At 54.9% G+C, this 70,671-nt stretch overlaps 1 long non-coding RNA gene across 1 annotated transcript; it reads left to right on the top strand.

Moving 5' to 3' along the window:
* The first annotated feature begins 24,254 nt into the window (after positions 1–24,254).
* Positions 24,255–32,219, top strand: LOC141579718 (uncharacterized). The gene is made up of 3 exons (XR_012511571.1): positions 24,255–24,688; positions 24,899–24,980; positions 25,617–32,219. It is a non-coding gene; the product is annotated as an uncharacterized LOC141579718 (long non-coding RNA).
* The last annotated feature ends 38,452 nt before the right edge of the window (positions 32,220–70,671 follow it).

Consider the following 70,671-nt stretch of genomic DNA (forward strand, 5'->3'; position numbering starts at 1 on the left):
GGTTAAAGGAAAACGTTTCAGTCCCTTAACCAAGATGTTCACCTTTACACCAACGCCACCGTAATATTTCACTTTCAGTATTTTTTGTGGCTGGAGGGAGCCACACAACTCGCACTGTGGCTCCAACATTTCTTAGGCTGTGGGGAGGTTCCGAGACTTACAGACAAAAGAGGGACAATGCGACCAATGGTCAGGAAGGACCTTGGGGGGCAGCAAAGGGTCGAGGTCTTGGAGGGAATACAGCCAGGGGTGTCGATGCCTCAGAGGTGGCACCAGGGGAGGCTCAGTGCGCTGGGCAGAGAGTGGGCAGCCCCTGGGGGTGAGGGCACTTCCGCACCCCTGGTCAGGAAACGGGCAGCACCTGCGGCGAGGGCTCTCTGTTCTGTCCTCCTTGATTTGCTGTGTCTGACCTTCTGCGCCACCTGGACCCCGAGAGTCTTGCCGACTCCTGCTTTGGTCTTGGGCACGAGGCCCGGCACATTTGAGGGCTACAACACACAGTTGTGCGTCGGTCATTGAGTTATTCCCTTGGCTTTCAATTTAAATACTCTCCGTGCCAATTTAAAGCAATGCCACCTGTGGTCTCAAGATGCTGGGGGAGGAGCCATTGCCCGCTTCCTGCCAAGTGAGACCACGTAGAAGGTAAAAGGACCTTGTGCTGTGGCATTTGGGGCAGATGTGAGCACCCCCCTTCTTGTTACCGTCCGTCCTGTCCCCAGAAGCTGCAGTCCCCGGGGTCTGTCTGATTCCCCCTAGGCCACGCGGCCGGGGCAGCCTGGGGCGGGCAGGCCCATGCGCTCTCGGGGCCGCGGCCTGAGTCATTAGAGGACTCTAATTAGTGTCTTTTAATCATTTTCTCTAAGATGGAAGGACGTTTGCTGTGAAAATCCAAACACTGGCACACTTTATAAATGACTCAGCCCTGATTTGGAAGGCAGATGGGCTTTGATAAAAATGGACCAGGAACAAATGACTTATTTACTTAGAACCTGGGTGTGGCCGGTGAGTGCTGGCTGCTTCTTGCTGGCTCTTGCCCCGCCGGGCGAAGGACCCTCGTTGGTGAGGACCGCAGAGGCCAAAGCTGCATGCACACAGCAAGGTGACCAAGGCGGGGGCCGGGCACGAGTGCAGGCAGGCAGCCGAGTTGTCCTGGGGGCCTGCACTGGCCTGTTCAGTGGCCATAACCGAACAGCCCTGCCATGCCATGCCCAGCGCCGTGGGCTGCGTGTTTGCATCCTCCAAAGTCAAGTTGACCCCAAAGTGCGGTGCAATTAAAGGCATCCTGGGCCTGGCAGTAGTCATAGCTCATCCATGGCTGTCAGGGAGACTCAAACCGACTGTGACCTCTAAACACACACGAGGAAGAGGGGGAGGGAGGACGTGGGGGCCTGGGCATGAGGGGAGGAGAGGGCTGGGGAAGTGAGGCTGCTGTGGAATAAAGTCCCAGAGCACTGGGTTCTCTTTGCTGACCTTGAACGCGATGTTGGGGTCCAGAGAGCAAAGATCTGAAGTTGAAACTTGGCCCCTTCCTCTGTACTCTCTGCCCACCTGGGACGGTCCCCAGCCACGCCTGCTGCCTTGGAGGGGACACCCCAGTCCTTTGCTGCTCCCTGCCGTCCTGGGCCTCTCGCTCCCAGCAAAATGAGAGCTTCGTGAAGCAGCCACTCAAGCACTTCTCTGCAAAAACACAGCCTCATTCATTCCAGCCCATGGGAATCAGACAAACACCTTGCGGGTGAGGGGTTGCCTTGGGGTGGGGCTGCGGCCGCCTCAAGTCCAGGACTCCTCCCAGTGGCAGGGCCAACTCTCTGCTGGGGGTGTCGTGGGAGGAGACAGACAGGCGCCCTGCTCAACCCCGGAGACAGAGGCACGAGGATGCTTTGTGCCCACGGTGGGATGACTTCCCTCTTGACCCTCGTGAAAGAAAAACATCGCCTGCCCTATCAGCACACAAAGGATGCTGCGGCCATCAAGTCATCAGCCACCATCGCCGCCCCCGAACAGTGCGCAGAGGCAGCTCAGGGCGCAGACGAGCAGGCAGCCCGGCCTCTGCAGCCGCCCCAGCAGTGCCCCCTGAGGGGACTCAGGATGGGAGAGCACAGGGCTCTGGTCCCGGACAGCTTGGTGCACATCAGAGGAATGATTCCCAGGAGCCCAGACTTTTGCGCCTTCCCATATGTAGAAAAGCGCTAAATTCTTTAACTTGAGATATTAAGGTTTTCTTTAATTAACAGCCATCCTGTAATGTTCCGACTACCTGGTCTTTGTTGCAAAAACTCCTGTATATTCTGGCTCCTCCCCTATCTCTTTGGAGGCTGTCATCCCGGGCTTAAGTCCTCAGAAACATCTGCCGAATAAAGCATCGCTCTCAACTTTTAGATTGTGCTTTTTTTTTCAGTCAACACCCTCCACCCAGGTGCCTGGAAGGGTCGTGGGGTCACAGGTCTGGACCTCACATGGTTGGTGACCTCATGAGGCTGGAGCTTCTCTTTGGTGTCCTCAGTCCGGCAAAGCTCACTGCCCAGAGCAGTGTGGGTGCATGTGTGTGCGTGCATGCACGTGTGTGTGTGTGTTTCGTGCAGAGGTGTGCCTGTGCACTGGGAAGGCAGCGTCGGGTAGTGGACCCCCCCACCCCGTCCACACCTCCCTCCGCCCTTTACTTAAGTGAGCCCATCGTTCAAGGCACAGCTGTCCCGTCCCCTCGGCCACCTGCCCTGCAGGGCTGTAAAGGCTGGGGACTAGGTCTCTGTGGCTCCCGGGCCCTTGAGACAAAGAAGGGGTCTGGTTTTAAACACTGCCCCCACACCTGCCTGCGGCACGATCCTCACCGCCCATCCATTTAACCCATCTGCACCTCAGTTTTCCTTCTCTGTTAAGACGGGGATACTGATGAGGGTTTTCCAAAGACCAGATGAGATTACGTACGTTGTGTAAACACTCAGGAGCGCTGGCCGTAATTGTATTAAGGTTGTAAAGGACCTGGAGGCTCAGAGACACGTGTTAAATTATCTGTATTATTACCATTATTGTTGGTCGATCAACAGGTAATGACTAGGTGAGCACCTACTGTAAAGAGACTTCCATTTAAGATGGGAGGCTGAGCTGGTTCAGGAAGCCCCCCTCACCACACGTGGAGGAGCCTCAGGTAGCGTGTGGACCTGCACACAGAGGACACGCATCTAAGTGCGAGACTAAAAGCAGCGAAGTAAAAGCCCGGGATCCAGAAGCCAAGAGGAGCCTGGAGCGGAGAGGGGAGAAGAAGCCAGTGGCCCTGGGTCGCTGGGCTGAAGGGGGTCTGGCCGGGCTCGGCACCCACACTGCGGGGGGAGTGGGGACTCAGGTCCCCGATAAGAAACAGAGAAGTCGAGAAAGGGATGCAGTGCTCCCGGGAAGTACAGAAAGCCGGCCAACTTCAAAGGAACATAAAAATAAGTGTGTTTAAAGTATTTTGAAAGAAGAAGGGAAGAAAAGACACTTTAAAGCAAGAACATGACATTAGGGGAAAAAAATACAGCGGGTGCCTCTGAAAAAGACACAGAGCCACAGAAATTAAACCGAGTGAAGCCAAACTAAAGATGACGAGATGGACACGCTGGCAGCCCGCTGGAGCCAGTGACTTAGGGAACCGCGCAGAAGAGAGGCGTCCTGAGACCCCAGCATGAGGGCGGATTCAGAGTCTACCGAGGGGCCGGTCCCAAAGGAGAGGCGGGAGCGAGCTGCAGTGGCAATTTCGAAGCCATAATGGCTGAGAACTTTCCAGAAATTCTTTGATGAAAGATAGGAGACCATTGGAAGAAGCAGGTCTCTGAGCAGGATAGGTGAAAATGAATCCCTGTGTAGACACGTTTTACTTCTTGTGTGGTGACTGTGATTCCAAGAGAAAATCCTAGCTGCCATCAGAAAGAAAAACGAACACTTTCTGACCATGCGGGGGGATGTGGATTGAAACATCCTTTTCTGGGAGGTAATTTCTTGTAAGAGACACAAACTCTCAGGAGAAAAATCCACAAACCCATTCACTCATTGTTGTTGCTTCTAGAAATTTCTTCTAAGAAATTGGTCACGGATGTGTACAAAGGTTTGAATTCAGCTGTGTTTGCAATGGCAAAATAAAGGGAAAAATCTAAATTATTTCTAAACAAATAAGTATGTATCAACCAGGGTACTCACCATAAACTGGAACATGACCCAGCCATAAAAATTATGTTTAAAAGAGTATTTGATGATGCGGAAGGATGAGCATAATTAACGTGATTCTTCATTGAAAGAAGAAGCAGATGATAAAACCACGACAGCATGAGCTTACTTTGGCTCTGCATGCTTGTGTGTGTCCACGTGTGTAGTGAGAAGGGTTTGACCACCGTGACAGTAATTATCTCTGTGATTTCATTCTGAGTTTTTGCATTTTGCCATGTATGTGTTGCCGGCGTTACTGTAATAAATACGCAGTAATATTGTTGTAAGTACCTTACTTCTCAGCCCCTTAGAAGCTCAACAGCGGTCAGGCTGGTAACAGTGCAGGGATACGAGTAGACATTTCAGGATCCTGACAGTCTGGTTCAAAGCCCTGCTCGGCCACTTGCCGGCTGGTGATCGGAGCAAGTCACTCAACCTATCTGAGCCTTCGTGTGGCGTTGACGGTACTGCCTCTCTGTCCAGGTTGGGGAGCATTAAATGGAGTAACCCATGGAATGTGCTCAGCATGGAGCCCAGCACAGGGGAGGCACACCTAAACGAGTTGGTAAAGAAGCCGACACCACCTCTGAGTGCCATACTTCATCAGCGGTACTTCTCTGTCCTGTGGAAACAGCCTTGCAAAGTCTCCACTGCAGAAAGAAGCCAGATGGGTGAATGGAAGAGGAGAGAGGTCTAATGAGAACGCTAGGGCCTCCCCCACCTCCACACACACACACACACACAGGAAGCAGACACTGAAGTGCGGGTGTAGTTCAGGTTCAGTGTGCTCTGGCTGTGCTAATAGAGACGATTGATATGACGGCTTGGAACAGACACTTTTCTGAAGATGTAACTGCGGATGGCTTAGAGGGGCAGGACAGCACTGTCATGTGTGTGCCCCATGCCACACAGGGACTCAGAGTCCTGTCCAAAGCTGTGACGGACAGACAGAGCTCATGACTGAGGGCTCCTGACAACCAGGTGGGTAAGCCTGGGGACCTGGGGTAGGCTCCCAACCCCAGGAGGCCTGTTGAAGCCTTCATAGGAGCACAGTGGGATCTCATCTCAGGAAAGCCTGTGGCCCCTCCAGGGAGCCTGGACCTCCCGGCCCCGTGCTGTGGCATGTACCACACCATGTGCTAGTCAGGCCTTCTTGAGGAAAGGCCCCAAGTCAAGATGGATGGACACTGGGCCCCAAGCAGGAGGGAAGAGTGACTAGGGAGGGGTGCTGGCCTTGGCCTCAGCCACCACTGCTCTCCAGACACCCTGGACCCCGGCCTGGCTTTCCTGCTAAAGGTCTGTGGCAGGGAGAATGACATTTGGCTGAAAGTCACAGAACAAAATAGAGTTTTCTTTTTTCTTCTACAACAAGAAACCCAGACGTAGGTGATCCAGGGTTTGCTGTGGCTCAGAGATGCCACCGAGGACACAGGCCATGTGTGTGTCCCCCCAGCACCTGTATCAGGTGACTCTCCAGCCAGGTAGGGCCGGCTTGGTTCTAACAGGAAAGGGGATCCAGCAGTTCGGGGAAAGGGGGGCCGTCCGGGTCCAGGTCTGCTGAGCACCAAGTGCTAAGTGGAAGCAGCCCTGTGCTGAGGTCTGGAGGTGCTGGGATCCGAGCAGGGGCCCCTGAGTTTGAGCAGCCTGGACGTGGAGTGGGAGACGCTGGCTGTGGTGCAGGGACCAGGCAGAGTCCAGTGGAGGGGAAGCAGGGGACATTAAAAGGCTGTGGAAATCAGGCGGCGAGTGAGGTTTCTAGAACAGCCCCTCCGCTGAGCAGTGGCTGCTCCTTGTATTAGAAGTTACACGGCTAACTGTGTTGATTCCAGATGGACTCGCTCAGAATTCAGTCTGGGCAGCTGGGTATTTTACAAAGGGCCCAAGGAAAGAATGGACCTTCCGAAAAAGGGATGCCAAGTTTTCCGTCTCCAGCCGCCACCACCTCTGCAGCCAAGCTGGGTCCCCTCTCTGCGTCCCATTTCCATGATGAGCCCCAGGGAGAAGGCGGGGAAACGTTGTTACCTTGTGAAGAAGGAGGAAGTGATGCAGGGGGGTTGGTGTGTGATACATGGAAATTGTACCAGATGCTTGCTAAAAAAAAGGCAAGAAAAACTTTATGCAAGACTATTGCAACAGGGGAGAGAGAGTGGCCTTCACTCTGCTGGAACAAAAGGGAAGGTTTTGAAACCTGGATGAGGAGGTGGAGGAGAGCAGGAGGGCATCTGGGGGAGGGTGGTGGGGAGGCCCCTGGGCTGGCTAACTGTGGCTTCAGTTGTGGCTTCTCTGACAGAAGGTAGGCTCCGCTCTTCCGGAGAGGGGAGACCCCGATTCCATCTCAGAGAAGTGACTCCAGACTTCCCTGGGCTGTGGAAGATTTGCATCTCAAAGGGGTTCAAGAAAGGATTTACAGCTGCACATTTTTTCTAAAGGAAAAGCTCTAAGGGAAGGGAGGTCAGGGGTCTGGAGTCGGGAAGAAGTCTGTGTGAAGGGTTGTCAAGTGGAGGGGAAGGTTACGGCCATCTTGGTCAGACACAAAGAGAGTGGACCGCCTGCCCCTTCCCCATGGGGGCCGGTGGGAGGGAAAAACACAGAGGGAGACAGAAGACTGGTCAGAGGTGGTGGACGCGAGGCAGGTGGAGGGCAAAGCTGGGCACAAAGAAGCAGACAACTTTCCCGCTGGGGTTCTGGACCAGACAGCCTCCCACATCTCCGTCCCTCACGCTCTGTGCCTGCACAGGACACGGTGGTGGTCTCCCAGCAGACCTGGTGAAGCCTGATTAGGGACAGGGGCCTTCCTCAGTGTCCCACAAAGTCCACGTGGCAAGGAAGGTGGTTTTAACTTTGGATCTCACCTTGGAGGGACTTGGAACTGTTGACTGAAAAAAAAAAGAGCACAACATGAGAACTGTGAGTTATGTTTTATTTGGGGCAAAATGAGGGCCGTAGCCCAGAGACGGCATCTCAGATCGCTCTGAGGAGCTGCTCTGAAGAGGTGGGGGGTACTCAGTATGGTACAGGATTTAGTGAGGCGGGTACGTGCAGTCAAGCACACATTTAGGGCGTGGCTCGCTGCCCGTCAGGAGGAGTGGATGTCACCGCTAACGATTTCAGTGGTTTTCTAAGATAAGAGAAAAATGCAAGAATGGGGGCTCCCAAAGTCTTCTCCTGAGATACCTAACGATCTGCAGGCCTGTTCTGCCCGTTTTTCTGAGCACAGAGCCCTCACTCCTGATCTCCACCCTGAGCTCCGTGCAGGGTGTGTTGAAGGTCAGCCGCTGCAGTGGCTCGTGACTGGATCCATGTAGAGGGTGATGGCAAGTGCCAGTTTTTAGCTGGCAGAACGCAGCTAGTGATGCGGTTACTGGTTAGAACTGCAGGAAGGCACAGGATACGCCTGCTAAGAGGGCGTCCAAGCCACCCCCTCCCCGAGGCCAACTGGGTGGAAGCAGCAGGCAGACCTCAGGGGATCAGCTGCAGGGAGAGCCAGCTGGGGGGGACGTCCGTCTGAAGGATCACCGCTCCCAGAATAAAGTGAACGTATGCTTCCGGTTTTCAGACCCCTGCTCTGGCTGACTTCCGCGGAAGCCGTGGAGGCTTCGGTCAGCCCGGCCGGGTGTGGGATGGCCAAGGGGGCCAGGAGTTCCCAGGGACCCGAAGGCAGATAAGTCCCCTCCTCTCTCTGCCACACCAAAGTCAAGGCCGGCTGCCTGCAGAGGGGGCCGGGGCTCAGCTTGGAAAGTCTGTGTGCATCTGGTGAAGAGCGTCTTAGAGATCCCGTGGACAGGCCCGTGGACAGGCCCGTGGATAGGCCAGTTTAACTCCACTGCGCTTCGCCTTTTCTTCAGCTCTGCCACCCGGTGGGTGGAGCCCTATTAGGAAGATAAAATCGGTTTCAGAAAATAAAGAGGCTTCATCGTCCCTGCACGTCTGAGCGTCGGGAGCCAGCCAGCAGCCAGGCCGCCATCTCCCGGGGGGACGCATGGTGTCTGGTGCTCTGCAGAGAATGCCATTCCAGCCTTGCAGCATCCTTCCAGTGTGAGTGATCATCTCCGTGTCTCAGCTGAGAACCCCAGCACTCGTAGGTTGTCCGGGGTCACTGAGTTCACTGGGTTCAGGCTGAGCTGCTGAGGGAAGGGGCCCCGGGTCCAGCGGCTTCTACAGAGTAGAGCTTGCTTTATCTTCTACGCACTGCCCGGGAACGAGCCAGCCAGACTGTGCCGTCCGTCCCCAACCCTCTGATTCCACGGTCATCATTCCCAAGGCAGCAGGGGGGGGAGAGCAAGCAGAGGGTCCAGGGCAGGGGCCCCCAAAGCTGCTTTTACCTGAGCTGCTCACAGCCCTTTGGCCAAATTGATGTTCACTGTTCTGGAGGCTGGAAGCCCCAGATGAAGGAGCCCCCAGATTTGGTGACTGGTGAGAACTCTCTTCCTGGATGGCAGGCGGCCGCCTTCTCCCTGTGTCCTCACATGGTGGAGAGAGAGTGAACTCTGGCCTCTTCCTCTTCTCCTAAGGGCACTAATCCTGGTGTGGGGGCCCCACCTTCATAACCTCACCTAACCCCACCCACCTCCCAAAGCCCTCACCTCCCACACCAGCACACTGGGGGGCAGGTTCCAACATGAGCTTTGGGGACACACAAACATCCCATCAACAGCACTCCTCTCCCTGGGGGCCTGTGACCCACCATGGCCCAGGGGGCACTCCTCTCCCTGGGGGCCTGTGACCCACCACGGCCAGGGGGCACTCCTCTCCCTGGGGCCCTGTGACCCACCACGGCCAGGGGGCACTCCTCTCCCTGGGGCCCTGTGACCCACCCTGGCCAGGGCACCCGGCCCTGCGTGGTTTTGGATGCTTTTTGTGTCACATCCTGCTTATTCAGTTTGGAACCAATTGAGAGACACACACACACACACACAGGCAATAGGAGGGTGGAAATAAACGTCTCCTTATTACTGACGAAGCTGGGGCTTCGCGGGCGAATCCGTCTCCTTGCCTTCCCTGCTTCTAGACGTCGCCCACATCCCTCATGGCCCCAAGTCCCTCCAGCCTCCTCTTCTGTCCTCACGTCCCCGACTGCCCTGCCTCCCTCTTTCCATAAGATGACGCTGGGCCCACCCTGAGAGTCTAAGATAATCTCTCCATCTCAAAACCCTTCGTCACACCTGCCATATCCTCTCTGCTGGTTAAAGTCACACATCCCCGGGCTCCTGCAGTGAGGACGTGGACATCCTTGAGGGCTGCCACTCTGCCCACCGCAAGTACTGTCCCGGGGACGGGGTCTGCAGCCCTGAGCAAGGAGAGGACACAGTCCCTGCCCCCATCGGCTTGCATTTTCGAGTCAAACACATTTCTCCCCACTAGGTGTTTCCTGCGGGAGGGGTGTGTGGGCAGTGCTCTCCCACAGAACATTCTGCAATGGTGGAAATGTGCTCCGTCTGCACGACTAACGTGCTAAGCCCCAGAGCTTGAAGTGGGGCTGGTGTGCTAAGGTTGATTTTGTTTTAATTAACGGACATGGAACCGGGGTCCCCATGGGAGGCTGGACGGCGCAGCCCCGCCTGTCTCTGCTCAGACCTCCTCTCACTCCAGGGAGGCCCAGCGCCCTCCTCAAGGCCCACCTCCTCAGAGCCTGGCCCGTGTCCCGCCCGGCACCGCGGGCTGGCTGTGTCTGCTGCCCCTCAGGGCCTCCCTCCTTTCAGTTTCCCCGTTTGCTACACCAGACACTTGTTTTTCTGACTTTGTCCTCTGGCTTCTTCCCTGTAGTAAGAAATACGAAATCAGTAAGTCCCAAGTCGGCCAAAACCACGGTTTTAACAGATCTTTCCTCCTCACCTTCCTGACTCAGAAGATGGAACTCTGGTGGCTAATCTTGCCAGACCAGTGTCCCCCCGCCCCGGGGCTGGTCTCAGTAGACACTCAGCCTGCCCCCTTCCTTAACACACAATTATTTACCAACACTTGGTAGCGCTGACAGCATGCCAGGCGCAGCTGCATGCTTTGCAAACACTAACTTGTCTAATTCTGACTCAGTCTCGCAGGGTAGCTATCACACCAGCTCCAGCTTTGCAGGCACAGAGAGGTTGAGTCACTCAAACTCAGGCCCACAGCAGCAGGGGACAGAGCCAGGGTTCGGACCCCGGCTGTGATGGAGCTGTGCTCGGACCCTCCCCGCCACCCTGCCGCCTTGGCTGGGCCTCCTTCTGGAGCTCTGATCCACACGTTTCTCCGTCAGGGCACCGGCGGCACCAGCGCTGACAGCGAGGTTGCTCCCGGGCGTCTGTCCCGTGGGCTCCCCAGGATGTCAGTCCTGCCGCTGTCACTGTCCTCAAAAGGCGAGACTCCCAGTCGCTCTTGCCTTAATTCTCACCTGCGGTTTTAAACCCACCCAGCCTCCTGCTCCATCAGTGGTGGCGGGAGTCTCACCGCCCACCCTCTGAGGTCCGATTTCTGGTTGGCAAGACCCCAGACATCTCCTCCTGCCCCCTCAAGGGCTGATACCCCAGACACATTTTTCTTTAATATTGGTCTCACTTGGCCTTACTTTTTTCATTTTCCTTACTTCTTTAAGAGCAGTTAGACCTGAAAATTCTCATTTCCCCTTTCCGTTTACCTGGTGCGTTTTCTGAGAGCTCCGTCTTCCTCCCGGGGGATCACCCCGTTTGTAACTTGAATCTGCATGTCTTCCCTCTTTATACCTTCCTCCTGGCACAGCTGCTGTTTCGAGAGTCGTTCTCAGGCATTTTCTCCAGCCCCCCAACTTCCTCCTTGGTCCCCCTGAGCACAGGCGGGAAGGGAGTGCCAGGCACCAGCCTTTGCCTGAGTGTCTGCTTAGCCCTTGCGTTTGTGGCAGATCCACAGCCCGACTCTTTGCACAAGAAGGGCGTTCAGCTTCCTGCTAAAAGTTCTCCTAGCTCTGCAGGTGTGGCAACATCTGGGGCCCCAGAAATCTAAAGTCGGGACCAGAATCTATGTAACTGACAAATCCAAGGGCCACTCGAGACACTGGGGTCTTATAAGAACCCCGTGGAGCCCAGGTTAGTCCCTTTGCAGTGTCCTGTCTTAGCCTTGAAGGCCAATAGAGAAAAATAAGGGAGTGACAGGGAAGTGAATTGCCCTGCTGACCTGACTCCGCTCCCTCTGCTGGGGGTGCTGGCCCTCCGATGTGGTGCAGCACCCGGCTGCTCCTGTAGTTTTGGATCCTGGCTCCCTGGCTCCCAGCCTGGCTGAGAAGCACAGTTAAAAGCAGCAAAAAATACATGATTCCACCCCCTGATGCCTTAAAGGCCGTCTACCCAAAGACTCTCCATCACCAAAGCCACGTCTCTGCCGAGCTTGCTAAAAATGGCCCATCGCTCCTGCGGTAGCTTAAGTCTACACCTGCTGAAAAATAACCTCCGGCCCAGGGTTAAAGCCTCGATAAGCTGCAGTGACCCGCCAAGGTCAAGACCTGGCAGAGCCCACGTTTCCTCGGGACTAAGGCCCAGCACGGCCCACCCAGGAGGCCCTGGGGACACCAGCCACACCTTGACCTCTGGCTACCAGAACCTCGGAGTTTTTACAAAGTCAGAAGCCCCTGGGGGTGGGTGGACAGGAGGCTCAGGCTTCTTGCTGAGATCATCCCATGTTTCTGGATTTCCTTGTCATTTACTCCTGGGGTTAGGATTTGAGTGGGTCGACACAGGGCGCGCCCTCCCCAACCCCCTCCCCCAGTTTGGGAGCTGGACGCAAGAACCGAGCAGACAGAAAGCCCCCTCCCCCTTTCCGGTGGGGCTGCTGGGGAAGGAGATGGTCAAGGTGCTGCTACGGGACGTACTCAGACCCCCAGACACCCGGCCACAGCCAGGTCCAGCCACCTGACTGTTCCTCACGCGGGGGTGGGGGGAGGGGGCCAGGATCTGCCGCCTCTTCAGGGAGGGGTTGGGGCTCCCACGTCCACTTCCTTCCTCTGCGCTAGTCGAAACAATGCCCCTCATAGATGTTCACGTCCTAATCCCCAGAACCTGTGAATATGCAACCTCACACGGTGAAGGAGACTTTGCAGCTGGGATTAAGGATCTGAGATGGGAGAGCACCCTGGAGTATCCAGGGGGCCCAGTGTCATCACAGCCAGCCCCACGAGAGAGAGATGGGAGGGTCAGAGCTGGTGACGTGATGAGGGAAACTGAGGTCAGAGCGATGAGGCCATGGACTAGGGAATGCATGCAGCTTCCAGAAGCTGGAAAAGGCCGGGAAATCCTCCCCCTCCAGCCTCCAGCCCGCCAAACCCATTTTTGAAATTCTGACCCCCAGAACTGTAGGATAATAATTTTTGCTGTTTGAAGCCACACTATTTGTAGTAATTTGCTACAGCAGCAATAAGAAACTAAAACTAAAACTCCTTCAATAACTAGGTCAACCCCCCCATCAGCTAGGCCACTCCCCCATCAGCTAGACCTCTCCCCCATCAGCCAAGCCACTCCCCCATCAGCTAGACCTCTCCCCCATCAGCTAAGCCACTCCACCGTCAGCTAGGCCACTCCCCCTTACCTGGTGAGGAGCGGATGTGGGAGGTAAAGAGTTCAGGAATGACACTTTAATTGGAGTCCCTCCACATGGGAAACATGGGTGATGGGGAGAATCATCTCCTGCCCTCCGCATCCTGGGAGGGTGGGTCTAATGTCTAAACAGAGAGACAGAGGCCCAGGAGCGTGTGGTTACCGGCTCCGGTGGCGAGGCAGAGCAGACCAGGTGAGGACCCAGGTTCGACTCTCGGTTCTGTCCTTCTCTGTGGGTTCGAATATCATCCCCCTGCGGTGGGGCTCTTTGGGGAGCAGAGCACCAAGTGGAGGGATCCGAGACGGCAGAAGGGAGGCGGGATGCTTGTCACAAGGCGGCACGGGCTTGACGGCGGGCTCTGGGCTTGGAATGCAGATATTGGCCGCCATGATTCATCCTAACCTATTTACGTTTCTTGATGGCTTGAGTCAGTTCGCACCATAATGACTTGCTGCCAAGTGAACCGTGCGTTTTGTTTTCCCATTTGGCAAGGAGAGAAGAACACAGAAACCAAGTGCAACCCGGTGGCCCCACATGGCCCTGCTGGTCACCCTCCCCCGTCTGCTCACGGGGCACCTGCAGCGGCCCCTGGTCTGCCCGTAGAGGGGCTGGTGCTTAGCTCAAGTGATGACGTCACCTCTGCTATTTTCATCTGTCTGTGTGCGGACAGAAGTTTGATGAGCGCCTGCTGCCAGGTGGTGGGGATACACAGTCAACCAAGCAGGACCCTGCCTCCACAGAGCTGGCGGCCTCGTGGGTGGGGCCAGAACCCCAGCAGGTGCACAGAATCAAATGCACCCTCAGACCCTCGGCGGCTGCGAGGGCGCAGGTTCGGAATCCTGTAGACCCGGGTTCGGAGTCTCCCTCCAGCCCTCTCTACTCCTCATATTAATCACCTACTGTCTTTGCCACCTAACCCTTTCTTGGACAGGGCGCCGGGGGGACCAGGGTTCGCCCTGCAGTTATTAAGTGAGGGTAAAGGTACAGAGTAATTCACAGTGTAGGAAGGATCCGAGACCACCATGTGTGGTCATTTCCCTACCTGCTGCCCCACCTAAAGCAGGGCTTTTCAAACTTTACTGTGCTCGGGAGTCAAAACGCAGATTCTGATTCAGTGGGTCTGGGGCAGGGCACAGGAACCTGCATTTTCAAATAAGCCCCAGGCTGAGGCTGCCCTGGTCCAGGGACCCCACCCACTTGGAGCAGCAGAATCTGAGAAAGGTTGTTGCTGGAACTATCACGCCAGTCATGGGTCGTGTTCTTCTTCATTGTGACCCTGGGACCTGAAACAGAGCCAGCACACAGTAAGTGCGCCATAAACATTTACAGGATGTGTGGCTGGGTGGCGGTTTGATGCTGGGGGCTGGCAGGTTGAGTACAGTTTCCAAAGACAAAGTCGTCCCTCTCTGCCCCCACCAGAGAGCATTCAGAGTCTCTGCCTTTGTCCAGACTCTACCCTTCCCCCGCTGAGTAGGTCCCGGAAACTTACTTGACTTTTCTAAGCAAATTTCTTTCTCTGATTTCTTCATTTCTCAGGTTGCCATGGGGATGTGAGGCACAGTGTACTAAACAAGGAACTGAGGATGTGAAACCCTCTGTGTATTAGCGATTTACTTTGAGTGCCCTGCCCACCACCTACCCTAACCAGGGCAATTTCAGATTCAGAAATCACGCCTCCACCTGGAAGCCCACCCTGACTTCCCCAGGGTGTATCAGGCAACCTTCCTCCGTGCCTCATGGAGGTTTGTTATCACCCCTGCCCAGTGACTGGACAGGACTCTCGTGAGTGTCTGTAGCCTTCTACCAAGCTCAGCGCCTGACACTTAGCGGATGCTCTCCAAATAGAGAAGGAGTAAGGCAACTAGTCCAGGGGAGTAAAGAAACAGAGGAAGAAACAGGCAACCAGGACCCCTGACACTCTGGGGGCTCATCAAGTAGCCCCCAGAAGAGAAAAAGCACATAAGACTTAGTTTCAACTCTAGGTTTAAGGGAGGGATATGTTAAGGGGATCTTTATGTTTCTTTCTGGTTTGAGCCACTTAATTTCCCCAGGCAAGGCCACACTAGGATTTCAAAGAACTGCCCAGAAATGCTGACTGGATTTTGGTCAAAGTACCTTCTGTGCCTACTCAGGGGAATCTAAACTTGTCAGGCATCATAAAAAGAACATGGCATCCTTCAAGTCCTCCCAACACAATTAGGAAAAAAAAAAAAAAGTTCTGGCAGACTCCTATTCATCCTTCAAGACCCAACTCAAATTGCCCCTTCTCCCCACCCCCACACACAAGGCCCTCTGCATTTCCCAGCTCCACCCCGGCTAAGTTTAGGGCCCCATACTCCTATGTTCCCCACCACACGGAATGCCCCTGGAGAGCAGACGAGGGGTATTTATCTTGAATCTGGAGGCCTATCCCAGGGTTTGGCACACAATAGTTGCTCAATAAATGTTTGAATAAATGGATGTTGCTTTGTGCCTTTCACCTTCTGCCTGAAAGGCACCAGATGGCTCCCCTTCTCTTTGTGTGGCTTGGGCTGATTCGATTTTCAATAGCCCCGGTGTCCTGTCCCTCTGCCCCGGATGCAGCCCTACTCTTGGCTCCCATAGGCGCAGCAGTGGCCCCTTGGGAGGCAGCCCCTGGCATCCCTCTAACGCACTCAGGCGAAGGAGGCCTGGGACACATCGTGGCGATTGATTTTCATCTGTATGATTTAGGCTGCGATTGATTCTCTCAGGTGGAGGCTTGGCACTTAATGATGTGAAAGTTGCTCTGTTCCATCCAGACAGGATTCCGCGCAAGGACAATTACCCTTCTGGTGACAGCTTCTCTCTTTTTAAAATATACATAATGCAATGAAAATAACTCAGCCGCTGAGGCGAGATGTGGTAGGAAGTGGGCGGTGGGATTAAAGCGGGCTGCTTGCAAATTTCCCGCCACTGGGGGAAGACACTGCTAAAAGGATTGTATTATTAGTGGTACTTTTCTTCTTATAGAGTTGGGAGAAATGAACAGTGGTGATTTGGAATAAAAGGATGAAATATTTAACTTAGCAAGAGGTTATTTTAGATCTGTTTCCCTTTCGCTGAAGCTTAAGAGCTGGGCGTAGACTGAGATTCCTTTGTAAGATTTAAGGTGCTTCTTGGAGAAGTTAAAAATGTCTCTCCTGTTCTGTGACCAGCTGGTGAGTAACCTGCCGGCCCCTCTGGGCTCACCCCATTTGCCTTCAGGTGGAGGGGGGCTTCAGCCACTCTGGCCTGGCCTTTTATTAGACTTTCAGGTTGGCATGTGATGTAAATGAGCGTTGTTAGAATGATTCTTTTTCCAGAACCGAGGAAAGCAGCTCTCAGGTGCCTCATCGCATAACTGATAAAGAACCCATGTCCCCTGGGTGTGCTTTCCATTTGAAATTGGTCTCCCGGCCCATTTCACTGAAGAGGCTCAGACGGCTCCCACTGAAAAACCCAGCGCCATCGGGGCCAGGCTAGACCAGCCAGACTGCCCTCCCCCAGACACACACCTCACCTGCCAACCTTCGAGCTAAAGACAAATAACTTCTGGGGTACAGTCGTCCTATTTTGTGGGGATCGCCCAGGCTTTAGTACTGAAAGTCTTGTTGTAACTGAGCAGGACCCTGTGCGGCCTTCCAGGCTTAGACCCCTCCCCCGTATCCTCTGCGGTGGCTCCTCTCTGAAGCACCCCGATAAAACTATCTCATGCTTATTTCCTGAGTTTTTCAGATGCTAAAAACCACCACCAAAGGGAAGAAATTAACCACTTGATTATTGAGATCACGTGGCATCCAGACATTCTGGTGCCCAGGGGTTGATAGGGTTGACCGCCCTGTCACTTGGACATCAACTAATCAGAGAATTGTGCACAAGGTGATCGCGTAGCCTGTGACTCCCCACTCCATTATCTGGCCTTTAAATGTGCTTTGCTGAAACCCTTCAGGGAGTTCAGGGTTTTCTTGGGCCTGAGCCACCCCGTCCTCCTTGCTCGGCCCTGCAGTAAACCTTTCTCTGCTCCAGACTTCAATGCTTCAGTTTGTTTTGACTTCCTGGTGCGGCAGGCACTCGAACTTGCCTTTGGTAACACTGCACCCCAGGGAACTCCTTAGTCCCAGGCAAACTGGGACAAGTTTAGTCCCTGAGTCTTGGACAAGTTCCCAAGAAAGCGAGCGAGAGAGACAGAGGGAGAGAGAGGGAGAGACGGAGGACAAAGAGCAGGTCCCTCTCTGAAGCGGCAGCCGTAAGTAGCCCCTTCCTCGCTATGATCTGACCTGCAAAGATGCAACGGCCAAGCACTCCCAGGATTTTCTAGGTTCAGGGGGAGGAGGGCAAGGCAGGGGGTGTCCAGCAGGGTCATGCAAAGCGGTGTGTTTAAGCATCAAGAGGTTCACTGAAGAGGTCCAGACGGGCTCTGACCTCGGGCTCAGGGAGCCCCGTGCAAGTCTGGTCCCTGGAACTGCTGAGTCCAGGAAACGGGAGGCCTTGCCCCAGGACAGCTGTCTGACCCTTGGGACTACGTAGGACCAGGCACTGTCTCCTCCACCAGCCCCCGCTGTGCACGCTCCTCAAGCATTTCTGGAGACCCACCTGCGTGCAAGGTGAGCGCTCCGAATGAGATTCCACGTCACCCTGAATTAGAGCCTGGGGGCTGAGACCTGCTGGGAGGAGTGGCCAAGGGGCAGGTGCAGAAAAGGTCTGGGAAGAGGGCAGGAGGGAGGGGCCGGGCAGGAGGTGGGGCCCCAGGGCCTCCATGAGCAGACGAGGGCATCCGGGAGGAGGGACCTCAATGGATTCGGGGGTCGGTGGGGAGACGGTGCCAGGTGCGAGGCAAGGGTGGAGCAGGCGAGTTCGGAGGGGCGTGTGGGCTTCCGTGGGCACAGCCTGGGAAGCTGTGAATGTGCACAGAAAGCACTTTCTCATCTCGTGACACACTGTAGCGTCCACGACACTAGCAGGGTAAACACGGGAAATTAGGGTGACCGACCTCCCCAGGGAGGAAGTCCTGGGGCTCAGTGGCACTTTGGGGGCCAAAACAGTAAAGTCGCAGGCCAACCAGACCAAGCTGGTCACCCCACACGTATCCCAGTTGTTCTCACCGTTGAAGGAACAGGTGGTCAGAGTGGTCCCCAGCCGTGTGGCCCCCATGCCTGGCTGGGGGCCTGGGCCGTGGTCTGGGTGCCGTGTGAGGCTGAGGGCGTGCGGTGACTCTTGTGACCCTGTGAGCGTGTCACCCAGCCCGCGGATTTCGATCTTGGCCACACGTGGGCTTCGCTTGCATTTCGGTGGTTCCCCACCCTCTGTGCCTATAATCTCACTAGAGATTCTCCACCAAAGGTGGAGATACTGGCTCTGACGGTTGCTGCCTTTCCTAAAATGAGCGTCCCGAGGGTGGCACGGCCCGGTGGTATGGCCGAGAGCGTCTGAGAGGTTGCACCAGTTGGAGCCCTAATTAATGCTTGTTCTATGACGTTCCAGGGAATGGTCGCTCGATAAGATAACGCAGTGGAAGTTGTAAAACGCGTGTGCTCCACTTAAATAGCGGCACCAAAGGACGCCCGGACGCCTCGCAGAGCGGCCCACTGGAGGACGTTATTATAAGAAGCAATACTGCTTTTCTTGCAAACTGCGCTTGGTAATCACCTCATTAATTGTAAACGGCGTGACCGAGGCCCGGTTCCTAGCTCCCCGCAAGAGCCCGGGGTCGGAGAGGAGAAGGCCCGCCAGGAGCAGGCGCTGCCAGGAGCCGACCTCCCGGGGCGGGCGGGGGGAGCCCACGCTCCCTGAGCCCTGTTGGGGGGTGGGGGGTGGTGGTGGGGGGTCACCGGGCTCCCGTCTGAGGTGGCAGGGCCCCCAGATCACAGCGTCGCACGGGAAGGGGCCGAGGGCGCGGAGGGGCCCGGGCTCTCGCTGAGCTCTCCGCGGCCGTGACGCCGACGGCGCAGGCGCAGCCGCTCAGCCCCGCCCGTCCCGCCGTCCCTCCGCAGGCTCCGGGGAGCTCCGCTTGCCTGCGTTTCCCGGCTTCTGGAGGCACCTGTGTTCCCCGGGCCTGGCCCCTGCTCCGTGTCTGAGGCCACGTCTTCTTCCCGCTGCTTTCTCTCTGGTTCTGCCTCTTCCGCGTCTTTCTTCCCCGGTTGAGGGCCCTTAGGTTGCCGCTGAGGCCACCCAGTGACGCAGGACCCTCTCCAGCTCCAGGTCAGCGGATGGAGCGTCTTAATGCCGTTGGCCTCCATCCTTCCCCTGCTGTGAGACCCGGCGCAGGCGCGGGCTCTGGGCTTAGGACGTCAGCAGCTGTAGGGGGCTGTTGTTCCGCCCCCCACAGACGCCGCGCGTATTTTGCCTTAGGACCTAACCGGCTGGCTTTCATTCGTCCATTTCTTTAAGGAAAGGGGCGTGGAAGGAGCCGCCCCCGGGGACCCGGAGGTTTTGTCTCGGAGACGTCTCTGACTAGGCGCCGGGCCTCAGATGGACCCGCTGGGCCTTTCTGAGCTGCGGGTTACTGATCTTTCAACAAGAATGGGGACGCCAGTCCTGACTGCTCCAGAGGGTCGCCCCAGGGGAAACTGAAGCAAGGAAGCGGCCGTGGCAATGCTTCAAAAGTCCTCTGTGCCGGGGACACAAGCGCGGCCGCCTCCCAGCACGTGTGTCAGCAAGTGCAGCTAGTGCCTTGTCCCCAGAGCCCAGGGTCAGCAGGAACACAGTCACGGGTCCCTGGAATGTCCTCTCCATCTGCCAGGTCCAGTTTCACCACAGGACGGGCACAGGAGGGGCTGGAGCGATGCCGCCACCCCCAACTTGTGCCTTGGGGTGGACGACAAGACTGGGGGCACGTGTTCAGCCATTCAGCCACGGGACACGGCCCACGTGGGGTGCTTTCGGCAGATGAGGCCACAGCATTCTCTGTCCTTTGCCCTAGTGGCTTCATTATCGAAACTCAAAGCCAGGAGGTGCCATCGGATGAGTCTGGACACGTGCACACACCTGGGTAAGTCAATCTCCTGCTAAGATGTAGGGCACCATGACCCCAGAAAGTTCCCTCCTGCCCCGTCGAGTCCACCACTGGTTCCCCTTTGAAGTCATGGATTCAGTTCCTCTGTTCTAGAACTTTATGCACCTGGAGCCACGCGCTCTGCTCTCTCATTCCCGGCTTCTGTCATTCACCATCACCACCGTCAGAGCTGCCTCTCTGTTGCTGCCTGTCCCAGCTCACTTCTTTTTGCTGCTGACTAGAATCCCATTGCATGAATAAGCCACTGTTTGTTTATCCACTCTCCTGTGGGTGGGCTGTTTCCAGTTTTGAGTTGTTATGTATAAAGATGCAATGAGCATGCTTGTTTAAAAAAAAAAAATCTGGGAGAGTTTGCTTGGTCCCCTGTGTTTTACCCACATGCTCCCTGGCTCATGAAAGGAGTCTCTACAGGGGTGACAGCCCGCAGCCACTTTGTCTAAGGGGACGCCCTCATGCCAGCGACCCAGGCTGGATGGGCGCAGCCTCAGAGTGTCGTGTTCCCACCGGAGGCTCCAACCACCTGTGCCCTCATCCTGTCTCCTTCCCTTGGCTCCCAGGGCCTCGCGTGGTGTTTGCTTATATATTTATGAGCCCTGGAATTGCCGCTTCCGGGCGCACTATTTACTTAACAATATAACAGTAATTGTAGGATAATTGTGCTGCGATGAAGGAACAGCCAGGGTCTGTCTGCGCAGTGAGTGGATAATAAAAACCAGGGTTTATGGGTTCTGCTCCCGGGAAGACTTATAGCCTTAATATTGCATTATGTAACTAATCATTTCCAGTTTGGGATGGCCTGGGGTGTGCTGAGCCCCTCAGCCAGCTGACGGTGATCAGGCGACAGGAAGGAAGAGCAAGTCACACAGCTTCTCCCCATCCCGGCTGAGACCTGCGGGTTCCAAGCTTCTCCATCTCGGAAGGAGGAGGAAGATAGGGAAGGGCCTTGCTGCCCGTCCCTTCCTCCCGGCCTCTGCCACCCCATTTATCAGAGATGCTGCGACGTCCAGCCCCCTTTCCCATGACAGTCCGCAGGGGCAGAGTCAAGGCTGAGTTTCTCGAGCTCTTCACCCAGCCCCGGGTGTCTGCAAGGAGCGCTGAATCCTTAGCAAGTCTCCTGAGCTGGCTTGTTTCCAGCCTGTGTTTTGAGGTGTCGGGTCCGAGCTGAGAGGCCTCGGAGGTCACCTGTCCTGCCAGAAGGGGTGGCACAATGCTGGTTCCCATCCTCTGTCCTCTGTGTGCCTTGGGGCACAGTCAGCTTGGTGAGCGAGCTGTCCCTGACCACGTGGGTCCAAACTCAGCCGGAGGAGACGGCCAGAGGCAGTCAGCGTGGGCTCCAGCCCCACTTCACTTGCACCAAGAAAAGAGAAGGGGGGTGTCGGATGGCAGCTTGCCCTGATGAGTCAGGCTTGCCTGGCTCCCTGGTTCTGACGGAAAAGATGCGCCAGGTGAGAGGAAATGACTTCAGCCCCCAGGGATGACGGGCAGGCTCAGAGGAGGGGACTGGGCTGGGCGTCTACACGGCCCCAGGAAAGGAAAATGTCTTCCTGGCGATGCTTAAAGAACACGCGTTTTATCTGCGTCCCTCTTGCTTTCTGAGGTGGGGCGGCGGGTCACCCCAGTCCTTCCCCCTGCTCTGCCACCTCTGTGCCCCACGCACCCCTTCACTGCCCACGAGCACTTGTGATGGGGAAGCACAGGCTTGTCCGATGACCAGGGACTGAAGGGCACATTCAAGGTGGCAGAGTTGAATGTTGTGGGAACTGGATGTGGCATCACTGGATGTGTGGGATTTTTCCTGGGAGCTGTCCGAGTCCCTGCTGTGTCCCCCTGTGGATAATGGTCTGTCCACAGCCACTGGACCCTCCCCCAGCAGCCATCGGTGTGCAGGTGAGAGTCAGGGTCACGTGGGGCTCATGAGACCCCACACTGGAGCTGGCCTGACCAGGGTCCAACCCTCACTCCCAGGAGAGCCCTTATTGTGGGCAGGGCTGGGGTCAGGGAGGCAAGAGTAGGTGTCTGGGGGTGATAACCGCACTCTATTGCCTGACCTGGTCATGGTTACTCCAGGAAAATTCATTAGCAGACGTTCTGATTTGAACAGTACACTCCCAACACAACAGTGTAAAAATTGGCCACACTTTTTTTTTTTAATGGTCATACCGAATCCTGCTAAAAGTTGGGGTGATGGGCAATCTTAGTGGGACGCACTCAAAGTGGGAGCATAAGTTGGCAAGTTAAATTCTGAAATTTCATATTCTTGGACTAATTAAGTCTACGGCTGGGAGTCTTCCCTAAGGAAAGAGTAAAATTTTAACATAAAACGTAGGTATCAGGATGTTCACCATTGCAGTATCAAATAGTTTTAAAAATCTAAATGTCCAGCAATTAAGAAGAGAGAGAGATCTCACTATACACCTGCTAGAATGATTGAGAAGACTGGTGATACCACGTGTTGGTGAGGACCTGGTTCAGCCAGAGCTCTCAGACACGGTCCGGGGGGAGAAAAAGTGATGTGAATGTGGGGAAAAGTTTGGCATTTTCTTATAAAGTTAGTTTTACTCTTTTGACTCAGCAATTCTACAGGTAGGTTTTACCCAAGAGAACTGACAACATGGATTCCCAAAAAGACATGTACAAAAATTCTGTATCTACTTTATTTATAATAGACAAAGAGTAGTAACCCAATGGTCATACAGGAGAATGGATAAGCAAATAATGGTATGTTTGCATGATAGAAAACTACTCAGCAGTAAATTGGAAACAGGTACCTAGCAATAAGGAGCCCATGGATGGATCTTACAGACACTAAGATGGACCAAAAAAGGCTGAATACATGAGAGTACGTATTGTGCGGTTCTGTTTACATGCAGTTCTAGGGCAAGTGAAATGAAGCTATGATAAAGGATGAGACCAGAGGCTGCTCTGGGGGCCATTGACTGAGAAGGAGCACGAGGAAGCTGTTTCGCTGAGGGCCCCCTCTGCATTTTGGAAGGCGTGCATGTTATGTGGGCATATGCCTTTCTCAAAGCTCATAAAGTGATAGTTTAAGATCTGTGCAGTGTATAGCATGTGAATTTTACTTAACCCCCACCCCCCACAGTTGTAAACGCACATTGAGCGGTAGTTAGCAGGCTTGCTTATTACAGTGGTATGGGTTGGCAATTCTAAAACTATTTTCTCTTTATTCCAATTTTGAGCAAATGGGTAAATATATCGAGAATAACGGCAGTTCAATCTCCCACTGATGAAGGAGGGAGTTACAGCGTGGGCAGGAGGAGGATTAGAATGTGCCTTGTAAATTGGAGCTGGAGGAGCCAGGGTGAGTTCATTGCTCTGTGTGTGTGTGTGTGTGCAGATACAAACGCATATGCTTATAATGTACACACATATGTACAGAAACTGTATGTAAAATACACAGACATCTAAATATATTTCTCTATTTGTGTCACATATATTTATATGTAAGATAAAAGAACAAATATGACTCTGTGTTACTTCTGTTCCTCTGGCTCTCACCCTGGGCTGTTTCCTGGGCTCAGTCCTGCTGGTTCTGCACCTTTTGTAAAAGAACGTTGCCTATTGCCTGAAATATACAGGGCAGCGCGTTCTCAAGGCTCTGCCCTCTAAGGGTGCAACACTTTCCCATTCATACAAAGATAAAAAGTTGCAGAATAGAAAACAATATTTGTTTTGTCAGAGGTTTACAGGGACACCATGTTCTGACCCACGTGGACAGCTGCAAAAACAAAGGATTCCAACACCAAGAAGTTTGCAACAACCAGGCATACCCTTCCCCTTTTTAGTATAAAAGGGGCCTGAATTCTGACTTAGGGGAAGATTGTTCTCCAGGACATCGGTCTGCCATCTCTCAGTCTGCTGGCTTTCTGAGTGAAGTCGTTATTCCTTGCCCCAAACACCTCATCTCTCTACTGGGCTGTCGTTTGGTGAGCAGGACGAGTTTGAACAGTAACATATATGCGTGTATTTATATCCGTTCCATGTATCTCTCTATCTAATCCATCATCTAGCTATTTACTGCCTCGTATCTCTTAGCTCTGTCTGCTGAGAGCGCTTCGAAGCCATGACACCCAGTTTCAATGGTCCCACCTGACCCAGCATCCAGCTCCTGGTTTCTAACTCTCCATCCGTAGGAACCAGGGTTTCTTGGAGAAAAGGCTGATTTCAGGCCCCAGGCCCGAGACCAGGGAAAGCACGAGGTAATTCTGGAATATCTTGTGGCATCAGGAAGTAATGAAGTACTCAGAGTGAAGGGCTCTGCAAAGGATGCTGGGGCCAGCTGGTGGGGGCGGCCAAATCTGGGACAGTTTGAGCTTCTAAATAAGTAACAATAGTAATGGATTAAAGCCCATTGAACAAAATAAAACCAGTGAGTCCACATTGATATAAATAATAAATAAATGAAGAATAAACTGGGGAGAGGGAGAGTTCTCCTGACTGGAATTCTACTTAGTAAAGAATAAAGGATTTAAAAAGCCATCAACGCACGCTGAAACCAGTGGGTGAAAGTTGTGACAATGAACAGGATATTTATAGAATCAAAGAATTAAATTATTTATCTGTCATAAAAGGGAACAGGTAAATTTACAGTGGGGAGGGCTGGAGGACACAACCTTAACCAGGGCATCAAAGATCCGTCCCAACACAGGACCTCCCGTGCCTGGTGGTGAGGACATGGCATCGCCCCACGCACGGCTGATGAAACGCACAGCCTGGATCTGATCAAGAGAGAGTACAGGTAAACACAGAGGCACGTTCTAAAGTAACTGTCCTCTCCTGCCCGGAAAGGTCAAGGTCAAGAGCTAGAAGGAACTGTTTCTGACTGAAGAAGCTAAAGAGACGGGGAGACGATGTGTGAGTGTGTGCGTGGGTCCCAGGAGACAAAACACGACACAAGGACACTGCCGCTACCTGATGAAACGTGACTGTGCGGTGGACGAGATGAGGGTACTGTATCAAGGTTAAATCCCCTGATTTTGCTAACTGGGCTGTGGTTTTGTAAGAGGACTTCCCCCCTCCTTAGGAAAATGGAGGGGGGAGGGGCGATGGCAAAGCAAACGGTACAAAATGTGAGCAACTGGTAAATCTGGGTGTAAGGTCTACGGGAGTTCTTTGTACCATCCTTGTGACTTTTTTTTTTTTGTCTTTTTTTTGCAGGGTTGAAATCAAAACCCAACAAAAGGTCTGGATGAATGAAGCCGGCAGAGCCAGTTTCTCTGTGCGAGTTCATCAGCGAAAGGTAAGTGAGCTCTGGGGACCCCCTGGTCTCAAAGGAAAGAGAAACAGGAGGAGCATCCAGACGTGACAGCTGTCTGGCCCTGGTGGCGAAACAAGCCAAGCCCGTCTGGGGGCAACAGCCAGCCCGGGGCAGGGAGCAGGGATGGGTCTCGCCTCTGGCGAGCATCAGAGCAGTCAACGAGGCTTTCTGGAGCAGGTGGGCTCGCCAGCTGCCAAAGAATAGGGTGCCTGGGAGCTGCCAGCTGGGTGCCAGGAGGGCTGGCCGCCTCCTTGAGGGTACAGTCTGTGCTGTGTTAAGTTCTTTTTTTTTTTTTTTTAACATTTTTTATTGATTTATAATCATTTTACAATGTTGTGTCAAATTCCAGTGTTCAGCACAATTTTTCAGTCATACATGGACATATACACACTCGTTGTCACATTTTTTTCTCTGTGAGCTACCATAACATTTTGTGTATATTTCCCTGTGCTATACAGTGTAATCTATTCTACAATTTTGAAATCCCAGTCTATCCCTTCCCACCCTCCGCCCCCCTGGCAACCACAAGTCTGTATTCTCTGTCTATGAGTCTATTTCTGTCCTGTATTTAAGCTTTGTTTTTGTTTGTTTGTTTTTGTTTTTGTTTTTGTTTTTCAGATTCCACATATGAGCGATCTCATGTGGTATTTTTCTTTCTCTTTCTGGCTTACTTCACTTAGAATGACATTCTCCAGGAGCATCCATGTTGCTGCAAATGGCATTATGTTGTCGGTTTTTATGGCTGAGTAGTATTCCATTGTATAAATACACCACATCTTCTTTATCCAGTCACCTGTTGATGGACATTTAGGCTGCTTCCATGTTTTGGCTATTGTAAATAGTGCTGCTATGAACATTGGGGTGCAGGTGTCATCCTGAAGTAGGGTTCCTTCTGGATACAAGCTCAGGAGTGGGATTCCTGGGTCATATGGTAAGTCGATTCCTAGTTAAGTTCTGAGCTGTCCTCTTTCACCAGCATTTCCTTCCAACTTGCCCTCCTGTGTGGAAGGGAGCAGGAAAATGTGGCTCCGGGCGGGCAGGCGGGTGTCTGCGCTTCCTGCCGGTCCCCAGTATGTTAATGCACACCTGGGGACGGTCCCCAGGCCCCAGGGGCTGTGAGAACAACCACAATTGTTCTTTTGCTTTTCTGTTTTTTTTTTTTTTCTTTTTTCTCTTAATGACTCCGTTAGTTACTGGCCTGGCAACTTGGAAATGCCACCAAAAGCAGAGATTCAAGAAGCTTCTGGGGGGATGGGAGAAAAGCAAGTTTCTGGAAGGAGGCGGCAGCTGGGCAGAGGCTAGCAGCAGGAGGCTCTGCCAGCCCTGGATGCTTACACAGGGTCAGAGCAGGGAAACGCTGGGGACAAACCTTTGGTGATCTTGACCTTGGCGACTCAGAGTCAGAACAGCTGAAGGCAGGCTAAGGAAGGCATTCCAAGACGGAGAGAGGCTGGCTGGAGACCACAGAGGGGGCCGCCTGCCCAGCCCCCCACCCCAACTCCGCATCTCTGCTCACCACACCATCATGGCTGCAGCCATAAGGCCACCGGCTCCCAGCTTAGGTGTCCAGGGTGCCTGACCTCTCATTGTGGTGGGGGAATGACCTTCCTGCTGGGCAGTCGCTGAATGTCCTGGCTGGCCTGTGGGACACACATTCTAGGGGGGCGGTGGGTGGAGCACAGAATCCTGTGAGTGGTTGAGATCCCACTGTGCCCCCCACCCCCAACCACTGACTGGGCGTCTGTGCGCCTGGCAGGGAGCTAGAACCAATGCCCGTTTATTAGTCAGTGTTCAGAGAGACAGAACTGATAAGAGGTGTGTGTGTGTGTGTGTGTGTGTGTGTGTGTGTAAAGAGACAGAGACAGAGAGAGAGAGAGAGAGAGATGTTTATCACAAGGAGATGTCCTGCACAATTATGGGGGCTGAGATATCCCAAGGCCTGCTGTCGGTCAGCTGGAGACCTGGGAGGACCAATGGTGTAGTTTCAGTCCAAGTCCGAAGGCCTAACCCAGGACAGTCAAGGTTTCAGTGTCCGAAGACAGGAAAATGCTAATATCCGAGGTCAGGGCAGTCAGGCAGGAGGAGTTCTCTCTACCTCGGAGGGAGGTCAGCCATTCTGCTTTATGCAGACCTTCAACTGATTGGACGAGGCCCACCCCCAGCAGGGAGGGCCATCTGCTTTCAGTCCGTGGTTCAAAGGTTAACCTCATCCAGAAACACCCTCATTAGATGCTTCCCAATAACTCTGCCTGGTGTGTGTGTGTGTGTGTGTGTGTGTGTGTTTAAAGCTCTTAGTTTGTAGAAACCAATCCTCAGGGAGGAGGAGAAACCTGCCCCCACCCCCTCGGATCACGACACCAGGAAGTGGCTGAGCTGAGATTAGAGCCCAGCTATGTCTGACTCCAAAAGTGCTGAAAGGCGCCCACTCAGGGTCCTTTGCTGGAATTCACGCTGCCTCTGTCCAGTTTCCCTGTGCTTAGCGTGGTGTGCTTTCCCTGCCCACCAGAGGCCTTCTGCCCAGAAGTGGCTGGACGTGGCTGTGGTCTGACGCAGAGCGTGGCCCAGTATGAGTCTCTATTTGCTACTGTAACAAATTATTTCCAATTTGGTGCCTTAAAACAACGCAGATTTAACGTCCTGCAGTCCTGGAGGTCAGACATCTAACACAGGTCTCAGTGGGTGTCTGGAAAGGTGTGGGCAGGGCTGTGTTCCCGCTGGAGGCTCTGAAGGAGAATCTGTCCCCTCACTGTTTAAATGAGGTGATGTGTGTGTCACTTGTCTCCTTGTGAGTAACTAACCAAGTGGAGGGGCACGCTGCCCAGCCCCCTGGGGACGGAGTCCGGGGAGGGGGGGAGCAGCGGGAGGGGGTGGGGCGCCCGCAGCGGAAAGGCACTCCCCAGCGCCTCCCACCCGCTGTGGGCAGGTGGACGCGCATCCTGGTCTGGGTCTCCTCCTGCGGTAACTCCAGGGCAGGGCAGGTCTTCTGTCTCCCGATGCCTGGTTGGCATGTGAGGGTCTGCAAGCCCCTAAAGGCAGCTGTGGAGTCTCCTGTGAGTCCTGGCTCAAGTCCCCAGCTCTCGGCTAGTCTCTGGTCTGAGTGAATTACTGCGAAGAGGATAGAAAAGTGTTTCTGGGAGGGGCCACCAGTGCCACGCCTGTCACAGAGCGTGGTTGGCTGGCCTCGCAGAGGCCCCGGGACCGAGGAAGTGCCTCTGGCCATGCGGGTTGGCTTCCTGTCTCACTATGCACCGCAGTGAATCAGTGGGGAGTGTGGGGTCTGCACGGTGACCGCCCTGTCTCTAACTCTCTGTCTGATGCCTCAAACTGCTCCCTTCCCTCATGTGAGGCACTGCCAACCTATGGGGTCAGACGAACTGGGAGTGGAGCCAACAGCTGCCCAGGGAGGCAGGTGGGGGGTTCAAAGATGCTGGGTCAAGCTTGGGCATTAGTAAAATGGGGTGAGGGGAGCAGGGACAGGGCACCAAGAGATCTCGCTATGATGTGAAGAAGAGCCACAGAGCCTGCACGTGGTCCGGGGCCGCCACGGCAGTGGCCACAGCTTGGGGCACAAAACAACAGAAATAGATTCTCCTGCAGTTCCGGAGGCCAGAAGCACAAAATCAGGGTGTCAGCAGGGCTGCACCACCTTTCTAGGAGGGTCCTACCCTCTTCTTCCAGCTCCTGGGGGCTCCAGGTTTTCCGTGGGCTCCGGGGCGTCCCTCCATCTTTGCCGCCTTCCTCACACGGCCCGTCCTCTGTGTCGGTACTTCTCCTCCTCTGTCTTTTCTAAAGACACTTACTGAATTTAGGGCCAATGACAGATAACCCAAGACGATCCCACGTCACGATCCTCAACTTAATTACATCTGCAAAGACCCTTTCTCCATATATGGCCATAGTCACAGGATTTAGAGACTAGGACAGGCACATACTTAGGGGCCACCACTCAACACATACGGAATAGATGCCATTCTTCAAGGCTGGAACTGGGTGTTGGGATGAAGGGAGCATTGGGGGACTGGATGGGAGCACTTCAAGTACAGGAGGGAGCACTCAGGGAGCAGGGAGGGAGCACTCAGGGAGCAGGAGGGAGCACCCTAAGGCCAGGGCTGCCTGTGATTTTAACAACAGTTACAAAGATGAACACAATCAGGGAAACCTGAGCATCTCAGAGACTGGGGTGTCCACCGGCCCAGGGTGGGAGTTCCGGCTTTACCGCCCCTGCGGGGTCTGCATGCAGGACGGCTCGGGAGTTTGATGGGGAACGATCTGGGCTAGGAGGTGGGCTTTCTGCCTGCGATGGGCGCAGCTGTGGTGCAGGGGCCTGGGGCGGTGCTGTCATGCTCCGTGGGGCGCAGGCCGGGAAGGCAGTGGACTCTGCAGGGATCTTGACTGTTGCTGAAACATCTTTATGCTGCACACACGCCCGGGCTGCTGCTTCGTAAAGCTAGGGTGGACAAATGTCTCTGTGTCTACAAGACTGAGGAGCTTATGAGGCAAACAGATTCTAGGTGGGATCGGAGATGGAGTTGAAGTCTATAAACGGCCGAGCCACGGGGGAGAGCTGGCTGGCTTCCAGTTGGAATCGTCTGAGTCTACCTCGTTTCTACCCAGGGTCTCATTCTGGGGATTTCATGTTGATCACGAGTGAGGTGCAGCTAAAGGAGGAGGTCATTTTCTTTGCAGCAGGAGGCTGGCGCTGCCTCCCCGCTCCGGGAGGCTGTGGCTGGCTGAGCATCTCACTGCTCAGATTTCTGTCCTCGGTTGTACATGAGTTTCTTGCTTCTTTATTGGAGAGATTTTGCGGGGTTACGTGCTCAAAGCAAAGGCCATGAGATGGACTTTGAGCATCCAGTGTATGTAAGCCACCTCCCTCACAGCATCCCTGCTGTCCGCCCGCCTTCTCCTCCTCACCCGCCTTCCCCACCAGGGGATGTTCTCCTGTGTCTCTTTGCAAGTCAGCGGATGCTCACCTTCCCCATCAGAGGCGTTCTGCCAGCCCATCCACCCTGACAGCCAGCTCTTTGGGGGGCAATGTGGGCGAGGTTCAGTCATTGATGCCACAGGAGGAAGGGCATGGGGGCCATCTTGGTCCTAACCTGCCTCTGATCGTTCACGATGAACTCGGGTAAGTCTGCAGCATCTCTGGGCCTGTTTTCTCCTCTACATACTGGAGCCCTGTTAGTGTCCCCTGTGGTCCTTCCACCTCGCAGCTCCTGCAAGTCTTGTGTGCAGTGGCCACCCCTGTGGGCACAGAGCAACCAGCCTTCTCTGTCCCTTTTCTTAGAAGTCATTGTGCCTTTTGGGGGTCAGGCTGCACTCAGCCTGGGGCGCTCTGTCACCTACCCTCCACCCAGACCTGGCTAAATGCTCCAGGCCACGTCCTCTAGGAAGCCTCCCTTGGTTACCCAGCCTGCAACCCTGCTCTGTCTGCATGAGAGGATGGATGAGTGAAGGAATAGCAGACAAATTCAGGAAAGGATTTTGCTGGTGATAGTTCACTCTTCCAAGGGCGACTCCTTGATCATCTGGTGGCGACAGGCAAAAGTCCTGGCACGTGAGGAAATAACACAGACAAAGACTCCTTCCCTCCTGGAGCTTACATTCAGGAGCTAGAAGACATTAGATGGATAGCCTGACCATGTGGGTGATGAAGGATGGACGAGAGGGACAAACCCTTTAGAGTCTCCAGAAAAATAAAGCCAGTCCTGAAAATGCTTGTTGGAAGAGACTTGTTTCTGCCTTTAGTGATCTATGTTGGAGCGACCGCAGATTCAAAAGGCTTCTTGTTCCGCAAAGAGATGATGGTTGGAGAACGGTTAGAACGGTCTGGATGACAGCCTGGAAGAGGCGGGCTTTTAACTTGGATTGAAGAGAACGGAAGCCGCTCATTCAAGTTGAAAGTCCCTGACAAACCCAGGCTGGGCACTGCCCTCTGCTCAGCAGACCCAGGCCCCTGTCCACCTCACTCAGCCCCTGACACGTCTTACGACGGAGCCGGCGCCCGGCGAGCGAGGCGGGGCTGTGCGAGCCGTCTCCGGGGCGGCGGGAGAGGGTGGCCGCTGGCCCGAGTCCGCCGGCCGGGCTGAGAGGGGGCCAGATCGTTCCAGACGCTCTCTCTCTGACAGCTGCGCTGACCACCTGGTCCAAGTCTCTTTAGCCTTCTTTTGGGGTCAGAATGTTCCCAAAGAGTGGCCAACTTTTTAAACCTTTTTTTTTAATTAGTCTGGTCACAGACAGTCGGGAACTCTGGAATGTTCTGATGCCTCCCCAATCCCTTGCCTGATCGGACGTTTTTAGCCACACTGTGTCTCTGCCGATCTGCAGGGAGTGGAGTCTGAGAACTTAACGGTTGACGGAAGTGCAACGGGACTAACTTCCTCCCCGGAGAGCCGGCGAGGCGGAAGTCACTGTTTATTACTGCGGCTAACAAAGAGCCCTGCTCCTTCAGCCCGGAGGTGCGGGCTGCACTTCGTGTAAACAGAGCTGATGACCGAACAGACGAGTCTGTGGGGCTGGGAGCCGATGCGGATGGGGCTGGTGGTGTTTCCTGCTCAGGTGTAAGGACTGGTCTCATTTCTTCTTTGTCACCTGACGTCATTGGGGCCCCAAGTGCACAGAGCCCTGGGTGCCTCGCTCTGGCCAGGCGCCCGTCCTTGGGGACATTGTCACCCGGGAGGTGGTCCTGCCGGAGCACACCCCTTGCATGCGTATACAGACACACTCACTTACACATACGCCACATTCTTTCCCCACACGAAATTAAGCGATGCAGACAAGTCCCCTCCCAGGTTCGTTCCTCCAGCCCTGAACCCAGATGGGAGTCCTCTGAAGTCACCTCTCCGGCCTCCTCATGTGGCGGAGCTGAGATCTCACAGCCAGAGCCAAGGATTTCCCTGTGGACCCACCTCTTCCCGCCCCAGGGTCCCGCAGAGCTGATGCCAAGGCAGGGTCCCCTACACTCTTGGATGCCCCTGGAAAGAGCATGAGCCTCAAAGCCTGGATTCAGACCCTTTTTGAGCCCCTGCTACCGGGCAGCGTCACCAGATCATATATAGATTGCCCCGGTAAGTCGGAACGTCAGACAAACGACAGGTAATGTTTTAGTGTAAGGGCACCCGTGTGATGTTTGGGGGTAACTTTGTAGGAGAGAAAAATTACTCATTGTTTGTCTCAAATCCTGGTTTACCAGGGCTTCCTGTATTTTCATCTGTTAATCTGCCAGCCCTATCCCCATGTGACCGTGGGCAGGTTTCGTAACACTTCTGTGCCTCGGTTTCCACGTCTTTTCAAGGAGTTGGGGGTGGTGATAACAGAGCTGACCCCAGGGGGCTGGTGTGGGGCGGGGAGGGAGGGCTGAGTGCGCAGAGGGAGCAAGCCCCCAGCAAGTGTGAGGCCTGGGCACTCGTGGACTCGGCCGGCAACCCTGCGCCCTCCTGAGGTGGGGAGGGGCGGTCCTGGGCGCCACAGACGCACCTTTGTCGCGACACGGAGCGAGTCCAAAGAGGGGCCCCTGCGTCTGACTTGAGTCCTCGTCTCACACGGCTTCTCTTCTTTACGTGGGGAGGACGCCTAGGGAGGGGCTCTGCCCAGCAGAAGGTAAGTAAACGGGGACCAGGAAAGCCACGTGTGGCACAGGTATCCGCTTGTCACGAACTGAGTTCCACCCCCCATGCTCCATAGAGTGAAGCTCTAACCCCTAGTGTGACCTCCTAGAGGGAAGTAATTAGGGTTAAATGAGGTCACAAGGACAGGGCCCTAATCTTTATAAGGACTGGTTTTCTTATAAGACAAGGAAGAGACACAGAGAGCTCTCTCTCCAGGTGCCCAGAGAAGGGGCCGACGGGGGATACAGCGAGGTGGCAGCCACCTGAGTGTCCTGCTGAGCCCTGGCTGCTGTCCTGAGGTGCTGGGGAGACTGTCCACCCCTGTGGGAGTTGGTGGGACCGGCGGCTGACCTAGCTGTTGAGGGAAGGGGGCGGGGGAGTGGCCCCTCCAAGGAAGCAGGTTGCTTGCTTTCCCAACGGTGACCAAGCCCTGGGTGGCCCTGCCTGTCCTCCAGCCCGGCCCCCAAATGGGAGCCAGGAGTAGCTTGGATCCCAATGTGGACAGATCAGCTGGCACACGGTGCTTCAGAGGAACGGGTCCTGCTCAAGTGACATTGCAGTCCTGCGCTGTCTGAGCCCCAGGGGGCATGTGAGTGGCCCGGTCAGCTGCCCGCTAGCCAAGCAGGGCAGTGTCTGGGCTCACATCTCCAGGGATCAAAGTGAGCACACACCCCCATGAGTGGACTGGACTGGTTTCTGTGGAGGGCTGGCTCCACCTTCTGGGGCCCACGGCTCCTTTGGGAACCTGAGACTCCCCTCCCAGGTAGAAAAACCAACAAGCAAAGAATTTCGTCCAAAATTGGGGATTTCCTGGATCCCCAGGCCCACTCAGGGATCATGGACTCTCCGGCATGAGTTGAGAAGAGGAAGGCATCCAGCGGGCCCCAAGTGCAAGGCGGGGTTGGAACGGGTGAAGTAAGATAACAAAGACAGTGAGGTATCACCTCGCACCAGTCAGAGTGGCCGTCATTCAAAAGTCCACAAACGATAGATGCTGGAGAGGGTGCGGAGAAAAGGGAGCCCTCCTGCCCTGCTGGTGGGAGTGCAGTTTGGTGCAGCCCCTGTGGAAAACAGTATGGGATTCCCCAAAAGACTAAAAATAGACTTTCCATATGATCCAGCAACCCAACTCCTGGGCATATATCCAGAGGGAACCTTAATTCAAAAAGACACCTGCACCCCAGTGTTCACGGCAGCACTATTTACAATAGCCAAGACATGGAGACAACATAAATGTCCATCGACAGACGACTGGATAAAGAAGATGTGTATTTATACAATGGATACTACTCAGCCATAAAAAGAATGAAGTAATGCCATTTGCAGCCACATGGATGGACCTGGAGAATGTCATTCTAAGTGAAGTAAGCCAGAAACAGAAAGAAAAATACCACATGAGATCACTCATATGTTATTAAAAAGAGACACAAATGGACTTATTTACAAGACAGACTCACAGATGTAGAGAACAAACTTATAGTTGTAGGGGGAGGGGAGGAGGGGAGGAGGGGTGAATTGTGAGTTCAGGATTGGCAGATACCAACTACCATCTACAAAACAGATAAACAAGGACCTACTGTAGAGCACGGGGAACTCTATTCAGTGGCTTGTAATGACCTATAACGAAAAAGAATATGAAAAGGAATATATGTATCGAATAAACTGAATCACTACACTGTACACCAGAAATTAACACAACATTGTAAAACGACTATATTTCAATTGATAAAAAAGAAAAATTGCACATTCTGGAAGGTCAGGGCACCAGTGGAAGGGGGTGTGGCCGGGTGCAGCTGCCGTTCGTCCTCAGAGGACCAGGATCCCAGCTGGTGGCGGGGTCAGGACAGCTTGCAGGTGCAAGGTGGACGTGTGGAATATACAGAGACCCCCCCACCCCAGGGAATTGGCATGGCTTGGAGGGAGTGGGTGGGTGGAAGAGAAGCAGCGGGCTCGTGCCCAGCGCTGGGCCTGGCGGGGCTGTGGGCTGGGTGGCCTGGCGTGGTGACTTAGGGGCCGATGATAGCCACGTCCAGGTAGAGGCTGAGGGGCCAGCGTTTGATGTCTCTGCATCAGTTTGGGAGGACACAGGTGGGTGCCGGTTGGGGAGACAGCAGCCTCGTGTTTTCCCGACAGTCATCTTTCGCTCCATTTTCAAAATACTTGCCTTTTGCCCGGCTCTGTGTTAATGAACTCCCCGGAAACGGGATGTGTCACTGTCAATCTTGGGGCATCCTCTGCCGAAGACTGCGCCGCTCAGAACACCTCCTGACTCTCAGAGGGGACCACAGTGTATTAAAGGCATCGCGGCTCCTGTTGACTGAGCTTTTACTTGACATATTGCTATATTAATGTCGAGAAGTCTACCCTGGCGTCCTGCATGTCTCAGCCTTGGGAATCACATTACTGACAGGGAGATTAGAGTTTCAGAATTCGCTGCTAGAAAAAAAAAACTCCAAGGTTCATTCTGAATTGTAAAAATCGGAGTGAAAAATCGCCCTGTAATTGTCTGATGGGAAATATGTTGTCTCCTGAGATGCCTTCCATTGATTTGCTTTCATATTTGTATTAAAACTGAACAGCTGACAATGACCCGGGCCTGAGTGGGAAATGGGGGGTGGGGGCAGCGGGCTGTGGGGAGGCAGGGTTTGTACAGAGAGGAAGGCGGAGGGGGGACTCCTCTGGTGACCCCAGACTCTTGTCTCCCGTCGCCCAGGACAGCGGGTGACGGCAGTTTTGCAAAAGCGGCATGCCACTGAATTGTCATTAAATTATCGCAGCATTATCTTCACATCCGCCTCCTTTGTGTCGGGAAAATAATGCTCAAGTGAGTACAGTCAGCGGCCTTGAGTGTCTGAGCAAGATCTCTGCGGCTGCGCTCTCTGCGGAAGGGCCCACGGCAGCGCCCACAGATGTGGGGTGACGTTGCAGCCTGCGTCGGGCACGTGACCCCGTCGGCGATGTCCCCGCGCGGGCTGCTGGGCTCCCGCTTGAACTCTGACCCCGCGCAGGGTACCTTGGAAGACACAAAAAGAGGACCCCCTCAGCTTCTTCAGAGCCGCGCGCCAGCAAGACCAAGGCCAGGTTCACTCACCCCAGCGTGGAGATTCGGGAGGCGGGGCCCCCAGGGACCTCGTCTCCGGGTCCTCTGGCCCTCAGTGCAGTCCCCTCCCCGCTGTCCCACGGTGGGTGTGACCAGCAGCACACGGCAGGACCTTCTGAGATCAGGTTATAAAAACCATTGTTTCTGTCGGGTGCCCCGCTGCTAGCTGGCTCACTTTCCTTCTTGCAAAAGAACTGGGGTATCCTTACGGAGAAGCTGTGCAAAGAGGAGGGACTGGAGGCCGAGACACCCCTGGGAGGACAGCTGATGCCCCAGTGCCAGCCCCGTAGGCAGCCTTCCTAGAGGCGAGCCCTCCAGCCCCAGTCAGGGCTGCAGACGATGCAGCCTCTCTGAGACCTCCTGAGAGGTCCCCGCCGGAGCCACCCAGCTAAGCCCCTCCCGGCTTCCCGAGGTTCAGGAACAGCGCGAGAGCTAAGTTTTGGGGTGACTGGGCCATAGAGAGCCAACAGAGTAGTGCTGGCAGCTGAAGCCAGGCGCAGATGGGACGGGCTGGGGCCGGGGGGAGATGGTGGAAGCTTCGTGGAAGAGGGGCTGCGGAGGGGAAATGGGACCAAGGAGAAGATGGTGCCTGGGTCTTGTGAACGGAGAGGAACTGGCACCCTGAGCAGGAAGAGTAACCGGCAGCGCAGGGGTGGCTGGAGGAGAAGGGGGAGCACGTGCGCAGCCAGGACCAGGGCTTGTTGGACGCGCCGCTGGGAGCCAGGTCACTGCGCGTTGCCTCTCTCCGTCCAGACCTGCGCCGTGGCGGGCGTCTCCGGGAGAAGATGCTGGAGCTGTGGGGGGAGGGGGCGGCAAGCTTCACAGTGAGACTGGGGGCCCCTCACTTCTGCTCCAGAGCTCTTCGCCCACCCGCCCACCCCCCACCTCCCACCTCCCGCCCCCCCCATGGTGTGCTTCCATCACCTCCCCTCGCTCCTGAGTCCCCGCCCCCTCCTCTCGCAGACACGCTGTCTTCAGGAGGAAGGGGGTTTTCAGGGACCATCGCTTCCGTTTATTGGCCCATTTCTCCCCCCACCCCACCCATCCCGTGACACCAAGGCCTCTGGAAAGGTGTCCGCACACTCTGGTTTCCACTTCCCTTGTATTCAAGCTCTACCAGTTTGTTTGGCTCCCCCCTCCCCCAACCCCCACCCTCCAGCCCTCCTCCAGACCTGCAATGGTGAGAATCACCTCCACATGGCCACACCCACTGCCTGCTTTCCTGTCCCCAGCCTCCGGGAGGAGCTCCTGGCTGGCCCTTTCTGGAACCTTCTTCTCTGGGCACCTCCTCCTTCTCTCACTGGCTCTTCCTCCAACCCCCTTCCCAGGATCTGATCTGTGTCCCCCTTTGGTAAATTTCAGATGCCATCAGGTGAAGGTAGCCAAGGTTGGATGCGCATTTTTATGGGAATATTTTAGAGGAAATTAAAGCTACGGTTGGGTGGGCGGCTCCCAGCTGTTTCAGCGTCTGCGATCAGGCAGACAGGACACCATCTCCTATCTATGTTCGTCCAGGACCCTCAGGTGACTCAGTGCCGCACACATCCCTCTGCCTGCACGTGACAGGTGCCCCGCTGGTGGTGGCCACGCCTCAGACTCCCCGGGGCACACACAGCGCTGCTGGAAGTGCCCTCCTCCCCATCCAGCAGGGATGATCTGCCGTCCCACCAGGTTCCCACAGCCCTCCTCGCTGGCCGTCCCCAGCTCCCGCCTCTCTCCTCTTAGCTGGAGATCAGTTTTCCCTTTCTCAGGCTGATTCCTCATCGCCATGTCCTGCCCATATCAGTTTCAATGAGATGTTCCCATTTTTCAGAGACGGTCCTGCATTTGTAACTGAAGTTATCCACTCGGCAACATCTTTTGTTACCAGTGTCCTTGCCGGCTTCCCAGGGTATCGCTGCTGGCAGAAAGCCTCTCCCCACACCCAGCCTCTGAGAGGGGTGGTCCTGTCTGATTTCTCCCTCCCCTCTTCCCTCCTGTCTCCTCTCTGTGCTCCCGACAGCCTCTCTCCCTCTCTCGTTCTCGTTCTCGGCCTCTCTCTCCCTCCTCCCTCTGTGTGAACGAGAGAGCCAGGGCTCAGACAGATGGAAGCGATGCTCCCCGTGTCCGCCCTCAGGCGCAGAGCGGGGTGGTGGGGGGCGCTGCCCCGTCTCTCCCCAGCCCACGAGGCGCGGACCCCCGCCCCCCACGGCAGACAGAGCAACGCAAGCCCGCGGTGGCACAGCATTCCAGCACGACACACTGAGCACCTGGTTACTTGTAAAGCAATTTGCTCCTACGTGCTGGTTTGAGATTAAAATGGTAATTATCTTGCAAATGACTGTAACTGCCTTTCATAAGTGTGGCAACGTTTGAGCTGTGACTGACTGCGGCCAGCGGCATAATGGGCTGGATAAACGGTACCTTCCGTGGACTGTGGGGAACACAGCCTATGGGTTTGGACGGGACCACGCTGTCATTGCAGAGAGATGGAGTCCATGTTTTTCTTCAGCCATGTGTGTGTGTGTATATATATATATATTTTTTTTTTTTTTTCAATAGCATATGCTCATCATTTGTTTCTTAATAGGACATTTCCCTTAAGGGTACTTAGCAAATTGTTGATCTCTTTTTATGATCTCTCGTTCCCCCCCGAAAAGTGTCGCTTTTCCTGTTGCTGCTGGGAAGAGCTCTGGCACCCTGCAGGAGGGAGGAGGAACAGCCGCCCTGGCTGGAAAGGGGAGGAGATGCCCTGGGGCCACGATGGTAGCTGAGGGCTCCGGTCACCGATGCCCGCTTGCCATCGGCGGTGGCTTCCCCACGCGACCAAGTCATTCATTCTCAGACACCAGCTGGGCGTCCTGCGGTTCAGCTCAATTCTGATATCATTTGGCTGGAGGGAGTGTCCGATCCCACAGGTTGAGGACCCAGTCCCACAGGACTGTCCCCACTTCAGATGCCAATCACAAGTCCAGGTTGTCACCTGTGCCTCTGTCATCAGAAGTTCCCACGACCCCCTCCTTGGGTTTGATTAATTTGCCAGAGCGGCTCCCAGGACCCAGGAAAACGGGGTACTCGCTAGATTACAGGTTTATTTCAAAGGCTGTTCAGGGATGTGAATCAACAGTCAGACAAAGAGATACAGAGACATGCATTAGGGGGCGAGGCCCTGAGCAAAGGGGCTCCTGTCCTTGAGGAGTTTGGGGCCCAGCCTGGTGGCACGTGGAGGCATTCTGGTTCCCCAGCCTGGGAGCTCGTGAAGCCCTATTCTTTTGGGGTTTTCTGGAGGCTTCTTTGGGCAGGCGTGGTTGATAGACCATTGGCCACCGGAAATAGATTTAACCTCCAGTTCCTCTCCTCTCCCTGGAAGTCAGGGGGCTGGGACTGAAAATTCCAACTGTCTATTCCTGGTTGGTTCCCCTGGCAACCAGCCCTCACCCTTAGGTGCTTCCAAAAGTCACTGCATTAACATAAACTCGGGTGTGGTGCAAAGACGCTTGTTATTCATAGTAAGACCCCCTCTTCACCTTGTGGCTCTGAAGGGATTTCAGAAACTGAGGACAAGAGACCCAATAATGTAACGAAAGACGTTCAGTGCCTGTTGCTTTCACTGCTCAGGAAATTCCAAAGGTTTGGGGAACTGAGAGCCAGGAACCGTGGACAGAGACCAGATACACCTGAGAAATGTATGTTGATCATCTGAATGACCAAATGTATATTTCTTACATATCACGATGTCCCACAGCCACTGACACACGCAGAGCAGACATCAGGGTGAACGAGCCCTGAGCCAGCGCTCTGGGGCTGAGAGGTGGGGGCCCCCTTCCCCTTCCTCACAGACAATCTCAGGTGGATGAAGGTTTTAGCTACCTTTGTGCGGTGGGGAGTGCAGGCTGCTTGGGCGGGGCGTCGAGTGGCTCTGGTCCTCAAGCTGGAGAAGGAAGGGTGCCGGGCAGGCTCTCAGGGTCCAGTGGGAACCAGGCATGGAGCAGGACCAAGGGACCTCAACCTGCTGATCAGCACTGAGGAAGGCATGGGGCTCCCAGGATTAGGGTTCAGGACTCCCTACCAGCCTTGGCCCTGGTTCAGCCAGTTCTTCTGGAAGCTGCCAGGACAGAAGAGCCTGGAAGATCCTGGCATGGGACCACCCTTTGTAATGACCTCAACACACAGGTAAGAGGTGCGTGGTTTGACCTCAGCTGTGACTTCCTCAGTCTTTGCCGTGAAGGGGAAGGGTGGGGACACTTGGACCCAGTAGACCAGGAGGCTGGTCCAGTGAGCATCCTGCTCAGGAAATGCCAAGAGTTTTGGGAGCTGAGAGCTGGGAACCATGGACAAAGACCAACTACATCTGAGAAATGTATTTCCGCACCTGCACTAACCTGGGGTCCCAGCAAGAGACGTGAGCTTGGGCCAGCGTGTGCACATCACACGGGATGTCCCTCCACCAAACGTGCTCATTGGTGTGGTCCCTGAATTCAGAGCAGCTACGGATGTGCATTCAGAATATGCAGAACCAGGATGGGCTAAGGAGACAGAGAAATGGCCAGGAAACCCAGGAGGGCAGGGATCAAAAATCTGTGAGAATTCCCCAAAAAGTTAAACATAGAATTACTGTGGGACTCAGTGACTCCACTTCTGGAAATAGACCGGGAACTCCGACTGTACACCAATGTTTGCAGTAGCCTTATCCACAATAGCTGGGAGATGCAAACAAACCAAGCATCCGTCAACAGATAAGCGCAAGGCAGCCTTTCCACACAACAGAATGTGATGCAGCCCCGAAAAGGAACGCTGCATGCAGCTGACGTGTGGATGGACCTCGGAAGCATCGTGTAACCGACAGAAAGAGGAAGGTGGCGGATGCAGAACACGGTCTGCGCTAAATGCCACTGAATGTTACCTTTCAGAGTGATTCACTGTTACTTTTATGTTACAGGAATTTTAGCTCAATTAAAAAAAGAAGAAGAAATGAGCACGTGCATTTCAGGGGGAAAGGTGCATCTCTCTTTCAGAGCCGGGTCAGCTCTGGGACTGGCTCGCAGGCAAACGCAGGCTCTGTCAGGGACAGAGATGAAGATGCTGCCTAGACATTCTGGAGGCTTAGCTGCAAAAGAGAGGACAGTGTGTTGGTGACTGTAGAGAAGAGGCTGTCCAGGTGGACAAAGGTTTGGTCCTAAAATGGCCAACCAGATTTTTAATGGCTTTGGCTGTGGCATCACTGAGCAGCTGCCTTCATTCAAAGTGCACGACTCTTGTTCATTTTGCAAAACAGAAGCGTGTTTTGGTCCTGAAGCTGTGGCTCCAACCCTCAGTGGTGAAGCGGAGCAGCACCAAGCAACACCTGGGGTTCCCTGGGGGTTCCGGTGCCCAGTGTCATCTGCCAGAACTGAACGTTTCCAGATGCATGGATTTGAACTTAGCTTGCTTCATTCAGCTAAATTCCGAAGCAGGGAAATTCTCCCTTTGGTGAAAGCCATCAAATCTGTCAATGCCTTGATGTCTTTTGAATCCTTTGTGGCCCCAAATCAAATAGAAGCTTTTCACATCCACGCTTGAAACATCCTCGTCCGTGGCTCCTTTCACCAAAAGGATTTCTGCCCCGTGTGATGATCACAAATCTCTTCTGAACGGTGCTTTGCCATTCAGGGCTCGGCATTCCTTAGAAAGGCAGACACATGCCTGCCCATTTACACGCGGCCATTTTTAGACACTAGACGTTGTCCATGGATATTTATACATACGTGTACAGTACTCGCTGGCACGAACGTCGGCTCCCACTTCCATTAAAGAAATTATCCTTGCAGAATGATCGTCACTGAACAGTTGCCTTTCCCCCACCCTGTGACTCATGGCGATTTCTGCCATTTTCCATCACAGTGACTCCGGGCAATTACTCAGTCTCCGTAGCTCAACGCCGAGCTTCCTGCCTATGGAGGGTAGAGTAAGATGATTTTTCTTTAGAGCTGGAAGAGTGTTAATGGATGTCAATAGGTTGAGCGGGAGAGAGCCCGCGCCGGGAGAGGCAGCCGTGTGGATCTCTATCTGTCCCTGCAGCATTTGCAGTAAAAGCTTTCTCTGCTTTTCTGTTGCTTGAACAGCAATTACTAAAACATTCTACTTGGGAAAATGCATTAATTAGATGCTTTCTAGAGATTTTTTGGGCTTATCAACCCAAATGCCTGTAGAAGCTCCTCGGAGGAAACGTGCAAATGCTTATGGAGTGTGGCTGCCTGGTTCTGCAGCCTCAGCGTTCTCCCTGCTCCTGAGAAGCTCGCCGTCCTCCTTGGAAGGGGCCGTGCCAGCCTTGGGCACGGACACCAAGGTCACGGCGAGGATTCGGAAACATGCCCGAAGCACCTCTCCGTGAAGTCCTGGGCAGCCAGGAGGAGAATGACATATGAGCCTCCCTCTAAATGCTGCCGGTTGGTGGTAATTGGTCCCAGTCTTTCCCATCTCAGCTGTCCCCTGGGTGTGACCTTGGCAAATGTCTTCACCTTTCTGAGTGTCAACTTTCTCATAGAATGAGGGTGATACTAGCACCTCTGATCACTATCAGGTGGTTTTGAAAATTCATTGAGATGATGTGCACAGAGTACCTGTAAACACAGTGCTGGGCGTGCGGCTCTGCTGACACCAGCGACGGTTACTACTGCCTCTGTCACTGGACTGCCAGCTATGGGCGAGCAGGAAGATGCCTGTCCCATCCACGGCCCCGTCCCTGGTCTCAGGATGGAGCCTTGCGCCCGTCGGGCTCTCAGCTGGTGTTTGCGGATGATTGGAATATAGTTAGTACTATCCTGGTTACTGTCATCATCCAACAGCTCCCGGTCCAGGGGTGGAGTTAGAGGAGGGGCAACTGTGGGACAGACAAAGGTGGGGGCCAGGGGTGTGGGGGATACTCCTGGCAGGTGTCCAGCATGGGGTGGCACTCCGGCTGCCCTTTCAGAGTGAGGGGGAGGCTGGTGCTGTAATCAGTTGATGTTAGGAGCGCTCATTACACGCTTGGCGTGGTTTTAGTGCTTCTCATGTTTAAATGCATTCATGTCTCCCGATCTGCCCCCTCTGCTCCTGTAGGAAGCTGGTTTCACACAAAATTGGAAGGAATGACAGCCAGGGGCTGGGGACACCCTGGTGGCATCTGGGCATCCTGTCCAGATGCCTGCCTCTGAGCAGGACTGTCTACGACTGTCTTGGAGAGGAGGTTCGCAGCCCTGGGTCACGGCCACCCCAGCCCCTCCCTCCAGCAGAGGAACCCCCACTTCGTGTTGCACCCAAGTCCCATGGCACTCGGTGCCCCTCATTCTTCTCACTCCATCCTTTGAGTTGCTGGATCCCCTGTTTAGAGATGTGACCACCCTGTTTTGGAATGGGATTCCAGCTTGAAGAAAAGCCCCACTCCAGCCTGACACTCGCTTCCAGCAAGGATGAAAACCTCCGTGGCTGCGTCGGGGCGACTGTGCCTTGTGCTACCTAAGCAGGTTGCGCAGGAAACAGGTGAGGTGATGGGGTCCGCATCTGCTCTCCAAGGCCCGGGGGCAGCCTGGCCTCTCTGTGCTGGGCGTGCTGTAGCCCTGTGGAAATGGTGGAGGGCCCGGCATAAATTCCAAGGCAGCCCTGCGTGCGAGCCCTGCCTCCCCTCAGAGACCAAACGCCTCTGCCTGTGGCTGGGATGGCTTGTGGCCATCCTTCCCACTTCCTCCTCACTGCCCGGGCTGCCCAGCTGGAGTGGCAGATGGGAGGGGGCCCCGGGAGGCCAGCTGTGGATGCAGTTTCTGGAGAGGGCGGAGTGTGGGTGAAGGGCTGGGTCCGTCTGCGGCCTCACAGGGACCCTGACTCTCTCCAGGCTCTGGTAGGATTCATGCACCAGTCCTGTCTGGGGACTGAGGGCAGAGGTGCCCCTGGGCGGATGGAAGGCGCTGTCTCTGCTGGGGGCTAACCAGGTCTCGTGTGCTGGGGACCGATGGGTTCTGGTCATTTCCTGAGGCTGCCTTGCAAAGTATCTGACGGGACAGGGGGCTTACCCGACAGATGTCGCTGACCACAGTTCTAGAGGCCGGGTGTTCCAGAGCAAGGTGCCTGCAGGGCGGGCTGCTTCCGAGGGGCACTCGGCCCCAGGGCTTTCCCTGGCAGCTGGTGTCTCGCTGGCCTGGTGTTCTTTGCTTTATAGGAGCGTCACCCTGGTCTCTGCTCCATCTCCTCGCGGCGTTCTCTGTGTGCATGTCTGTGTCCACATTTCCCCTTTTTATAAAGACACCAGTCATTCTGGCTTAGGGCCCCACCCTGATGGGCCCCTCTCAACCAGCTGCATCTGTAATAACCCTGTTTCCAAGCAAGGTCGTGCACCCCGAGGCACTGGGGGGTTAGGACTTCAACAGCCGAACTTTTGAGGTCACATTTCCACCCATCACAGCAGGTAAGTCACTCTGTCGCCACCCGGGCCAGCCAGGCTGACCCCAGGAAGCAAGCCCCGCACTGCTCTCTCTTTTTCTCTCGTGGTTTGAACCCAATGGCATGGCTCGTGTTGGCTGCTGCCTGAGGGGCAAACACAGATTCCTTCCCCCTTTTTAAAAATGTTTCCAGGCCCAGGGGCCATGTGAGGTCTCCGGAGCCCAGCAGTGAATAAATAGACAGGCAGCGTTCTTGCTGTCATGGAATTTACCGTCTGCGGGAGACAGACAGACAGACAGAGGGAGGGAGAGGTAAACAGAAAAGCCAGAGAATTATGCATTGCGTACGAACAAAGAGACACAGAGTTAGGAAACAGAATGACTTGGTGGGGTGGGGGCTGCTTTGGACCGGGCTGCGGGGGAGGGGGCGCGATGCCAGGGCCAGCGACGAGGTGACCAGGGGAAGACGGTCCCAGCTGAGGGAAGCATCCCGGGGAGGCAGCTTGTCCCTGGGTCTGAGGACCCGGGGACAGGCTGGAACCATGGGGTCCCGGGGAAGAGGGGCAGGGGACCAGGAGGACAAGCTGGGCGGCCCGTTCACACAGCCTGTAGTGCCGACTGTTGGAGTTTTAATGTAACTCTTAGAGGGGATCACAGCCTGTGAAGACAGGGCTGGGGGACACTGAGACGCGGCCTCTCCCATCGGCTGGGGGGATGGGGCCAGGTGGGAAGGACGTGGTGGGCGATGTGCACGTGGGCCTGCCTGGCCCTTGGTCAGCTTTCACCTTCTCCCTCACGTCCACTCTTTTCCCACTTTCCAATGTGCGTCACGGGGAATGAAGGGCCCCTGACATGCTCGCCTGTGAGCAGAGCCGAGACCCGCAGTGGGGCTTCTTCATCCCCGGGGACCCCAAACTGTCCCCGTGGCCTCTGGGAAATACACAAGGTGGGGTGGGGCTGTGCTCATGACCGGGGCCTCAGGCTCATCGCTCACTGTGTCCTGGGACCAGGAACTCACCTGCCAAGCGTCCGCCTAGACCAGGAGCAGGAGGGCTGGGGCCTTGACCACCAGGGAGAGCAGGCGGCAAGGTCCTGGGGCTCCCTGTGGGGAGGAGGTACGAGGCTGGGTGGGGAGTCCGACTCTTAAAGTGACAGCTCAGGGGGAGGGTGTGGCTCAGTGGGAGAGTGTGTGCTTAGCATGCACCAGGTCCTGGGCTCAATCCCCAGTTCCGCCATTAAATACATCAACATATTAAAATACTCAGAAAAAATTAAAGTCAGAGCGCAGGACCCCAGGAGAAACATAGCCTATGGTGCTGGAGGAGGAGAAGGATTTAGTGAAAATTCAGAACAACCTGAGGGTCCAGCCATAGAAGATTGGTCAGGAGCTGGGGTCTGTGGTCCAGTGGGCACTGCCAACACCCTTTGCCTGCCCTGGGCACAATGGGGAAGGGGTGGAGCTGCATTTCCAGGACCTCCTCCTTGCACAGTCCTGGGTGAGGTCTGCCCAGCAGAGGCAGAAAGCTGAGGGGAGAGGGGACACTGCCCCCAGCAGGGCAGATGGCAAGCATGAGGCTAGTGGGGTCTTTCAAGCGAGCACCCACAGACCACCCCCCTTCCCTTTCCACCTCAGTGATTCCAACAGCCACTGCAGCCCTGACCCCCTGCATTCAAGTCTTCCTGCTGGGGCACCTGGAGGGGCTTCTGTGTTCCCCACCCAAGTCATAGCAGCCACTCCATGGAATATTGTAAAGCCATTCAAAATACATCTGCTGAAGATATAACAGCCTGGAACACGAAATTCTGCCACTGTTATGATTTCAAGTAAGTTTAAAACGAAGCTACTGCCCCTAGCAAAGAGGCAAGAGGGAGATACATCAACACATTCACGGCAGTTTTCTATGCTGTAACATACTTTTCTGTATTTTGTAAAGTGTATTTAGTACACAGGGACGCTTAAGTTATGGGGGAAAAAACCCGAAACCCATGTGAAACAGAAGAAGAACGTGAATGCCAGCCCCGCACTGAGTCTCCTGTTTTGACCACGTGCTTCTCATTCCTGGTCCAGCCAGAACTTCTGCCGTGAAGTTAAGCAGGCGAGAGGGGAAGCGAAGATGCTGGGGACACGTGTCCCAGGAAGGCAGAGTCGTAGCCGCCCAGCCGGGATGCCAGCCAGGCTGGGTGGGGGTGGCTCTCCCAGGAAGGGTGCTTTTTCGAGGTTTTTCATGGGGTGCTTGATATTTGGGGGAAATGTGTGAGAAGAGAGAGTGGCCAAAAAAAAAAAAAACAAAAAACAAAAACAAAAACAAAAAAACAAAAAAACAATGTGACAAGATGAGGCACCAAGAAGGGAAGGAAAACGCTGATGCCGGCAGGCTGGGGTGTTTTCTGGGCCGCCATCGTGGCTCCCGCGTTTTGATCAGGGACTCCAGGGCCGGGTGTCTACAGAGCTGCCTGGGGCTGGAGGCGGGTGAGTGCGAGTCTCAAAGCACCTTCCGAGAGGCGGCAGGTGCAGCGGTCCGTGCGCGCAGGGCCGTGGCGGGTGGGCCGGGGCCTCAGCAGATGTCGGGCTGGAGGACGCACTGCGCATGCTCCGGCATTCCTGGCGGCGCCCCGGGAGGTGGGCTGCACCGGGTCTGCGGTTTGCAGCGTGAGGGTCCTGGGCCGCTGTCCCACGACGCGTCCCAAGCAGGACTTGCAGGGCGTTCCCTGCAGCGGAGACCACGGCGGGGTGCGCTCTCCCCTCCCCGGTGCCGAGCCGCCTGGCGTCCCGCGTGGCCGTGGAGCTGGTTCTCAGCGGCCCAGCCTGAGCGGGGACCGGCAGCCCCAGGGCCCGGCGATCCCGCCCTCTCTCTGCTCTCCCCCAGGCCCAGGGCCCTTGAGGACGCTGGAGCCGCAGACAAGGAGCACGGGGCCGCCCGCACCGTTCGGGGAGGGCCGACCCGTGAGGGCCGCAGCCGTGGACTTTGCGATGCACCGGAGAGAAACGACTGTGTGAAACCGGCCTCCGCGCCTTCGGGACAGCAGCCCCGTGACCAACCCGGGCGCGTCTCCCGCGCTCTCCTGCTCTCCGGGCAACGCTGACAAGACTTGCAGGGTCTCGGCTCACCAGGCCTGTATCCCTCCGCCGCTCACTTTTTTTTTTTCTTTTAAATGCATGTGACAAAGAGCCGGCTTCATTTCAAACTGTTCTCCAGGACTGAGCTCTGGAGGTGCAGCCACTTCCGACTCAGACGTTGACCTTGGAGAACCTGACGTGTGGGCAGACACGGGAGACACTGATCCCGCTGTATGCTGTGCAGGACCGCCCTGCTCTGTGGAACTGAAAACAGAGCATCAGAGGGTTGAAGGGTGGTGGCCGGGGGCTGGGGGGAGAGGGACGTGGGGTGTCGCTACTCAGAGGGTGTGAAGTTTCAGGTGTGCAGGGGGAGGAAGCTCCAGGCCTCTGCTGTGCAGCATCGTGCCCCTGGTTAACAACAGTGTTGTGCACTTAAATTTGTTCAGAGGAGACAGATCTCATGTTGAGTGTTCTTGCCGCACAAAGTAAGTACCGAACGCTCTGCAGGGAGCTGCTTGGCGGAGGAGAGCTTCAGGGGCTGCCGAGTCCAGGGCTCTGTGAGCCCCGCTGTCCAGCCCAGGCTGCAGGTCCCAGCGTTGGCCCCATCTTATGGAGGAGAGACGTGGCCTGGGTCCCAAACTGGCGAGCGGTAGGGCAGCCGGGACTTGACTGCAAAGCCACGCCCCCAGCTCCCGCGTAGCACCACCTCCCACGGCCGAGACCCCATCAAAGAGCGGATTCTTCGGCCTTGGAGGGACGTTTTACACCTAGCTGTGCTCAAGGAGAGGCTGCCTTCTCCTCCCGGTGGTGACAGCCAAGGTGAGGGGCAGTGGTCCAAGATCTCTCCCTGCGGGACGTTGCTCAAGGCCGGCTGGAGAAAGCAAGGCCCCCCTCCCCAGCGAGTCAGTACCAGCCCAGCGTGTGTGCTGTGTGTGTGTGTGTGTCTGACTACAGGGTAGCCTCCACTCCGGGGCCTGCTGGGCCAGGCCCGAGGCCCGAGGCCCAGGGCTCCAGAGCCTGGCTGGCTTCACACGGACCCCAGCCCAGAGCCCTCATGCATGAGCTGGGGCTGCTGCCTGGTGCCGGGACAGACTCACGTGTCTCCCCAGGCTTTCCAAAGGCTGGTCTGGGGTCCCACCTGAGCGCACCTCCCTGGGCACTGTTCCCAGACTACAGCCCTGATTCCTTACGTCTGGAGGGCATCCAGGAAACAGGTTTTTGAAATGCACCTGTTGATTCAGGTGTGGAGCCAGACTGGGGAACTCTGGCTCGACCCCCTAATCCTCCCACCACAGATGATGGTGAAAGCTGGATATGAATGCTGGGCCTCAGGATGCAAGATTCTCAGCTGATCTGATCAGGTGCCTGTTTGATCAAGCATCGCATGTTCATTCACTGGCTGTACATTCACTGTGCATCTTCTAGGGGGCAGGCATGGCGCCAGGCACTAGGCCTGCAATGGTGGATCCACACAGCCTGCTGCCGGTGAGCTCACGGCCCAGGGGGAGACAGGCACATAAGTCTGCGGAGATGCTGGTGTCACCAGTGCTCGGGATGCTGGAATTACCTCTCAGCATCATAGGTGCCCTGGATGCTGGGGGGGACCACTCAGAGTCACAGGTGCCATGGATGCTGGAGGTCCACTCAGAGTCTTATGTGCCCTGGTTGCTGGGGGGAACCACTCAGAGTCAGATGCCGTGGATGCTAGAGGACCACTCAGAGTCCTAGGTGCCCTGGATGCCGGAGGTCCACTCAGAGTCACCAGTGCCCTGGGTGCTAGAGGTCCACTCAGAGTCTTATGTGCCCTGGTTGCCTGGGTACCACTCAGTGTCACAGATGCTCTGGAATTGGACACTGTGGGTGAGGGACCCACACCCTCCTGACACCCCACTCCCTCGCCCCAGCCTCTTTTGGCTTCCTCATCTTAAGCCCGGACCAGCTGCAGCTGCTGTCTGACTATGCAGAGACAGAAGGCCCCGGGCTCTGGCCTCATCGCCTAGTGGCTGGCTGATGGGTCACGTGGGCCATGACCTCAACATGCTGCCCTGCTCGCGGCTTACCAGCCTGCCAGTCTGAACGGGGCAGAGCCTGTGGTCTCGCATGAGCAGAACGACAGCCTTTGTGCAGAAATGAAGAGGGGCTGCTTGCAGACAGCTCATGCTGAAGGGCACACTCGGGGAGCTGAGCGAATTGGCCGGCCAGGGGGACTCACACGCCAGATGTCAGATGTACAGCGGATAGGGGAAGGCGACTGGACAAGGGAGAGCCCAAGGTCAGGGCTGAAGTCAGGGACCTTGGCACTATGAGAGGGACAGGTGACAGCCACACTGCACAGTGACCGTTTCTAAGCGGGTGACCCCTAGCTGCTCAGAGCTGAGAGAGGTCTGGGACCTTACGGGGTCACGTGGGTTAAGAAAGGAGAGATGGTTTCAAGCAGACCATCAGACGACAGTCACTGAGATCCAGGGGGCCTTAGTGGGGAGGGGACCAGGCAGGTGGAAATTTGACAAAGCCCATGACAGTCATGGCCTGACTCTCCAGGCTCGATTTTCACTGTCCTTTCCATATTCTTTTATTCTTAAAGTCAGTATCTTTCTACATGCTCCTTTTTGTGTACATTTAAGAATATTTTGATTACATTAAATAAGACTGCTGATTTTGCTACGTTTTTAAAGGAGTCTTCAAATAAGTTCAAAACATACATTATAGGGAAGAAAATTCACCTTGAAGTCCCATAGTCCCTCTCACACCCCAGCTGGAAACAGCTGACATATTTGGTCTTAAAACACTGGGCTCCATATACACTTATTTTGTTTTAACCCTGTAATGTCAACCTCTCTCTTTAGATCAAAAATACTCTTGAGTATGACACACTTGAGGAGACAGTGTGCTCAGAACGTGGACAGGATATGGTGGGCCAGGTATGCTGAGTGGCCCATGGAGCCCTGATCACGGAAGGCCGTTTTAGGGACCTATGCTGTGGCCGGCTGCCCCGACAGCCCTGCTTAGTGGGCCCCCTGTGTCCAGGCGCTTTGCAGTGTGACTCCACACCTCCTCCCATCAGCAGGTGGAGACTGAACCTGGGCAGGTCTGTGACTTGCTGTGGCCAGTAGAATGTGGGAGAAGTAATGGCACGCTGCCTTTGAGCCCAGGCCTCAAGGGGCTGTGTGTGGCTCTGCTGTCCTTTTCAGATCCCTGCCTTCGAGATGAGAGCAGCCAGAGCCAGCCTTCTGGAGCACACGAGACAGGCGGCCCCAGCATCGCATCACCATGGCTAATAGCCAGCCAATCCCCAGCAGCGTGGCCACCCAGCTGACTGGCTGCTGACCGGCAGCTGACCGCAGAAGCACGAGGGATGAACCAGCTTGCTGAGCCCAGCCTGAAGTGCTGACCCGCAGGATCATGAGTTTAAGAAATGGTTGCCAGGATAGATTAGAAGTTTGGGATTTGCAGATACAAACAATGACATACAAAACAGGTAAACAACAAGGTCCTACCGTAGAGCACAAAGAACTATATTCACTACCTCATAATAGTCTCTAATGAAAAAAAATAGGAAAAAGAATCAATGTATGTGTATAACTGAATCAGTAAACTGTACACCACAGACAAACACAACACAAAACATTGGAAATCAACTACACTCCAATGAAAAAAAAATGGTGGTTGATCTAAACAACCAAGTTAGGGGTAATTTGTTATGCGGCACTTTGAAACTGATGCACATTTGTTTGTGCACCTGGTGCGGTGACTTGGCAGGTGGATACTGTGTCAGTGATGAGCAGTATTACTGCGTCCTGTCCTCTTGGGTACAGGGAATTCCACCTGCCCTGCCCCTGCAGGTCCTGGGGACATGTGAGTAATTCTAACCAACGGACTGTGGTGTGTGTCACTTCTGAGCTGAGGCAGTCAAAATGCTGTTTGACCCTCCAAGTGCTTGCGTCCTTGGTTGGCCAACAGGAGGACACGTGCTGAGATGCCTGAGCTTTGAGAAGGAGGCGCTTATGGGGCATGAGTGGAAAACACTCCTTCATTGGGTTAAGAGCCCAGGATTACCAACACGCTCCCCCCACACAACGCCGCCCACCTGGACGACCAAAGGCACAGTAGTGCCAACCCCCAAACAGTACTGGGCCCCAAGGTGGGTGGACTGAGGGGAAGCAGGCAGGACAGCACTGGGGCGAACAATGGGTTTGCCCGGGGAAATCCCTGGGGTGTCTCAGTGGGCACCGCCCAGCTGAGGGCTCTAGGTGTGGACTTGCCCATCTGCCCTCCGGCCCAGGCTCACGCCGGTCTGCTGTGCTCAGGCTGCCGTAACAGGGCGTCAGCACAAACTATGCGTCTACGCAGAGCGTCGTGGACAGAGAGGCCAGGGTCAGGGTGAATGAAGATGTATTAGGCCGGGCTCATTCAATTACAGATGACACAATTGGACAAAAGTGGGAATCTGCTTAATAACAAGGTGGAGCTCAGGTCTAGGTGGATCCAGGTATTCGAAGGATGGTGTAACCATTCTCTGGGTCTCTGTCTCTTGCTCAGCTCTCCGGTCTGCTGGGCCCACCCCATGTGAAGGTAGGTTGGCCAACAGCAGTGGACCTTCTACCAGCTTGGGCCCTTGGTGAAAAAGATGGCCTCATTGCCAAACCTTTCAGCAGAGGCCCTGTGGCTGGCCCTTCCTGGCTCAGGTGGGGTCCCCCCACCCTCTTTATTGACTGTTATGCCCAGACGGATGCTTCCACTGGCTGGGCAGGTTGTGTGCCCATAGTTGGAGCCCAGGGTCGTTGCCACCCAAACTACATGGACTGGGAGTGGGGGAGGCTGCTCCCCCAAAGGAACATCAGGTGATGGGAGAGTTGGGGTCAGAAGGAAAATCCGCCCAGTCCATGGCGTAGTGCAGCTTCCTCTTAACCTGTTCTGGGCTCTGCAGTGAACACGGAGGTGCAGGCATCTGAGACTCTGATTCCAATTCTGTTGGATAAATACTCAGAAGTGGGATTGCTGGATCACATGGTACTTCTAATTTTAGTGTTTTGAGGAATCTCCATACTGTTTTCCGCAGTGGCTGCACCAAACTGCATTCCCACCAGCAGTGTAGGAGGGTTCCCTTTCCTCCACAGCCTCTCCAGCATCTGTCATTTGTGGACTTTTGAACGATGGCCGTTCTGACTGGTGTGAGGTGGTACCTCATTGTAGTGTTGATCTGCATTTCTCTCGCAGGATTCATTCCTGTAGCATTAATACTGTACTGTCAATACTCAGGCACCTGATCCACCTCCGGCCCCTCCAGGGCCTTCCCCAGTGCACCCAGGGCCCTAAGCTATAACACAAACTGCGTTTTGAAGTTTAGCCTTCATGCTTTGCCTACAGAAGCCACAGACTCCTGATGCCGCCATGCCGTCCCTGGGTGGTCCCTGAAGACGCGTAACTGGGCGGCTCCTTCCCCAGTGACGTGGGACCGGGTGCATATTTTCTCCCACATCGTGCTGGTTTCATTCACGCCAGATGCTAAGCCCTGTGTGAACCCGGCCTCTCGCCCCTCGCTCAATAATTGTGGAACCAGAGACATTTGGACCCACAGGTGCAAGAGAACATGTGCAGATCCGTGTTCCACCGTTGATCTGCTCTTCCCCAAAGCTGGTGATGGGTCCTAAACCCATCCTCTGATGACTTGTGTTGCTTTGGGAGTGAAACGAGCTGAAAAGGATGGAGGCGCCTTGTTAAACCTGGAAGGGATACGCGGAGCATGCGTGCTGCTGTGGTTAAATGGGTTCGGCGTGGAGGTTTGATGCCTTCTAAAGGCATTTGCAGGGGAGGGTAGCCAGGTGAGGCAGGTGCCATGGAGACCAGGGACCAGCCAGCTGAGGAGCCGGCCTCCTGGGGTCTGGTGGCCCTGATGTGGAGAGCAGACATACTGTCCTGACAGCCTGGGCCCCAGCTTGGGACATGTCACATCCACCTGGCTTGAAATGATACTGGGAGCACATGGTGGAGATGGTTGTCCAGAGGCAGCCCTGCAGAGAGTGGTACCCAGCACCTCGAGGCAAGTGGTCCAAATGCTCAATCTATGGGACCCACCCCTGCTCAGAACCTCTCAGTGGCCTTCTTCCTTTCCTGGGCTAGAACCAAAATTCCTTAATGCCTTCCCTTGATCAGGGCTGCACCCTGTCCTCCCGCCACACTGCTCCCTCCTGTGAGGACCTGCAGCTCCTCCATCGAAAGGCTATGCCGTCAGACAAACCTCTCCGATCCTGGGCGGCTTGGGGGTCACGTGGTGCATACAGCTCTCGGGGTGTCCTGTCCTTCCCTGTTGCCGCTGTTCCCAAACAATTATTTTGGAAATCTGTCTGTCTGATTGATAGGCTGAACTGATAGCTACATGGGGAAAGACAAGGTATCGTTCGTTCACTCCTTGTACTAACCGTGGTGGGGCTCCACCTGTGCTGACGGGTGTTGGGGGAGAGGCAGATGGGGCAGGGGCAGGGGATACAGGGAACAGGTACACCAGCCACCCCGGATGCCTGGGGACCCTGCACGGTGTGGCGGGGCCTCAGTGGGGCTCTCCGTCCTGTCCATTACGGACCCCAGCGCGGTCCCAGCACACAGTGGGCCAGAACCGGATGCCCAGGTGAAGGGCAGTCAGCACCCAAGAGCCCTCCAGACCCCTCCTCAGGGACCGGTGATGTCTCAGATGCTCTCAGTCCACCTTGCCCCTCTCTGCAGTGGCCACGGTTCCAGCCTGGGAGAGCTGATGGTGAGCTCCGGGGTCCGTTTGAGTCACCGCGGCTGATCATTCTCTGGCGATTCCCACGGATTAGGGGCCAATTGGCCACACCCGCAGGTGTGAATGCTAGGCAATCAGGTCAAGAGGATTTCTCCTGCTTTTAAGCCACGTGAAGGCGGAAGGGCCTGGGAAGGCGGCGAGGCCGGTCTGCCAGGCCGCAGCAGACGGAGCCGGATGCTGCTCCCCGGCCCCCGGGGCCCTCGCCACGTGCAGGTTGAAGCCTGACTTTGTGCGGTACACCCCTCACTGGGTCACGGGCCCTTGGGGGCAGGGGCCACGCATGGTTTGTGTTCACATCACCAGCCTGTGGCACAGGGCACCAGGCACAGCCGGATCCAGAGGTTTGCCAAAGGAAGGAAAGAGTGAGTGATTTCCAGAACCATGAAGCTACCTGGCCGTGGGAGGCAGCTGCTGGGTTTCACAGCTTCCCGCAAGGGGAATGAGGTGCCAGGGCGTTCCCCGGGCCTCTGCTTCAGAGGTGTCAGAGAGCACCTCTTATCAGAAGCCTCCATCCCAGAGCGCAGCAGGGGCAGTGGCCTGGGGGTCGGGGTACCCGGCCAGGCTCCACTCTGCCAGCCTGCGCGTCCAGGCCCAGCATTCCTGGCAGTGAGGCAGGGATGGACGGCTCCTGCAGACATGCTGGCAGCCTTGAAGCCCCTCTGCTGAGATTCCCAAGCTGGGCTGCTTCCCTCAGGGCTGGGTGGTGCTTCGGGGCTGGCCCAGCATTGCATACATGCTGGCCTGCCTTTTGGGGAGGCACGTGGCGAAGTTTCCTGGGCCCACTTCTGAATCACCACCACTGAGTTACTGCTCCGGGTTCCCCTTTCCCTCCTCTTCCACTGTGTCCAGTTCATTACCAGATATGGAGAAGCCAACAGAAAAGGATCATCAAGGATGTGTCTCCAAGCACATTAATTCCTGTCTCAGGTTGTGTCTGTTCTCACAGAGGGGAGGAAAGGTGGTGGTCCAACTCAGTAATGGAGTGGAGCAGCAGCTCTCAACCTGGGGAGTCCCTGGCCAGGGACGTGTGGCCATGTGTGGAGATAGTTTTGGTTGTCACAGCTGCTGGGGGCAGGAGGAAGCATGAGCAACTGGTGGGTGGAAGCTGGGGATGCTACTAAACACCGTCCAGTGCACAGGATGGTCCCCCACTGAGGTCGGAACCCCCATAAAAAAGACCAGCAGGACCCCCAGGCAGCACCACTACTCTCCTGCCAGCACCATCCGTTTCCCTGGCCCAGCAGCTCTACCTCACTTTTTGCCTCTGAAACGGCTTACAGATTCTAGGAAAGTGGAACTTAACCCCTAAGATTCTATTGGTTCCCTGAGCTGACTCCTGATTGGTGCATTTGTAGTGCTTCATTTGCATGGAGCTCACTCCTGATTGGTTACTTCCTTCACTCCTGATTGGTCCATTTCCCTCACTCCTGATTGGTTATTTCTCTCTCTCCTGATTGGTCCATTTCTACAAAGCTTGTTCCTAATTAGTCAACTTTTGTTATACCTTATTTGCATATGATGTTGCAAAGTGTAAACTGGCAGCCTATAAAAGCCTGTGTAAACCTACTGACGAGGTTCAGAGCTTAGAGTGTTAACTCTTCTGGGCTTACTGGTGTAATAAATCTGAGTTGTCTAATTCTTTGAGTACTGCCTGGCCTCTCGCTGGGATCCAGGTTGCTGTCACAACTGAGCTGTGAGACTGAGCTGTCACACGCCGTTCTGCAACACCAGCACGAAGAACGATCAGGTCGGAGTGTCAGTAGGGCTGAGGTTGAGAAGCTGGTGTGGAGTGTTTGGTAAGCTCCATGGTGGTTGTTAGACCCCTTCATCACTGTTATTGTCTGGAGAGAGCATGTTACACTGTTGGAGGGCACCACCATCCTCACCTCGCCTCCACTGTGATGCAGCTGTGGGACCCGGCACAGTCACGTCCCACCCCTGCAGGTCACCCCTCCCCTGGGTCAGAATGACAGTGCCCTGGGCACCACACCTTGTGAGGAGGCTCAACTGAGACGCTGGAGATAACGGACAGCTTGGCGAAGTGCGAAGTGCTTTATAAACACGAGGTAGCGTTTATCAGTCTTCCTCTAAAAGAAAAGTGTGATGTCTAAGAGCCTTCCATCTGGGAGCGCCACCTTTCCTCGTCAGAACAGTTCCCAGCAGAAGCGATCTTGCTTGTGTGTGCACATTTCCAGCAAGTTCCCACGCATGACCTGCAAGTTGTGTCTGTAGGACTGAGATTTACAAAGGGCTCTGATAAGCGGGCTTTGCACGGTGCTTCCTCCTGGACTGCCCCCAACATGGTTTTCCTATCGAAGGTCCACCATCTGCACATAAATTATGTCCCAATTCTTTTTGCTCTGAGAAGTCTCCTTTATCTCATTAGAGGTTTTTTGTTTCCTGTGAGCAGGCTACCTCTAAGATGCTTTGTTGCTCAAGGTTGCTTTTTGTGTCCTGGGAAACTCGGATTCAAGGAAGAGGAACTCGGAGGACTGGAGGGGGTGGCAACCGCTAGGGGACACTGGTGCAGGGGCACAGCAAGAAGGCGGCCGTCTGCAAGACAGGAGAGGCCTCCCCTGAAACCAGCCCCACGGTGCCTTGATCTCGGACCTCCGGCCTCTGGAATGAAAGAAAACAACTATGTGTTTGAGCACCCCCCACCAGGCTGCAATATTCCGTCAGCGCAGCCCAAGCTGATGCCCCAGCCCAGTGGAGAAGGTAAAGGTCCATGGGGAGCTTCCATCATCCTCTATCCTGTAGCCACAGGACCTCTTCTGGTTTCATTTGGGCTCTTTTGGCACCTTTGATGGAGGACAAGCCGGGTGCTCCTTCCCTGGGCCTCTGGGGCAAGGGTGAGCTGGGCAGAATGGCTAGAGTTCACTTCCGCTCTCTGACAGCTTTGGAGAGCGGCCCTAAGGGGTAGCAGGATGAGTGCCAGGGGAGGAGACTGTTGGAACCCCTGGCTATGCCCTGGCCACGGGCAGCCAGCTCGTGTTTCCCTGGGTAGTTTATTTAGATTTTGGCATCTCCATTGACAACAGGTAGCTGCGAGCCCCAAGGCTGTGCACCTGCCCCGCTGAACAGCTGAGTTCCTCTTGCTCACCTGCAGGAAGATTCCGGTGCTCACATCACCTGCCATCTGGACTCTCTGCTGTTCAGAAAAATGGCAGGTTGGCAAAAGGGGGCTCTGCGAGGCCTGAGCAGCCCTCGGGGCCCGTGGCGTGCTCTGGAAGGTTTTCCTGTCATACTTTTCTAATGAACAAGTCTGTACCGGTGGCTGCTTGGCAGCCATGTCCTACCCAGATGCAGGCTAAAGCAGTAAGCCAGCCCGAGAGCGTCTGTGCCCACAACTTCTGTTTTAGTTGGGGGAGGGGTGGTGTGGTGCAGAAGATAAACACCTAAAGAAATACCCAGCAGTGATAGGTGTTTTGAAGAAGATAAAACAGGGTACCCTGATGGTGACAGAGAGGCCTCCCTGAAGAGGGGAGAACTGAGTCGAGGAAGGAGGAGCCAGGTGAGGGTCAGGGAGATCCTCCAGGCAGAAGGGAGACACGTGCAAAGGCCCTGGGGTGGGAATGAGCTTGGTGTGTGGGAGGAACCCCGGGAGGCTGGCCTGGCTCTGGAGAAGTGAGTGAGGGGAGAGGAGGAAATAGGGTTAAGAGGGAGGCAGGGGCTGACCCTGGGGCCCCGAGGGCTGGCCGAAGAGTTTAGAGGTTCAGGATGGCCGAAAGCTGTGGACGGGGTCGGTCGAGGGGTGTAATGAGCTGCTTACATTTTTGAAGGCTCGCCGGGCTGCTGCCAGGTGGACTCTGAGTGCAAACGCGGATGCCCGAGTCCATCCTTCTCCCCAGCTCTGCCGCCACTGGCTCGCCCAGACTGCGGCATCTCTCCAGCCTCTCCTCCAACCCCTCCTCAGTCTCCTCTGCCTCTCCAGGGTCCAGTCGTAACGCAGCAGCCAGGTAACACAACTCACTCCTCTTCTCCAAACCCTCCGGGGGCTTCTGTCTCATCATCACTGCCAGGACTGATGTGATCTGTGCCCCCTCCCCCAACAGTCCCCCGAGCACATCATCCCTGGCTCCCCCCAGGCCTGGGACCCCCACCCAGCTCCTTCCCACTTTTCCCTCCTGGCTCTTCCCAGCACAGCACGTGTGTTTGTTCCCTCCCAGCTCCAGGGTCAGGGTCTCACGTAGGGGTGGGGGTTTCTGCTTTGCTTGCTACTGCCCCCAGCACGTAGACTGGTCCCGGCCCACGGCAGGGCCTCTGTCAACACCCTGGGGTGGACTGACTGCCTCCACCGGGAGCTACTGCAGAGTCCTGACCGGGGGCGGGGGCTCATGAGCGTGGAGGGAAGCAGAGGGGTCCAGACGGACACCAGGCCCCGCCCCCGGCCTTGCTGACCTAACCACCGTGGGGGCTACCGGGGGGAAAGATTCCTCCAGGGTGGTTCCCAGCATCTTTGCTTAGGGACTAAGTGCCTGTGAGTGGACGATGGTGCGTGTGAAGGGGATGGAGCGGGGCCCGTGGGCCAGGCGGGGGCTCCAGCTGCTGCTCAGCTCGGGGGTTAGAAACCTCACAGCTGGTACCGAGCTGCCGTAGAAGGAGGCAACAACATGTAACTTGGAGGCTCAAGAAAAGCAGGGAGGCTGGGGTGACCGCAGGGTTCACGGAGCCATGTGCTGTTTGGATCAGGGCCGGGTGGAATCACATGTGTGTGTTGTCAATCCAAGAAGGGCCACTAGGACCGAGCCCGGGACACGGCAACACTTAGGCAGAGAAGCCAGCAAGGAGAGGGTGTGTTAGACCACTGTCCTCATCGATTACAGGTGACCCTGATCTGGGGTTGTCCTGTTCAGGATAACTGCCCCGGTGTCCACCCTGAAGCCAGCAGCTCCGGGAATGACTGAGATAAAGCCAACGTGGTCCACCCTGCTGGACTGTGGATGTCACTGCCCACACCCCAGAGGTGCACACGTGGCCTGTCATATTGTCCCCTCTCACACACGCCTAGGATGCCGGACCTCAAAGGGAGGTGTCTGGAAGCCAGGTTATCCCCTCGTGCAGACAACACCAACAGCTTCTCAGCTCCTTCCCCCCGGCTCTCTCCAGCGCTCTCCTTGCTCTGGGCCACGTCCAGGTGTGCTGTCTCCCAGGAGTCCCTCTGGGTGCCAGCCGGGGGCGACTCCCCAGGGGCGAGGCCAGGAAAGCGGCGAGCCGTCTCCCCGGGGGATGTGCAGCCAGTTCTTGTGAGCTGATATGTTCCCTGTGGTTCAGCCCCAGTCCTTTTGACCTAATTCCCACTTACTGGCTGGATTTTCTTATTTCCTCTCGAGTCTGACTCTGATACATGAGGCTGTTTTATCAGCGGGCGATTCTAATCTTCATACAGAGACTTCTTGTGGTTTCCCATTTTCTGTGTTTCCTTTGAGTTTCAGCCGCCAGGCACATCGTGCCAGTGAAAGGCGCCTGGATTCCAGGGGCTGTTTGTTGAATTATTCAAGGTGTTCCCCCCTTCTTAGCCCCTTGGCATTGGGCCACCTGGCTTCTTCCCGGAGGTGGCGTAGGCTGAGAGCCTACTGTGCGTCAAGCACTGATGAGCGCAGGGGGAGAAGTTCACCATGAGTGAGGCCAGAGAGCACTCAGTCTAATATGATGCGAACGCTGTGGTCCAGGAGGTCAATGGGATGCTGGAGGGAGGACTGCCAACCAGAGCGAGGGTCTCAGCAGGCTCATGGGGATGGGAAATTCTCAGTGTCATTGGATTTAGGGCTTGGTTCACTCATTTAGCTGACAAATATGTGCTGGATGTTGTTTTCTGTGCAGAGAGTACAAGGAAGGAGGTACTCATCCTTCAACCCACCATCTGTATGTCTGTCCATCCACCTACTATATGTCCATACATCCACCACTTGTTCATCCATCCATTCACCATCTGTGCATCCATCCAACCACCACCAATCTACCCACCCAATCATCTGACATTCATCCATCCACCATCCATCCACCTATCTATTCACCCATCCATCCATCCACTTACCCACCCATCCATCTATCCACCCTCTCATCCATCCACCCACTCACCCATTCACCATCGTTCCATCCATCCATCCATCCATTCATCCATCCATCCATTTATAAATACCTATATTCTTTCAGGTACCGGGGATTTAGCAGTAAAACAAAACAAAACAAAACAAAACAACCCTCTCTGTCCTCCTTGAGCTTTCATCTTGGTGGACAAGACAGATGAGGTTAACTTACAGGAGGACAGAAGGTGGAGTCCAAATGATGTGAGCCCCCCAACCCCCAAATAACCAATAATGTCAGATGGTGATAATTGCTGTGAAAAAGGAAACAAGACTGGTACAGAGGGCGACTGAGGGGATAAACAGACTGTTTCCCCAACCAATGGGTCCCTAGAGCCTGAGCCGGGGTAGGTGACTTTGTCATAGCTCCAGCCAGGAGTGAGTGGGGTCTGCAGGTGGGCATGCAGGACAGGACTGGCCGCAGTCTGCCCCTCAGGTGATACCCGGGGCCTGGTCTCTGAGGCCCAGCAGCGTCGCCTGTCTCTCACAAGCAGGGGCTGACCGGCTGGTGCTTCCCATCCACCGGGACACAGGCTGGATAAGTGACACCACTGGCTGGCAGCCAGCCAGCCGGAGGGACGGGGCTAAGCAAGGCTCCCTTCTCCCTTCTGTGGCTGCGCAGATCAATAAAGGACTAGAGGTGGCTTTTGACATTGCCACTGATTGATTTCAGAATTTCAAAGGATGTTAATTTTAAGACGGCCGAGTTAGGGACATTTCATTATATCCTATTAGGGACATCAAGAGCATCGAGTATTTTAATCTGAGACCTTGAATTATTTAGGGTCCAGCATTGACATGCCTAATGAAATATGTTTCCTTCTTCTTGGGGGGGTTCCATATCTGGCTATGGAAATTATTCATTAACTGAGGCAGAAAGAGAATGCCCTTATATTAGGGCCATTAAAGTGTTCTATTACTGATGATCTATAAAAGGAAAAACACTGATCAGACTCCACCAGGCACACTGGAACATTCGGGACATCATTAATTTTAATGATCTGGCCCCAAATCACAGAGCTATTAAAATAAAACTTGAAGTTTGGGGTGGGGAGAAAGGGAAATGCATTGTAAATTATTGCCAGTGAGTGGGAAATACTTAAATCCTGCTAAATTGACCTTAAAGTTTTGCCTAATACTCTCATCAGACACATGATTTTCTTTCGTTTCAGGTTGTCCCTGGCTTCGCCCAACCCCTGTCCCGCTGGCTAATGTCACAAGTCTCCTTGTAACAGGACTGTTTATCTTCACTTCTATTCTTAGCAAGCAGAGCCTTGGAACCGGAAGGAGGAGGGTCTCTGCTTTTACAGGCATTTAAAGGCCAATTCATGGAATGGGTCGATTCTGACCAGAGCAGATGCTTCATGGAATGGTGGCTGAGCACACGGTCTGAAAGCCTTGGGTGACGTCAGCTCAGTGACACGGAGGACACAGGGCTTCTCTTTCTCCCGGAGAAACTGTGGTCAGTCTGGGTGGGAGGGATGGAGTACGTGGGGGTGCGGAACAGGGTCTTGTTAATGCCGGTGTGGTGACTTTCAAGGCACAGACGGTTGATGGCTGGAATCACTAGCCTGGAACCAATGGGTCAAGCCTCATTTCCATGGAGGAAGGATTAGAAATTGGAAATGCCTTGATCTCTGTTCAGTGTCAGAGAGAGCACAGCTGGGATCTGCTGTCTGCAGAGCAGTGGGGAAGGGGAGGAAGAGGAGGGAACGTCAAAATCAGGTGGATGTCCACCAGCCAGCTGTGTGACCTGAGACAGGTGACTTTGCCTCTCTGAACCTTACTTAGTTTCAACTCCCTTCTCATCTTTCAGGACTGAACATAAATCCCACCTCTTTGGAGAGGGCTTCCAGGACTGCCTACCTGCACAGGGGTAATGTTCATCCCATCTCTCTCAGTCAGTCTTCTCTGTCTGTGCTTCTTGAGTGACCCTTAGGAGCATCTGGAACACTGGTTCGTTACTCAGTGTTTGTCCTCCCTGCTTGAAGGCAAAGTCCACATAGGCAGGACTTCGTTTTTCGCTCATGACTGGATCCCCAGCGTTGATCACAGTCCTGGGCACGCAGGGGAGATGGTTTGAATGAACGACAGTGTGGATGGACATGAATACCCCCTCTTGCTCGCTCCCGAGGGAAACGAGGGAGGCATCTCTGTGAGGAAGGAGGACAGTGTCCGAGTCTTCCTGGAAGTTGGGACCCAGGGTGTTTCCAGTTGGTTTAGAGCACAAACAGGAGTCATGATGATACTGATAATGGCCTGCATTTATGCAAAACTACGTTCTTTTCATTTATATTTGTATTTGTGCTCTTCTCTGGTCACCATGGCAACCCTGCCAGACTAGCCCGAGGACCATGTAAATCAAAAGCTTAACTAAGACGTAGAAAAGTTAAGGGACTTAGCTAATGCTGCAGTGGGCTTAAATGGTACCGTCCTTAATTTCAGGGCTCCTCACGTTCAATCCAGTCCTCTTTCTACCCACTCCCCACAAGCACCTTCATACTTTGAATTAATCTGTACGCTTGAAACAGACAACTTACAAATTTTAAAAAATCCACCGTTTTCATGTACTGTGCACAGCGGCCCTCTGTGGGGCTCTTTCAGGGTTTACCTCTACGTGGGCCGTTGCACATCCATTGCACATTCTTAACCAGCCAGCCTTTAGCCGATCAGCTGACCACCAACATGTGCATGAGATCTGCTGAGCTCAACCGAGCCCTGTCCAAATCAACAGAACTTCCCAGCTAATGTATGGACCGTGAGCCCAGTAAATGCTGTTTTAAGCCAGCAGTTTCCAGGGTGGTGTGTTATGCAGCACAGCTGACTGACACACACCCTTCAGTGAATGCCTATCACAGGCTTGAATCTCAATCCTGGCATCATTGGGAAACACAGCTCCTGATCTCCAACAAGTTGTAATCTAGTGTTGGACTCAATGTGTAGACAATCAAGTGTCATAAGATGCAAAACTGGGTAAGCATAGTACTTGAGGTCCAAGCCTTGGGAGAACTAGGGGAGAAAGTGAAAATCTAAGTCCGAGAGTTGGGAAGACGTTAGAGGAAATGGAAAGGGCAGGAATGTCACCCAGGTATGCTCTGTGGGTGGATGTGCCTAGAAGCATTTCTGCTGCACCAAAAAGCAAAAGCCCAAGTTCCCTTCTGCAATCCCTTGAATAAAAAAGGAAATATTCTTTGGAGAGATCTTGGTCATTATTCGCTGTAATTGTGACAAGATGAACCAGTCAACTAGATTTCAAAGGGAGCTGCGGAGAGGGGTTAATTAAAAAAGGTTGCGTACCACATTTGGTAATTGACATGAAGAGCTATTTGCACGAGGAAAAATCAGTAATTTTCAATTAGTGTGAAAGAAGGAATGGCTCAATGTCAATTCATCTTATGTGATTATGATTGTGGAGGATGTGCTGAGTGGAGTTGGGGGCACCAGGGGACCATCTCCTGTTCCATGAGAAGCTGTCGGAGGACAACCACAGTCATAAGAGAGTCAGGCTCCCCGGGGGGACCTCCCAGACCATTCCAGGTAGTTGTAGGATATGGTTAAACATGTTTCAGGTTGGATAGTCATCTCTTCTTAGAGTTTCCTGCTTATCTATTAAGTACCAAAGTTGCTTCATTATCAGTAGAGAAGTTTCTCTTAACTGAAGGTCACGAGCAACAAGAACAGATGGTAACATGGTCGGTGAAGGGGAGTCACAGGTGTTTTCTGGGGAGCACTAGCATGGGGATGGGCAGCTCTCGGGCAGAGCCTCCCTCCCTTCCTCCCTCCCTCCCTTCTCTTCCTCTTGTCTCTCTGCCTCCATCCCTGCATCCATTCCCTCCCTCCCTCCTTTACCTTTTTTCCTCCTCCCCACTCCCCCTCACCCTCCTCCCTCCCTTTCCCTCTGTATGGCCTGGAGATTGATCAGACCCAGATCACGAGAGCTCCCGCATCCTGAAAGACTTATGGAAATGGGAAATAAATACAGAGGTAAATACTCCCTTCACAAAGAGACCTTTTGCTTTATTCCAGAGTTTCCCCCGAGCTTCTCTGATTAGCCGGTTGGAGGTACAATAGCAAAGCCAGAGTTTAAGGAGTCGCCACCGCTCAGGTTTGCAGTTTCCAGCTCGTGAAACTCCCTCAGACCTCCTGATGGACTGCGAGTCCAGGATTACAGAGCCCTGTCCCCTGATCCGAGTCAGGCCCCGTAGGGAGCAGGGCTGCGGTCTGAACCTGGACGTGAGGACCCTGGAGCCACAACATCCAGCCCTGCACCCTCGGAACACAGCTGAGGTCAAGAAATCCGCCCAGCGTTGGTGCTCTGGAGTAGCTCACAGCAAACCCCTCCCCGTGTGACTTAGATGAGACGCCCCCCGACCGCCTTCCTCACCTGGGATGAGACGGGATGCAGCCCTCCACAGGCTTACTCTGTCTCGTCAAGGCTCAGCTGAGCAGCTCGTACCCGCCGCCAGTGGGAACAAAGTGCTTGTTCACCAGCCTGGCCCCTGTTCTCTCCTCCCCCAGGCCCATGTCCATCTGTCTGAGCCGGCAGCACCTCTGGGGAACAGGCCAGCCTTGGGGCAAAGGGTCTCTACTCTCCCATCTCCCCTTCCTTTCACACTTTCCTGGTCCTTCTGGCCTCATTACTGTCTCTGCAAAAGGGAAACACTTTTGCCAACCCTTGAGATGTTTGCAGACTTTGTGGTCACTGGGTTCTCCTGGTGCAGTATCCCCTATTTAGAATAGCCCCTCCCCTATTTAGAATAGTCCCTCCCTATTTAGAATAGCCCCTCCCCTATTTAAGAATACTTCCTCCCTTATTTAGAATAGCCCCCAATCAGAATAGCCCCTCCCCTAATTAGAATAGTCACGCCCCAATTAGAATAACCCCTCTCAGATTAGAATAAACCCTCACTATAGTAAGCCTTCCCTAATTAGAATAGTCCAACCTCTAATTAGAATAACCCACCCCAATTAGAATAACTCCTCCCCTAATTAGACTGGTTAGTCTTTAATTAAATCAGTCTCCCCTAAATTAGGATAACTCCACCCCTAATTAGAATAACTCCTATGATTAGAATACCCACCCCAAATCAGAATAACAACCCCCTGATTAGATTAGCCACTCCTTAATTAAAGCGGCCCCTCCCCTAATTAGAATAGCCCATCCCCTAATTAGGATCGCCCCTCCCCAATTATAATAGCCCCTCTCACAGTGGTCCTTTTGCATCAAGTGTCTCCTTACTGCCTTGGGTTTCCTTTCCCTTCACGGCCTGAACTCTGAGGCAGGTGCAGCTCCCAGTGAAGGAGCAGCGGCTTGCTGGCCTCCTTCTCCGCTCCGGATGATGACAGTGGCCGTCCTGTCCCTAGAGCGCCCACTTCCTCAGCCCGCCAGCCCCCCAGTCCCAGGTGCTGCACGCGGCGGGCCCCGTCAGTGCCCAGTTTTGAGTGACCAACGACAAGAGCCAACAACGCCTGGGGCGCACTCCACGTGCGAGGCCTGGGGCCGGACGGGGGCGTCCCTCCCTGAGCTGCCGCTGACTGGCCTCTGACAGGACAAGCACGGAAATGGAAGGGAAGCATCTAGACCTGTAACAGCACTTGGCAGAGTCAGTGTCTTTCCTCTGACCGCGGTAATACTGTTTTAGATTGGTGGTTGTCTCTCATGCCTGTTTCTATCTCGTTTACCTACCAATTTCCTTCCCTCCCCCCGGCTTTATTGAAGTGTAATTGGCAAATGAAAACTGTATATACTTAAGACACACAACGCTCTGTTTTGATACACGTATACGTTGTGAAATGATTGCCACAATCAGACATAATTACCATTCTGCGTGTGTGTAGCGAGAACACCTAAGATCTGATTTACTTAAAACATACTTCACCAGAGCGATGGTCTGCGATGGAGGGGCGGCTTGAGAAGCTGGGCTCTCCCTGGGGTCTGCGGCGGCGCCCAGCCTCTCAAAGGGGCGCCCTCCACCTGCACAGCACAGAGGCTCCTGCCCTTGAGGCTGAAGGCAGGTCCCTGCTGTGCAGGTTGGGCATCTTCACAGAGATGGGAGAGTGCGGGCGGGGGGCGGTGAGGGTGCCGGATCCCTCCGAGGGCGAGCTGGTGATGCCCGGCACTTCTGGAACACCTACTATGCACCAGGCACTGATTAAGGTCTCTGGGTGCCTCAGGACGGGAGTGTGTGCACATGCCTGGGGGTATACACGTGTCTGCATGTGTGTGCGCACATGTGTGTCTGCTCATGTGTGTCTGCTCACACATGTGGGCGTGTATGTGGGGAGAATAAAACAGTCTCTCGTCGACATGAGGGGCTCATTCTCCGCCTTACCTGCACTCCCCCAGGCGGACTGCCACCCTGGTTCTGGGGCTTTGGTCATAGCCCACAGTGATGGCAGGGACGGGCTCCACCGTGATAGCCAGGTCCCCTTGCCCCGCCCTCCCCAGTAAAGGGGCTGAGGGTGCATCCTCCACACCCCAAGAGGAGGGACAGATGAAAACCAGTAACTGACCTCGGGGAGAAGGGGTGACCCTTGGAGAGTCACCATCAGGACACTCATCAGCTCACTGGGGCTGGTTCCCTGTGACCAGTGAAGGAGAAAAGACCAGCTGATGTGTCCACCTGTGTCCTTATCCCCACGCGGTGGCCTGCTGCTAAATAAAGCACAGTGTTTCTTCCAGAGACGCAGGACGCAGTCATCCTGGCCAGATCCTTCCCAGGCTGCTCCTGGGCCCCTTGCGCGGGCTCGGCCAGGTAGTCGTTGCCCACCTGCTCCCTGGTGGAGGGCACTTTGGGAGCCTGACCCCACCCCCATCACACCCCTCTCCCCACACCTCTGCAGGTCCTTGCCTCTGAAACATTCCCTCCTCTGCACTAGAGCTGAGTCTGCCCAGCTCAGAGGAGGCACCCACAACCAGCTGTCTCTCTGTTCGTCTGACCTGAAGGAAGAGAGTGGCCCCAGATGTTAGACCAGGCAACCCTTCCCACCTCCAGGTCAGGCCAGATCCAACAATGGGCAGTGTTCCCTGCAAGGAGGCTTCCAGGGCCTTCCCTGCCCAGGGTGGGGAGGGTGACTATGGACGCCTGAGCCCAGCACAGCCCCCCATGGCCAGAGGGGAGCACCAGCCTTTCCCCACCAGTCTCAGAATCACTCCCCCGGGGGGCCCCCCGGCAGGCTGTGGTCTGGGGGAAACCGAGTTCCCCCTGCACATCTACGGTGCCAGCAGGTGAGACACAGCGAGGGTGAACCCCCCAAAAAGACGTCTGCCGGGGCATGTTGGGACCACCACAGCTCGGGGGCTGTGCACCCCAAGTCCTCTGGGGCAGGGCTGGCTTTAAAGACTCCATTCCCCATCTCCCCACAAACACCAGTGCAGACGTGGAGACCTCCCCCCCACCCCACCGGGCGCCCAAGCCCATCCTCCCGAGTCACGGACGTGCTTTGGAAGCAGCATCAGGACGCTGGCTGAGGCATGGTTTGGAAAGTACAGTTCTGGCCCAGCGAAGGACTCAGCCTCTGACATCTGGGCTGCTTCCCTGATTTCAGACAACTGCCTTGCCCACGTGCTTAGTAACGTCCAGCTGGCCCCAGCGCCCCGGAGGGTGACAGAGCTCGGGGTGAAGCCTCTGTTGCCAGCAGCCTTGGGCACGTCCTGGTGACCCCTGGCGAGGTGGGTGGAGTGAGTCTGGGGCTGCTGCTCCCTGGGAAAGCAGGGCAGGGGCACACCAGGGAGGCAGGGCTTTGTTGTCATTCTGTTCGGGGCAGAATGCCCACCAGCAGCTGGGGGTGCAGGACGTAGGTCTCACCCCACCCCAGTCGACCACAAGGGAGTCTGAGTAGAGAGTTCTAGCTGGGTCTCCAGGCCTGCGTGGCTCCACCCAGCAGAAGTAGGGGGTTGTAACCCTGGGGCAGCCTTTACCTGCCTGTGGCAGGTGCGAGCACCCACCCCTTCCACCCATCACACTCATCTCAGTTACAGGGGACCCGGATTGCAGCCGAAAGAAACCCAGGATTCTGCCAAATGTTGGATGTGATCCCACCAGGGCACGTGCAGAGGAGAGGGAGGGGCGTCCAGCTTCTGGATGCTTCCAGAGCATCCCACGCTGCCCAGCTCGGAACTCTGTGCACCTGACTCGGCCACCACTGGAGCAGACTCTGTGTCCTGAGCTCCAGCTTGCCAGGCAGACCGCCTGAAATCAGAGCTGCTCACAATGAGAGGATTTTTTTTTTTTTTTTTTTGGAGAAACACTGACGTTTCCTAAAATAGCGGTCTTTATTCAATTGGCAGTATGTTCAGGAGCTGTTAAACGCGGTTTGTGCCCACTGGGTGGCAGTTCGGGACAGAGCTGTTTGTGAACACGTCTGTGCGCTGCGGGGGAGGCCTCTCCACCAGCTTCGTGGTCACAGGCCCCCCCGTGGGTCAGGGGACCGTGAGGGTTTCACGCTCACGCTGGCTGGAGTTGCCACCGTGTCCTGCGCCTGCGGCGCCGAGGGCTCAGGACTGGAAGCACTGCTCTTCAGTCTGAAGCTGATTTTAATTTCCTTTTCTTTGAAAAGAGGTCCTCTTCATTCATTTACCCACCTTTTCGGCCACAAGATCTGAGTCACAGATGAAAGCTGCCTGGTGAAAAGAGGGGTGAAAAAAGCAAACATTTCCCGTCTTTGAGGCAAAGAGGGAGAGAGAATGGAAAAACACCTGAAACAGCACGGAATGAAGAAACAGCTTTGCCGGGAGAGACTCTCTGGGATAACTGAGATGCATCGGCGCTGGAAATGACTAGAAGGTTCCTGGGAGAGCGCTGGGGGGGTGGAGATCAAGGGCGGGGTGTTGCTCCATCAAAATTTTACACCAAACTTTTGTGTTTTAATTGCCTTGGGGGGCCCGCGGCGTGCTGGAGGTGACGGAGCTGCCTCGCTGCTCTGACTGGCTCACCCTCCCTTTCACAGCCGGTTCTCCCCGCTCCCTGTGGCAGCAGAGGGCCGCCAGCCGCCCCCGCTGACGGTGCAGATGGAGGGAGGGCCAGGAGAAGAGGGCGGTGCCGCTCCCTGGAAGCTTCTCCCCGGGGAACCTGTTGAGTCCCCGTGAACCACGCTCTGTTCTGCAGCGCAGCGAGCGGAAGCACTCGGGGACCGGGTGTCACACAGATGCCTCTCCTTGAGAACCCATCGTATCAGCTAAATCGCTGAGTCCTTGGCCTGATGGTTCTTCTCTGGAGCCTCCAGGAAATCTCGCAGAGTTAGCGCTGCTGCAGGAGGTGTGAGTCCCTCTAGCAACCTCGGTGTCTTAGTAACCAAGCTCCGGGGAGCATCCGCAGGCGAGGTCACCGGGAGGAAATGGCAAATTGTCTAGCTGATCAGGAAACTTCTCTCTCCCTTCAAAGACGCAGTTTGCAGAGAGCCATCTGACCGCGCCAGGGCAGCCGGGGCTCAGGGGGCGGGGGAGCACATTTTCCTTGGGGTTTTGCCAGTTTCCAAGAAGAGTTGGATTGACTGATAAAAATCCCAAAGTGGCCATGGCTGACTTGTTTTGTCCAAAGCCCTTTGGTTTCAGAGCCCGGAGTGTTTTCTCTGACATCAAGCAGTTCTCCAGTTCTTGGGCGCCAGCTGGGCATCCTATAGAAATTCAGTTCAATTCTGATTCTACCTGGAGTTCGCATCAGATTCCCACAAGTTAAAGAACTCAGTCCCAGGAGACGGCCCCCGCTTTGGATGCCAGTCCTCAAGTCCAGGACTACCCATGATTCTGTGAGCTGGGGGTTCCCACAACCCCCTCCTCAGGCTTGACAACGAACTAGAATGACTCACAGACTCAGGAATACACTTCATCTATATTTACTGTTTTATTATAAAGGATACAGCCCAGGAACAGCCAAACGGAGGAGCTGCCCCGGGCAAAGCATGCGGGGAGGGGCATGGGGCTTCCACACCCACCTTGGCTGCACCACCGCCCAGACCTCCATGTGCTCACCAACGCAGGAGTTCCTCAAGTCTAGTGGTTGGAGAATTCTTTTAAAAACAAAAACAAAAATGAAACCTTTTTTTTCCTGGTGGGGAGATAATTAGGTTTATTGGTTTATTTTAAATGGAGGTACTGGGGACTGAACCCAGGACCTGAGTATGCTAAGCACATGCTCTAGCACTGAGCTATACCCCCCCCCCCCCATCGCCTTAGAGAGTTTTTATAGGACTAAATCCCCCTCCCCACCCTGGAGGTCAGTGGGTGGGGCTGAAAGTTCCAACCCTCCAATCACTTGGTCCTTCTGGTGACCAGCCCCACCCACCCCCGGTCATCTCTTTAGCATAGACTCAAGCATGTACTAAAGTGTGTTCTCTTTACAAATAAGAACACAGACACTCCTGTTACCCAGGGAATTCGCAGGGTTGAAGAGCTCCGTGCGAAGAAAAAGCACACACACATTTTTGCATTATAGCACTGATAGCTGCTGGTGAGGACAAAGCAGGCCCCAGAACAAGGGTGCAAAGCTGGTGGCCGAGGAGGGAGCCACGTGGCTCTCCGGTGGCCCCTCCAGCCATACAGACCTCCTGGTTCCTTGTCTGCCCCTGTCCCCACACACCCTCCTGCCCTCTGGAGACCTTCCCCTCCTTGCTTCCCGTAAATGCGGAGGCACCAACTCTGTGCCACTTCAAATTCATGCACAGCTGGTGCTGT

This window comes from Camelus bactrianus, chromosome 13 (genome assembly GCF_048773025.1).
Source record: "Camelus bactrianus isolate YW-2024 breed Bactrian camel chromosome 13, ASM4877302v1, whole genome shotgun sequence".
Lineage (NCBI taxonomy): Eukaryota > Metazoa > Chordata > Mammalia > Artiodactyla > Camelidae > Camelus > Camelus bactrianus.